The sequence below is a fragment of the Peromyscus leucopus genome, chromosome 15 (assembly GCF_004664715.2).
Source record: "Peromyscus leucopus breed LL Stock chromosome 15, UCI_PerLeu_2.1, whole genome shotgun sequence".
Taxonomy (NCBI): Eukaryota; Metazoa; Chordata; class Mammalia; order Rodentia; family Cricetidae; genus Peromyscus; species Peromyscus leucopus.
Genome location: NC_051076.1, coordinates 47,494,963 through 47,567,051, shown reverse-complemented (window position 1 = coordinate 47,567,051; position 72,089 = coordinate 47,494,963). Strand labels below are relative to the sequence as shown.

At 36.9% G+C, this 72,089-nt stretch overlaps 1 pseudogene; it reads right to left on the bottom strand.

The window, feature by feature from the left end:
• Positions 1 to 34,838: 34,838 nt before the first annotated feature.
• LOC114685847 lies at positions 34,839 to 53,821 on the bottom strand (annotated as a pseudogene).
• Between the last annotated feature and the right edge of the window lie 18,268 nt (positions 53,822 to 72,089).

Here is a 72,089-nt window from a genome sequence, read left to right as displayed (position 1 = left end):
CAGTCTCCTGAGTGCTGGTTCCAGAAGTAAGGCACCGTGCTCATCTGTCTTCATCTTTCTACGCTGAGAAAAGTATGTATTTTAGTGTGTGGGAATTTCAATTGCAAAATCTACTACAGACACCTCAAAATAATCACATAAAATAAAAAGAAAGCTGTAGAAAGTGATTTGGCGTTATTTGATAAAAGTATAATGTAGTCCTTTAGTGCACTCATTCTAATTCTCAGTGTTATCTCCTAGATAAGTACTTGCATGTGCACCAAAAAATATATATATTTAAGAGAGTTCATTAGTTTTTCCAGCAGAAAAACTTACAAATTCCTGAAGTGTCTAGCACCAGTACATGCATGCAGTAACATAGCGGTATAATACCCATTTGTGAGAAATACCCACTGCAGGTTAATATAATGGAAAATGGATGGTGAATATAAGCAGAAACAAAACAGTGAATCAAGGTAACGACTGGAATAAGAGAATTATGAGGATGTTAGGCAAGAACAAGGGGAAGGAAGGGCCATCTGCAGCCAGCTGTTTCTTAGCAACACTTTAGATGTATGGATATCAATTTAACAGCATCCTCTGAAGGAGAAAAATGGCATCATCAGTGGTCAGTAATACCCTGTTAGGCAGGGGATTAAATATTGTAAAGGGAATGTGTGTATCAAGCACGATAATGGAAAATGTCCAATCAACATGTAATTCATTTTCAAGGCCTAGCTTTCCACTGCTAGATTAAAAACAAACCAGTGTTCAGCTCTCTGTGGTGATAAAAACCCACAAGCTGCTTGTAACAAACTGCAAGGTTACAGCTGAACTGGTGGCAGTTTATTTAAACTGTCTCAAAGGTAACAAAGCTAAACGGTAGACTAACAAATAGTAAACACTATTATTTATTCCTTTGTGGACCAAACCTAAAGAAAATATTAGAGAGTAAATTGGAACAATGAATGCAGATGGTTGTTATTCATTGCTAGCTCAGAAACATGATTAGTTTTACAAGGCTAGTGAATAATTTTAAAGTTCAAAATTTCTTCTATGTTTGGTCAAAAAGCATGGGGTACTTTTTTGTGCCTGAAGCCATATTACCCTGACAGAAGTCCAATCTCTGTCTCTTCAATAAAATCTTCAAGGAACAAAAAGCCATGTCCACCAGATCTACTTTTCTTTTCTCTTCTCTTCTTTTCTTTTCTTTTCTTTCTTTTCTTTCCTTCCTTCCTTCTTCCTTCCTTCCTTCCTCTCTTTTTCTTCTGTCCTCCCTCCCCTCCCTCTTTCTTTCTTTTTCTTCCTTCCTTCCTCTCTCTTTTCCTCCTCCTCTCTCTCTCTCTCTCTCTCTCTCTCTCTCTCTCTCTCTCTCTCTCTCTCTCTCTCTCTCTCTCTCTCTCTCTGAGTGTATCATCTTGTTTGCTAAGATCTGTCCTTTTTCCTGTACCTCTTCATGTTGCTCACTGTGCTCCCTTTATCACCTATGAAGTGTGGAAATTTTTTTAAGTCTGGTTTTAAAATGTTTATCAAGAAAATTAAAAACCTGCAGAGGGTAACTGAAGGCCCTTGGATGACAAGAAAACACATAAGAAGGTATTGCTAAAGGACTGAAATAGAACACAGTTTCTCCATTTTCAGTGATGTCATGAGTCTTAGTGTAACTTCTTCGATGGTAACTGGGTTTGTGATTAGGGATAAGCCAGCAGTAGAATGGTTGTCAATTAATGAGACATCTCACACATAACAGAAATAGTTGGGCAATAATGTCAAGATGCATGTTATTATTCATAAGGTTGTTAAGCAATTATGAAGGTAAATTTGGTTGAGTGATTTTGTATTAGTATTAAATTATCCAAGGCATTTTTTTCTTTGATCCTGCTTCATTGCGTCTTGGCTTCTCATTGTCTTCACCTCGCACTGACCTTATTCCTGTAACACTAAGTCACTGAACACTTCACTATGTGCAGCCAGTTCTCATAAAGGCATGTAATATTCTATCAGCCATTAACCTAAAAAGTTGTAATCCTCTTGGAAGGCATCCTATCATTTCATTTCACTATGGAGAAAAAAAAAAGCTAGAAAATACATTTACAAGATCTCCTGGAATTCCAGAGTTCCAGATTAAAAATTGCCACTGTGGTTAACATACAGCACATTTAGAGAATGTGAAGGCGAGCACTCATTTTGATGTGCTACAGTGACCTCTTCTTTGCTACAAGGAGTCGTGTAAAATAACCCTTCATAGACAGCCGGTGTTTGGTTGTATACATTTTGTTTGAAGTACAGCTCATGAACAAGTGATTTTAGTATTATGTGTGATATTTAAATCCACTTCTCTTAGTTTTCCTGGTCCTGGGGTGGAATGTTGCAGCAAAAGAAACTTAAAGGCAACAGGGTTTATTTCCACTCAGAATTCAAGGGACAGTGTTTCAGAGTAGAGGTATCTGTGCAGCAGGAGCTTGAAATAGCCTGTCACATTACATACTCACTCAGAGGAAAAAGAATAATGAATATATGCATAATACTCAGTTCTTTTTCTCCACCTACACAGTACAGAATCATCTACAGACTGTGGTTTCACCCACCGTGGGCAGATCAATTCACAACACTAAGTAATCCAAGTAATCCCTCAGAGACCTGTCTTTCAAACAACACTGTCAGTAAATACTAATCATCATAACTTTGTCTTTTGTTTACCTGATACCCAAATAAATAAGTCATAAGCTTTTACCTTGTGGATAAAGGCTCATCACTATCTTATAGTATAAAATGTATTCAGTCTATTTTTAAAAGTTACCATAATCTTTTAAAGTCCAGTATCTCTGAACTGTGCACAACCTGAAGTAACAAGTCAAGTACTTCTAATGTGAGATGATACATAGTAAACATTCTTTTTCCAAATAGTGGGTGATGACACATAATAAACATTTTCCTTTCAAAAGGAAAAATTTGAACCTAGCAAGAACTGATCAGGACTAAAGAACAAACTCCACCAGGGAAAACACCAAATCCTGAACTTCATCTCCTATATTTTGAACTCATGATGAAATTGGCTAGACTCTAAAGGACTGAGCAGCGTCACCCTTCCAGCTCTGCCACCTGCAGCACACATAAACTTTCTCCCGGAGCCAGTTCAATTCTGTGCCTGCAGTTCTTGGCAAATATTTCACAGTCCCTGTTCCAATGTTCTGTGATCTCCACTGTGCCTCAGGTTTCACCTACACAGCTTCGTGCACTCTCCTTTCAGGTTCTCTTTGTAAAGACTCCAACCCTGCCCTCCATTGCTTACTCCCAGCTGCTCTCCATGACCCTTTTAATATATCTTTCATACCTGTGACAGATGCAGTTTAGGACTGTGGATCAAGGTAAACAAATGAAAGAATCCACTCAGCAGATATCAGCTGGTGGGCCTCACTGGCGTGGGCATCATGAAATAAATAGATTCAGTTTTTGCCAGAAAACTGGAATCCCATCTTTACTCAAGCTTCATCAGATGAATGAAAAAACTTTGCCAAAATACGAATGTAGAAAGGTGAATGCTGTGTTTATTTCATATAAGGGATCATGCTCCTCCTGGCCCAGGGTTCTATGGGCTTTTCAGATCAGCTTAAAAGCCCACCCTTACCACCAGGAGTGATTTTTCCTTTCTAAATAAACTGTCTTTATTTCTATTTATATCCATGTGTTCTTGGTACAATCCTTTGTCCTGGGATGTAAGAGTCTTAAATCAGGTGTCCTTGGGCCAAGGACTAGCTATGGTTTTCTCTTCATTTCTTTTTCATATGCCCCAAATTTTAAACATGCATTTCCTGATACTCTTGGCTTCCTAATTGTTTCTCAGACCTATGTGTCTAAATAAAAAATATGGCTCCCTCCCCATTTTCTTCCTTATAGCATCTGCCAGAACTTACAGATTTCTTACTCGGTTTTCCTCTTAAACTCTAATAAAATTATCCTTAGGCTACCTTTTGAGTCCATTTCTAAATTATTTTAGTAATAAGACTAAGAGGCAAAGGGTACTCCAAAATGTCTTGGTAACAAAACCAGTGCCACCTGAAGCATAATGCTAACTTCTGCCTGGAATATAATTGTAACAGTTTCTGTGTTCTGACCATGCAGAAACAATTTCCTAGACAGTTGCATTAGAAGGGAAGAGAACCTGCACTGTTTAGGATTTCTTTCTTCAAACAAATTTAGAAGTAAATAAGCTGCTCTCTCAGCCCAAGCTGAGAATATCCTCTTGTGCTAAAATTCCCTACACCAAATACATTAGTCCAAGACCTTTATATTTAGCTTTCCTTAAGTTTTAAAGATATGGGAAGGATTCTAGATTCTTGGCCAAATACATGAATAGCACCACCTCTCTTGGTTGTTGATAGAGTCCTTGTTTCTCTCTGCAACTCCTCCACATTATTCAGCCCTCTTGCCTCCCAGCCTCCCACAGGAATGACCCATTAAGTTCTGCTTTCTATGTTCAAGTGCTTTTATAACAAAACAAAAACAAAGATTTGAATTCTTCCACATGACAGCCACAAAGCTGCCACAAAGGAGTAAGAACTCCATGGTCAGGACTATCAGGGCAGTGATCAAGCTGTTTCCTGCATTGCTTCTCTTCTGTTGCTATGGGGAAAATGCTCTGACAAAACCAACTTGAGAAATAAACAGATTGTTTTGGATTACACTTGCAGATGGATATGGTCCATCCTGGCAGTAAGGAAATAACAGATTACTGGGAAGGTACAGTGACTGGAATAGAAAGGTGACTGATCACATGGTATGCATAATCTAAAAGCTGAAAGAAAACACAGGAAATGGAGCCAAGCTATTGAACCCCAAGATCCATTTTCAGTGAGAACTCCCGCCAGGAAGGCTTCATAACCTTCCTAAACAGTGTTGCTAGTTAGAGACAAAATATTCAAACCTGAGATTATGGGGAACATTTTACTTTCAACTCACAACCCTAAATTCCCTCTCACCTAACACCTTCCCTTTATGGTGAGAATACTCGTAATTTATTCTTAGCTATTTTGAAATGTACACCACACTATTTGATACATCAATTATACCTCATGTTGAATCTCAATCAAAACAGAGACAACTTCTTTCTCTTGTCATGGCCCCATAGGCATTGAATGCTAGGTTCTCCCTATTCTGTCTGTCTTTCCATTTGTCTATCTCACGTTCGCCGCCTAAGAGCAAACACGTGGTGCTTGTTTCCTTATGCACACTTTCTTTTGAACACTGCATCTTTCCCTTCAAATAGAGTTTTCTCATTTTATCCGGGCAGCATCAAGTGACAGGACTTTTTGTTGTTTCCTAGGGCTGATTATTATTGTCTTACATATATAGACATTTTATTTATGGATTCATTTGTTTGTGATTACCAAGATTTATACTCTTGTTTAGATATCATGAATATCATAATAGGGTAGTGAACACGAAAGAAAAGACTATCTTTGTAATGTTGATTTTATATCTTTTAAGAAAATATTCAGAAATAACGTTGCTGGGTCTCACAGGAATTTTATTTTATTTTTTTACAAGAACCTTCATACTGTTCTCCATAATCTATATGCTAATCTATACTACCATTTAATTTGCTTTTTGGTTGTTTTATGTCATGTCCTCACCAACACTCATATTTTTATGGGCTCACATTTTTAATAATAGATATTATTTCAGATTTGGGGATCTTATAACATTGTGATGCAATTTACATTTTACTGATGAAAGACTGGACATTTTTATATATCTTTTGAATACTTATACATTATTTTAAAGTAATTTCTACTCAAAATTTTGATCTCTAGAAAATTATTTTATTGCTATACAATTGTTTGTGCTCATTATATTTTAGATATCAAGCCTTTATCAAGCTTTATTAGATTTAAGATTTTAAATTTTTTCTACAATTTATTGGTTATTTCTTCTATGCATTGTTTCCTATTTTCAGGAACTTTTTAGTTTGATCTTATTTCAATTGTATATATTTTTCCTTTTTTTTTTTTTTTTTACATTTTGGAGATCATATTCCTCAAATAATCATTTTTCCTGCCACTGGTTTATAATTTGTCTCATTTTTGTGTTATAGTTTTGGATTTTTCATTTGAATCTATTTATTTTGAGTTAATTGTCATGCTTAATCTTGATGATGACTTAATTTGGAACCAATAGGAAGCATCCCTCAAGTGTGTCAAAAAGGGTGACCACAAAGACTTTTAATTGAGGAGGAAATACCCATTGTGTGTGTGGACAGCACTGTTCTGGCTGAGGTCTTGAAATGAATATAAAGGAACAGGACAAAGCAAATTGAGCACCAGCATTCACTTTCTTTCTGACTGACAATACAATGCAAACATATTCCCCTTTTCCTGTCTTCTTTCCTTGATGGACTGTATCCCTCTTAAACAGAAGATCAAAATAATTGCTTCTCTTAAATTACTTTTGCCAGGAGGTTTGCTTCAGAAAGCAGAAAAATAACTAATATAGTGTTTATTTCATTTTCAATTGGTGTGTGTGTGTGTGTGTGTGTGTGTGTGTGTGTGTGTGTACCAGAAAGGATAATACATTTCATACTGCTGATAAATTTCTGGGAAAAATATCATTGGACATACACTTTGAGTTTTTCTTCTGGATTTTTTTTTTTTTGGACAGGGTTTCTCTGTGTAGCACTGTCTGTCTTGGAACTCTGTATTCCAGGCCGGCCTCAATTTCACAGAGATCTGTCTGCCTCTGCCTCCCAAGTGCTGGAGTTAAAGTCATGCACCACTACTGTCCAGCTTTTCTGGACTTTTTAATTTAACTTACTTAGTTCAATATAAAATTGTCACCATGAATTTATTCAGATATTTCACCATCTTTGTGAGTAAAGTTATTTCTGTTCATTGTTTTTCTACGCTTTCCCTTTCTCTCTTTTTCCCCCTTTGCCTTTGCAATTATTTTGGGAAGAAGTTTTTTTTCTTTTAGTGTACTACTAAGAAGTGATGTGAGGGTATATTTGTGGATTTCTGTGGGCCTCTCTAGCACTTTGTTTCTTCCTTTTCTCATGTGGTTTTCATTTACCATGGTCTCCCTCTCTGTTCTTGATCCAGCTGGGATCTCCCGCTCCCACAGGCTCTCTTTCCCTCAACCCTGGCCCTTCATTACTCCCACTCATGTCCAGGTTGTTCATGTAGATCTCAGCCATTCCTCCGTCACTGGGCGATCCTCATGTCTTTCTTGGGGTCCTGTTTTCCAGGTAGCCTCACTGGTGATGTGAGTAGCAGTCTAGTCATCCTTGTTCCACATCTAGTATCCTCCTATGAGTGAGTACATATCATATTTGTCTTTCTGAGTCTGGGTTACCTCACTCAGGATGATTTTTTCTAGATCCATCCATTTGCCTGCAAACCTCATGATGTCATTGTTTTACTCTGCTGAGTAGTATTCCATTGTGTATATGTGCCATAATTTATTTATTCATTCTTCAGTTGAAGGGCATCGAGGTTGTTTCCAGGTTTGGGCTATTACAAACAATGCTGATATGAACATAGCTGAGCAAGTGCTCTTGTGGTATGATTGAGCATTTCTTGGGTATATGCCCAAGAGTGGTATAGCTGGATCTTGGGGGAGATTGATTTCCAATTTTCTAAGAAAGTGCAATATTGATTTCCAAAGTGGTTGTACAAGCTTGCATTCCCACCAGCAGTGGAGGAGAGTTGCCCTAGTTCCACATCCTCTCCAGCATAAGCTGTCTTCAGTGTTTTTGTTCTTAGCCATTCTGACAGGTGTAAGGTGGTATCTCAGAGTTGTTTTGATTTGCATTTCCCTGATGATTAGGGATGTTGAGCAATTCCTTAAATGTCTTTCAGCCGTTTGAGTTTCCTCTGTTAAGAATTCTCTGATTAGTTCTATAGCCCATTTCTTAATTGGACTGTTGGTCATTTTGATGGCTGGCAATGGTCGAGAGACAGCCAGAACTGACCTACTCTGGTGATGGAATGGCCCTAATAGTCATGCCAGAAACCCCATCCAAGGACTGAGGAATCTGGATGCAGAGATCAATGGCTAGGCCCTGGGTGGAGCTCCAGGAGTCCAATTAGCGAGAAAGGGAAGGGTTTATATGAGCAAGAATTGTTGAGACCAAGGTTGGAAAAAGCACAGGGACAAATAGCCAAACGAATGGAAACACATGAACTATGAACCAAAGGCTGAGGGGTCCCCAACTGGATCAGGCTCTCTGAATAGATCTCTGAAGTATTGGAAGGCCACCTGGCCAAACATCCTAATTGTCGTGCTAGAAACCCCATCCAATGACTGAGGGAACCGGATGCAGAGATCCAAGGTGAGGCCCCAGGTGGAGCTCAGGAGTCCAGTTGGTGAGAAAGAGGAGGGTTTGTATGAACGAGAATTGTTGAGACCAAGGTTGGAAAAAGCACAGGGACAAATATACAAATGAAAGAAAACACATGAACTAGAACCAATAGCTGAGGAGCCCCCAACTGGATCAGGCCCTCTGGATAAATAAGACAGTTGATTAGCTTGATCTGCTTGGGAGGCATCCAGACAGTGGGACCAGGTCCTGTCCTCAGTGCATGAACTAGCAGTTTGGAACCTGAATCTACCAGGTTGAACTCAATTCTCGGGGGAGTCTTTGCCCTGGAGGAGATGGGAATAGGGGATGGGCTGGGTGGAAGGCAGGGGGTGGGGGAGCGGGGAGAACAAGGGAATTCGTGGCTGATATATAAAATTAAATTTAATAAATAAATTTATAAAAAAAGAAGTGATGTGAACATCATTTTCTCTTTGTGGATCTCAAAGAAAATGCATTCATATTCACCACTGATCATAATATTGACCTTGATTGTTTACATTGCTGTGGTATTATTTTTAATGTTTCCTTTATCATTTCTGATAGTATATTCTATTTGAATCCTTTGCTTAGCTAAAGTTTTTTATTGAGTTTATACATTTAAAATCCCAAACTTAGTTTTATCTTATATATGATTTTATAGTATCCCATTGCTAGTATATTTAATGATCAATAATTCTTTCCTTTTGTTCAGTTTGGATCGAATTTGCCATCTTTGGATTCCTTATTTGATAATTTTCTCTTTTTTTTGAAAAAAAAAATGAAGCTTACAACTATTTGCCTTTCTGTTAGAACTGCTTTTGCTGCCTTTGTTTTTCTATTCACAGTGGCCAAGATACAATATCAACAAAACTGAACAAACAAAATCAAATGCCACATGTTCTCATTCATGTGGAAAATTACTTACAAAAGACTTGTTTTCTAAATTAAGTTTCACAGACTACATTTTCATATTTTGTATCCTATTCAAACTATAATCAATCAGTAACTTCTGTTGTCATAAATCTTAAGACATTGGATAGCTTTTTTATGCTACTAATTCTTGTTGAGTTCATTATCCTACATCATTTACATAAATTTACATGGTCTTACCCATTTTGTTTATTTGATGCAACTGTTTATTCTTAGTAAAGAGCTCTTTTTTTTTTTTGAATGTCACACAGAGGTTATCAACTTTTTCCCTAGGAAATACAAAGTGTCAAATGAAATACATCATAAAAGCACATGGAAGAAACATTGCTCTACCAGGAGATTGGTAAAAATAAGTGACAATTAATAGCATGCTGCCCATTGATTATATTGTTATTCTTGGCTATAGTAGTTCCTATAGAAGCTGAATCATTTCTTTTTCTCAAAAGCAAATTTAATCTCATTTTGAAGGAAATGTCATTCATTGAAGATTATAATTCTCTTTGGATCTTAGTTGATATTTCTAGAATACAAAATGCAAGTTCACAAAAGATATTTTTGTTCAATAATGTTTAATTATTGTCCATGTTTTTGTAAAAGGAGTAAGTATTACTTTGAGAAAGATGATGATAGTTAGGTAAAAAAGGGTCATTTATGTTCCCAATGATACTTTGTTCTAAAATCTATTCTATTAGTAAGAGTTATGTGCAGTGTTCATTATCTTACAAATTAGAAGTTTTTTTTTTTTTAACATGTCCTGTTTTCCTTGGCTTACTCAGAAAACATTATCATATTAAAGATTTTCCTACACTTTAGGTTACCAGAGAAATGAAAAGTTTTAAGAAGATATCAAATTTTTATTTTTCATAATGTTAAATATCTTATTATTGAATAGACACTAGCCATTATCAGATTGATGGTCCTGCAAATTATTGTCATTTATGCACTACAAAATGCTTTCTATAAAAATTTTATATATATATATATATATATATATATATATATATATATATATATATTCTATAGAGAAAGATAATTTCCCTTCCTTGGTCAGAGAAGTCCAACAGGAACCCAAAAACACTATGGGATATTAATGTTGACTTTGCTTGCCTCCCAGTACTTTAAGGCAATATCCAATTGCTGAATACACCATATAATTTGGACTAAGGACTCAGAGGAATCCAGCTGGAATACACCTAGAAACATTCTCCAAAGGTTGTATAGATGCTGCCATTGGAGAAAATCAGTCAATAGTCCAAGCCAGCTGTAAAGCCTATGAACTACAACATAATCAGCATGAGAAGATGCACTCAAGTGCAATAATGACACCTTTACCTTGGAGGGAGTCAACGACTGTATAATTGGACCTAAGGCCCCTTTGATAGAAGATAATTCACATGTGGTCCTGTTACCCTGGTTAACTACACCTGTGTTCTAAAAAAGAAGTTTCTTTCATAATTTTTGAAGACTAAACTTCTTTGTGGTTCTAAGGTTAGAATGAAGTTTGTAAATAGATTTGTTTAGGAAATTGGTAGTAGTCCAAGACATTACCAGACAGGAGGAGTTGGCAGATAGCACCAAAGAAACACAGAACTAATGAATATGCATAAAACAATTAACCATGAGATAATCACTCAGTATTAACACATTTACAACACAATAACCCCTACACATAAGGCTCAGGAAGCAACATGGAAGATGATACAAAAAGATTGTGAGAGCCATAGGATCAGGTTTTCTTCCGTGAGTTAGTGTCTTCTGTATAGTATAAGGAGCTGCACCCATGGAACCCTAACAATAGGTTTGCCTAAAAATAGAAATTTAAACATCGGGAACCCCACCACACACACACACACACACACACACACACACACACACACACACACACACACAAATTGGCATCTATCATGGGTGTTGGAAATCTCATTAGCCCCTACCACTAAATAATGAGCTACAGATAAGTAATGGCTGCTGTGAGAGGGAGAATCAGTCTTCTCCAAAAGATGGACTCCCTAGCAGGTTATCCAATCTCAAGTGGCCAGCCATAAACACATTCACATATGAACAACACTTACCCAGCAAGTTGTAAACCTATATAGTACAGTATACAGAATATGTGTGTGTGAGAGAGAGAGAAAGCGAGAGACAGAGACAGAGACAGAGAGAGAAGATACAGTTCCAATAATAATTAAAGAAGTTGAAGTTCCTGCATTTCATGGAAGAACTTGGAGTAGAGGAGTGTTAGATGAAGGTGATGTAAGTACAGTATTCAGATATAAAACTCTAACAAATAAAAATAAATGTTTAAAAAGATTTACTTTTATTTTTAATTATGTCTGTGTGGGTGGGCAGATGAGTGCATGCATGTGAGTGCAGGTACTTGTAGAGGCCAAAGGCATCAGATACCACTGTATCTGGAGGTACAGTAGAGAATTGTGAGCTGCCCCATGTGGATGCTGGAAACTGAAATTGGGTCCTCTGCAAGAGTAGTTCGCGTTCTTAATCATGGAGCGATTTTTCCACCCCATTACTTATTATTTCAATGCTGTTGTGAATTGTTACTTTACATGTCTTTGAGACATGTAATGTAGAACCCACCAAACTGGCAATACTACATGGCCATCATGTGTCTAGTCTACCTTCCCCATGCTAGGATTATGTCACTATACTCAGCTTTTTATGTGGATATGAGGCAGGGGGAATGGCTTGGACATGTAAATTGAATTTTGGAGGGACTGATAAAAAAATGAAGAAGATGAATCCTTAATTGGCTACTAGTGGACATCAACTTGTTAGTAAAAAGAATTAGAATGGGGCTGCTTAATTTGCAACCAGAAATGGCATCATTCCTGAAAACTCATGTGAGATATTACTCACTTTTATATTTTCTTTGAATGTTGATGGATTCTTTTAGGAATTATTTCAAATGATTCAGAACCAGTATAGTCCCTAGTGTGTGTTTTGTATTGGAGAAACTATGTGGGATTATCAATTAGCCTTGACTTTATTAAGTACTCTATACTATACTATATGTTTTCTCATTTTCCTTTAGTAATTTACATGATATCTATCAGAATAGCAGTGATATTTTACACACATCCATACTATCATAATATTTATTTGTTGTCCATGTATTCCATCCCATCTGAAAGCTTATTGAGCACTTACAATGTATCACTTGTTATTTGAGCCCCCTAGGGGATGTCAGACACAAATGTCCACTCTGTGTTGAGCTTACTTTCTAGTTGAGAAGACAGATATTAATACCACAGTTAAATAAAATGTTATGATACCTAAATATAAAAAGAAATGAGGTTTCAATAAGTAGAGGGAAAATGCATGCTTGTCTGATTATAAGAAGGAAGTTAGAATAGCCTTCAAAGAGAAGATAACTTGTCATTTGAGTAAATAAAGTGAAGATCTGTGCATATAGATTTCAAGGAAAATTAATTCTTCTGTAAGCAGAGACATCAGCAAAAGGCAAAAGGATTTTGTGAAAATGTCCACATTCCCAGAGAAAGAGTAACACTGACTTGTTGAATAGTGTCCATTGCTAGAAGGTAAGGCCAAATAATTATGATGATATGAGATGTTTTGCCTCATAAAAACTCTGTTCTATGTGTAAGTTTTCAAAATAAATACAAAGAAATAAAGAAGGCCCATAAAAGATTTTATAGCTATTTGGGAAGACATAAAAGTACCTCAAAGCTCTAATTTTGAGTGTCTTTAAAAGCTCTTAATACTTGATTGTTTATTTATTTATTTGTGTGTGTGTGTGTGTGTGTGTGTGTGTGTGTGTGTGTGTGTGTGTGTATGTATGTTTGTGTGGAGGCCAGAAGTAGATATTTGATATCTTCTTTATCACTTTTGTATTCTACTCTTTGAGACATGTAATGTAGAACCCACCAAACTGGCAATACTACATGGCCATCATGTGTCTAGTCTACCTTCCCCATGCAAGGATTATGTCACTATACTCAGCTTTTTATGTGGATATGAGGCATGCACACTCAGGTCCTTGTAGCAAACACTTTATCAAATGAGTTATCTTCAAGTTCCTACCTACTTATATTTTTAAGGAGGACTATTTTGTATGACTCTGAAAGAGTTTTTGGTAGTTTTGTTTGCTTGCTTCTTAGATAGGGTTTCTTTATGTAATAGCCCTGGGTGACCTGGAATTCACCTTGTAGAACAGGCTGGCCTCTAGCTCACAGAGAGCCATCTTTCTCTGCCTCCAGAGTGCTGGGATTAAAGGTGTGAGCCACCACCACCAGGCTAAGAAAGTGGTCTTTTGCTACACTGATAGTTGGAATCTAAGAAACATTTTTTTGTAGGAAAGGGAAGTTTATTTTGGATGATGTTTCAGAAGTTTCAGTCCATGATTGCTTGTCCCCACTTCTGTTGAGACAGAACATCATGACAGGGAGAGAACCTGCTTAGCCCATGGTGGAGAGAGTAGAGGACAAACAAGGAAAGGGCCAGGAAGTAAATCTACCCTTTAAAACCTCACCTTCAGTGACTTGCTTCATCCAGTTAGGCCCCACTGTTTGAAGTTCCACCACCTTCCAACAGCCCATTAAAATACAGACCCATCACTGGATAATCCCTAGTGCATAGAAGACCAAACTTTCAATCTGACTCTTTGGGAGACACTTCAGATTCACACCTAAATCACATGTCTATGAGGGTGTTTCTTGATAATCTTATCATTTCAACTACTAGACTCTGCCCTTTGTGTGTTGGTAGGGTGGGGTTGCCATCCAGTCCTTTGAGGACCCAAAGAGCTCAAAAAGGCTAAGAGAGAATTCCTTCTGCCCAATTGCTTGATCTGAAACATCTGCCTATAATTGTTTTCAGACTACAGCATGCACCATCAGCTCTCCAGATTCTCACTCCTGACTTGGACTGGAATGCACCATTGGCAATGTTGGATTGTAGATCATGGGACTTCTCAGCCTTTGTAATTGAATGAAGTGATCCATTTTTAAAAAGCCTGTGTGAGTTGGAGGAATGGAACTGGAACTGACCTGGATATCTCCTCTCTGAAGCATAGCTTTCATTGTTTCTCAAGACGCTATGCAAGCTGCCAAGGGAGAGAAGCAATAAACAGTCCTAACAAGCTGTAAAGCTTGGGAACCACAACAATAGTATGGCAAGATAGTCCCAAGGATGCAACAGTGGCACTTATATTGTAAGGGTAACCAACAGCTGTCTATTACTTAGACTACACAAAGATAGAGAACGCGTGCCTGGTACTATAAACCTACCCAACTACTCATAGTTTGTGAGTTCATGGACCCTAGAGGAAACCTACTACTGTCACTTTCCTAAAGTATTATTTTAATTAAAAATGTTTTTTTATTCATTTTACACACCAAAGTTCCCCCTCTTCACTCCTCCCACCCCAAGCCTCCCCCTCCCAACCCACTACCCACTCCCACCCACAAGAAGGCAAGGCCTCCCATGGTGAAGCATATTCAATAAAGGCAAGTCCAAGCCATTCCCCCTGCCTCAAGGCTTTACGAGGTATCCCATCATAGGTAGTGGGCTCCACAAAGTCCACTCATGCACCAGAGATGGATTCTGATCCTACCGCCAGGCCAGGGGACCTCCCAAGCAGATCAAGCTACACAACTGTCTCACCATGCAGAGGGCCTAGTCCAGTCCCATGTAGGCTCCACAGCCATTGATCCAACTTTCATAAATTACCTCTAGTTTGGTTTGGTCATCCCTGCATGTTTTTCCATCATGATCCTGATGCACTAGCTCATAGAATCCCTCTTCTCTCTCTTTAACCGGACTCCTGGAGATCTGTCTAGTGATTGGCTGTGGATCTCTGCATCTGCTTCCATCAGTTATTGGAGAAAAGTTCTGTGATGACAGTTAGGGTATTCACCAGTCTGATCTCTGGGTCAAGCCAGTTCAGTTCAGGAACCCTCTCCACTATTGCTAGTAGTCCAGGCTGGGGTCATCCTTGGGGATTCCTGGCAACTTCCCTAGCACCAGGTTTCTCTCTATCTCCATGATGTCTCTCTCTACCATGGAATCTCTTTCATTGCTTTCCCCTCCTTCCCTGTTCCAGCTCAACTATCCTATTCCTTTATGTTCTTCTCATCGGCAATGGAGGGTAGAGAAACATTCTTTCTTAGTGTTATGAAGAGCAGATGCCCTTTAAGAAGACCATGATTGAGGCAGGTCCAAGCCCCTCCCCTGCACCAAGGATAAGCAAGGTGTCACACCTTAGGCACTGGGCTCCAAAAAGCATGCTCATGTACAAGGGATGGATCCTGATCCCCCTGCCTGCAGGTCCCCCAAACAGTTCAAGCTACACAGCTGTCTGGTGTATCCAGATGAGAGACCTTGACTTGGAGAAGGTGAGAATGGGGGGGGTTTGCAGGGGAAGGTAGGGGATAGGAACAGGGAGGAGGCAGGGATGTGTGGTTGGTATGTAAAATGAATAGAACATTTCTAAATAATATTTTTTTTTTAAAGGAAGACCCTGGTTAAGACTTACTTGTTCAGAAGATTCCTCTGACCTTTGGCTCTGGCAATCTTCAGAGTAAGTTCAGAAGCCTAAATGTGGGCTGCTGAAGAAGCAGATAAGGATGGATGGAGTAAAATAGCAAAAAAAAAAAAATCACATTAAATATTTTAAAATTTACTTATTTATTTTATATGTATGAATTTTTGTCTGAAAACTCATGCCTGGTGTTTACAGAGGTGAGAAGTGAGTGCAGGACCCCAGCACTGGAGTTCTAAATAGTGGTGAGGAGCCATGTGGGCACTGGAACCTACCTCAGTCCTCTGCAAGAGTAGCAAGTGCTCTTAACTCTTAACATCTGAGTCATCTCTCCAGGCCTGAATAATATCAGTTTTTAGAAGAATACCAGTTGAAACACAATTGTTAATTTTCTTGCTTAAGCTTCCAAGTTTAGGTCATCTAATATGCTCAGAGGCCATAGCACTCAATGATCCTTGTCAAATGTTTCCACTTGAAGAGTAAGAATTCATAGCTAAGAGCCATATTCAAATATTCTTCCCCATGTCTGGATATTTCTGTGACATTTATTTCTCAATACTTGATTATGAATCAACATCGCTTGAGAGTTCATTACAGACCAGTTGCTGTGTTTCAAAGTCCTGATTTTGGATTCCTGCTGCCTGTAGAGGGGCCTGGTATTCTGTTTGTGGCCAGCTCCTGGTGATGGGATTGCAGCTGGTGGTTCTTATAGAGAGCCATCTGGACAGTAACTGCTCTACTGTGCAGAATGTTTCTATAAAATGTTATGAACTTCCCAAGTAGTTCTCTAAAGTGGTCATTTAATCTTTTAAAGGGACCATGGTTTAAATATCCATGACAGGACTCAGACATTCAAAAGAAACCACAAGTCTTTGGATTTATTATCAAAGTGATTTCTGGCATGGCTTCTTTTAAAATGGAGCATGGTTCCTTACAGAGACATGTGGGATGGCAATGGTGATTTTATAGGAATCAGATGGTACAGGCTGCAGGCAGCTTCTGCCACAAATGAAGGGGTTTCACATTCAAGTATCATGTTGGAACTATGGAGAAAAGAGTCAGAGGAATCTGTGTATTGGACACTCAGTTACATTATTCTTAAAGTCCAAATGGTGTATAAATGGGAACCCACATTAACATGCCTGTAAGGAAGGAGAATTCAAACAATGCAAACAACTGAAATCTAGAGGCAAATGTGAGGAGAGCCAGTCCTGCTACACAAATAAAACTCAGAACAATTCACTCTCACATGGCGTCATTACTGATGCTTTATCATAGTGCTTTCTGTAAATTGCACCAATTATTCACCTTTTATAGTTTTTCCTTCACACTGACTAATTTTTAAAGTCACAACAGCAGCACTGAGAATTAGCACAGACATCTTTCTCACTCATTCTCAGGCTTCCCTCACTTGACATTTTGCTAAATTTCTCACTTACTAATTTTAGTGTTACTCTTAATAATCTTTAGAGAAAATGATCTCTAAAAATACGCTCTGAAATAAATATCGTTAGACGCTGGGGATGTTAAGTGTGCCTCCTGATTTTCTTGAGAAATTGAGGTCTGTTCCCAGCACCTACATCAGAATACTTAGAACAATCTGTCATCCAACTTCAGAGAATCTAAAGCCCTCTCCTTGTCTTTCAGAGCACCCACCTGAACTCACATGCAGACACACATTAAAATGAAAAAGGTTGTATTAAGCAAATATCTACATATAGCCTTCAAAAGCTATTTCCTGTCTTGTTTTGGCTTCTTTGAAAAAAATTAGGGTATCTTGAAGATATTTTAATTCTCTATATCATTCTGATGTCAAGTCTGAAGTTAAAATACATTAATGACAAACCTGAAGTTGAAGTCACTCGAATATTTTTAAAATTCTTACATTAAAAGGCTACTGATGAAAATGTCACATTGGTAAATACCCCTCTTATATATGATGATACCACTAATGACCAAGCTGACAGGCATGTTTAAAATGGATTCTTATTCTTATCCCTTATTTCTCCCATTTGTTTTCTTTTGGAAGTCTTTTCTAAATAAAGAATTAATAAGTACACATTAATTTTTAGACTTTAATTAGGAACAAAGATATTTTTCTCTCACCAGCAAAAACTCTGAGTACGCAATATTCCTTTCATCCTTAAATATTAAAAATCTTATTAATGTTGACAATTATGATTTTCATATGACAGCTGGACTACAAGGATCATGTACTTATTCATATTCTAATTGTCAGATGAATATATATATATATATATATATATTCATTCTTATGGAAGATTTGTCAAAAATTATGAATTTTTTTAATTTAACAGTTGAATATCATATAAATTTGTTAGAGTACATTAAATGACACAAACCCTATGTTCAGTTTAAAATATTTAATTTTATCTCTTTTTAGGTTATGGTTGTTGAATTTTTCTAATGCAATATATCCCGATTATAGTTTCCTCTCTCTCTACTCTCATTTCCTCCCCAGATCCTCTCCCCTCCAAATCCACTCCTTTTCTGTCTGTCTTAGAAAAGAACAGGATGAGGCTGCTAAGAGACAACAACCAAACATGACAAAGTGAAATAAGATGGAGGAAAATCTATCATATCAGAGTCGGACATGGCAATCCAAGAGGAGGAAAAGAGTTCTGGGAGTAGGCAGGAAAAGTAAAAATACTTTTCTTGAAATTTGTCCCTACATCCATCCTTCCCAAAAGACACTTACAGATACTACTTGCAATTTCATTGAACACCAATTCTGGTGCTGCATTGTGTTTATTTGTACTTATTTTTTCTGAAGTCAACTGTGTGTAGTTTTTTGGCAATCCTCAAATGGTTGGACAGTGGCTTATAGGGCAGATGTGGCTCCTGTAAATCATTATATTATTTCCTGTTATTTTCATAGGAATGCGTTGCCTAAAATTGCACATATATTTCACTATTTATATTACCAATGATGTCTGTAGGAAACAGTGAGATTTTTAATTTCAATATTAAAGCAGGGGGTATTTTCATATACAAATGCTATACATTTGGATTCAATAAATGGGTTAATGGATACATCTCTTGCCATGAAAGCATGAGGACCAGAATTAACATCCCCAGAAACCTTCAAAAGCTGAGCTAGTGTAGGAACCTCCTGTAAATTCATCAATAAGGAGGCACAGACAGGCCTTTTCTCTGGTTAAGCTAGATAACTGGACTAGTCAGGATATGAATATCTAGTTTTGGCAAGAACAATGCATAATGGTGAGAGACATCTGACATCAACTTTAGACATCCATACACAAATACACACACACACAACCATCATCACATAATTTTTCAAAAGAGATATAAATTCATTTGGTAGATACTCTTTCCAGTATTTAATTTTTACTAATTCAATTTTACCAGCATGAAAAATAACGCTGAAAAAAGAATGAGTCATTAAAAGTTGTCAATTAGATGAGGCAAGCCTGACCAAGAATCAAATTGAAAAATTTTGGTAATCAAGACAAAATTTTATCTGATTCTCTTAGAAGGCTTGCTAATCCAATCAATTTAGTTTTCTTATTGCACTGTTGAAATGTATCATAGCAATTTTCAGGATTAAACTACATATGTATGCTTTGAAATATGTTCCAATTAATATAATGGAATTATTTATTTTGCTTATAAATAAAATAAGCTCAACATGGATAATCTATTTTTTTGAAAATTGACAGTATGTCTTGTAATTAATTAAATCTTTACAAAGTTTATTTTGATTTTGATCTTAATATTAATTACGTGCATTTGTGAATGTTTACCTATGTATGGATATATTTACTTTTATCCTTAAAAATAAATAAATATTCTAAAATCAGAATAGAACATCAAAGCTGTAAATATATGTAGATACATGTACACACATGTATCTATATATCTCTTTATATAGCTACACACAAACACACAACCAGTAGTGTGAATATATATATATATATATATATATATATATATAGAGAGAGAGAGAGAGAGAGAGAGATTGCATTTTGGACAAAACATTAATATATATCTCAGGCTGATTTGAATACTTAATGACCCCTTTTCAGACTCTTTTGTGATGCTGTGGCATGCCCTTTCCAGTTTGCACCTACACTTACAATAGTTTTCCTGACACCTGTGCATTGCTACTTTGTTGTGATTCAGAGCCCTCAAGTCCCCTTGAGATTTTAAAAGCATGTTGTGCTCTTTGTGATACACTTTCACAAATCTGAAGGGAATCATTGAAATGTATTATCAAAGATACAGAAAGGGAAACATTATTAAAATAATAACATTTTAACCTTTTTAATAGATTTATTTTTCATATAATATACTGAATAAATAATATTCCATTCTACATATTTTTCTATAGCATCATTATCATTGAATAAGATACTTTAATATTTCAGATATTATGCACTGCATAAAAAATACATACACTCCTACAAATGATTTATTAAGATGCCTCTTACTTCAAGTACACTATGGCATAATATTTGAGTACTCTTTCCTATATTTTGATGTATTTGTCAAAGGGGAAAACAGTACAAATCCATTTTTTGTCTGTAACTTGCAAGTGTAACTGAAGACCTGATAGTATAGAAACATATTCTTCTCAACAGACTTTCACTATTTAAGTGCATTTTCCTATAAACTAGACTTCTAGCTCATGCAAAATGTAAGAATAAATGATATGATACAGGAAACATTCACAAAGAAATGACTAATCTATGACGTACATGATTGGAACATATGATTTTACCTGTCAATGTAAAATGAATTAATAAATAAATTAATATGGAATCAGAAAGAAAAACATTCCACGTTGATAAATTTGATTCTTTTCTTGGTTAAAATCTTGTTTATGTTATTCTTAAATAAAATACCCCATTTAAAATAAGTTATCAACAGGAGATAAATTCAGGGTACTTAACAATAATAGATCATGTCATATAATAAATTATCTGAGCCAAGAAGACAGACTAGGAAAATACAGAGGCAAAATGAAACATCAGGAATACAAAAGCAGACAGTTGTGTCAGTCGTTAAAGAGTAAGATCAGCAGATATGAAGAATGCAGTTTTAGAAAAGATACCAATAAAGAGAAATCAATCTGTCAATAGTGGAATAAAATTAGTTTCCAACTAATGTAGGAGTTCAGGGATTGATTCTCAAGGGTATTTTTCCAGAGTCCATTGACTTGGTGAGCTTGGTAACAACAATATTGTCTTCTGTAGTCTCTGCAGACATCTTTTTCAATGATATTTACAGGGAAGAGACAAAAAGGAGAAATGTGGAACCTTTTTCAGTGCCTCGGTCCCAAAATGTTACACACGACGGTTGTTCACATCATTATAGCTCTACCACTTACATCCTTTCACAAAGGCACAGGAATAAAGGGGAACTGGATGCTGTTGAGATTAAAAGGTAAAAATATGAAAAATCAGTTACTGAGACATAACACTAGGACAAAAACCTTGTTTAAAGTTTTTAAATATTTGCAAAAATCTAATACATTTAAGATCTAGAAAATGTCATTCATGTTTCCCTGTAAATATTTTGTTGCATTCCAAATATTCCTTCTTTTATTTTAGAAATTTATATTATGGCACATATTAATAAAAATATGGATAAAAGGTGATTTGTACAAACTAAGTTTTTAAGCATATTTGGTGCTTTTAATCCTAGCACTCGTGAGGCAGAGGCAGGCAGATCTCTCTGAGTTTGAGACCAGTCTGGTCTACAGAGTGAGTTCCAGAACAGGTTCCAAAGCTACACAGAAAAATCCTGTCTGGAAAATAAAAATTAAAAAACAAAAGAATATTTGCAATGGAAGTAAATAAAGAGGAAGTGGTAGCTAAAGAGGAGCAGAAACTATTAGGAAGGAGTGTTTCTAAATAATATCTTTTACTTATACCTCTAAAATAGAAAGGAGCTGAGAAAACCATATGCTGAATAGAACACATTAGCAAAGACAGAAAATATAAAAAATAGAGAATGCAAAGGCAGGAAATATTTAGTTAAGTAAATTGCTCAGAATTTAGTTTGAATTAGTACCAGACTATAATAGATGAAAGCATTTGTCTCAAAAGGAGAGGAAGGTCTTGCTTTACAGTAGGGCTACAGGGAGGGACAATGTATAGAGTATTTCCTTCTTAGTAAGAACACATATGTCAAGGTAGCTACTGTTTATAACTCTTTCCACTGTGAAGGAAGAAATTCTGTTTCTCATGGAGAAGATAATCGAGAAGAGAGAGACCAAATGGTACTGGGAGAGAGCATTGGGAGTGTGCTTGTATGTGAGGGAGGGAGAGAGGGGGGAGAGGAGAGAGAGAGAGAGAGAGAGAGAGAGAGAGAGAGAGAGAGAGAGAGAAGAGAGAGAGAGAGAGAAGAAGAGAAGAAGAAGAAGAAGAAGAAGAAGAAGAAGAAGAAGAAGAAGAAGAAGAAGAAGAAATAAAACAGAGAGAGAAACAAAGAAACAGAATAAAGTTTAAAATTGGTTATAGTGATTTCAATGAAAAACCATCAAATATTTTGACCACTGAAATATTAAAGAGTGATCAAGGAATATTGATTAACAAACTGAGAATGAAAATTTACAAGGTTGACCCATACTGAGGATCTGTGGTATTTAAGAAAACAATAATAATGACAATCTGCAAAATGACTATCAAAGTACAAATGGCAGAGTTGAAATGTGAAGTAGTAATGTGCTTGATATTTCAGAATCTGTCAGTGGTCAGTGAATAAAGTAGTTGTAAATTAAGTGAAACTGTACTTGAAATGAAAAAGAAAATAAAATTTTGGGGTAAAATAGAGGCTGTAGACTAAACATAAAATACATCCTATGAAGGACAGTGTGGGTTCTCAGTGATTTAGAATTCCAAATATCACCGGGCGGTGGTGGCACACACTTTTAATCCCAGCACTCGGGAGGCAGAGCCCGGCGGATCTCTGTGATTTCGAGGCCAGCCTGGGCTACCAAGTGAGTTCCAGGAAAGGTGCACAGCTACACAGAGAAACCTTGTCTCGAAAAACCAAAAAAAAAAAAAAAAAAAAAAAAAGCCAAATATCAACAGAAATAAAGGCCTGGAAGAACTAGAAATGTGGCAATTATTTGAATGTTAATTAAGTTCCTTAAAATTATCTTTAGTATTCCACAGTATAATATGATCATAACTAAGACTGGAAAAAAAGCAGTTCTGGAAAGGGGTGAAGCAGGTCACAGAGGCTCAGATTTTAATTAACTAGCTTATTCATATCTGCCTGAACATAAAGCCTTCTAGGATGATAAGAAAGCCCGCTGTCATGCTGAGTCCAAATTCTCACATCATATGGCCTATTTTTTATGGGTTTAGGAAAATATATAGTCAGTTAGATGGAAGATGGTGCTAAAATGTCAGCCTCAAAAGGAGAGCAAAGTTCAGCAACAGATCAGCTGGAGTATTGACGATAGGACAAGATCAGCTCAGGTACTGAGCAGGACCAGATCAGCTAGGAAAATGAATGTAGGACCAGATGAGCTGGGGTATTGAAAGTCTAGGATAAAGCAAGATTAGCACTTTTAGAAGATGAAGAAGCAAAGGGTCTCAGCAGGTCCACATAATTTAGTTCATAGAAGGAACAGGGACATTTTTTATAGAAGTGATACATATAATGGAAACTGGGGGGGGGTTGTTTGTTTGTTCTACAATTTGACTAAATTAGGGCAGACCTATGGAAATTATTGATTGTAAGATTCCTGTGAAAAGAAGTCTGGGATCCTTTAGTAACTGGCATTCATGAAAGTTACAGATCAGAGCTGAGAATTACATCTGGAAACAGGAACAGAACTATGAGTCCAGGAAGATGCATTCTTAGAAGATAATGCAAACCTCTCAAAATCCATAGCTTAATGTTTTAGATGTTGATATTTATTGATTAGGAATTTTCATAACTTTCAACTGGAAAGTTACACTAAGTAGAACTATTGTCTGAGACATCTCTTAAGATGTGAGTACAGAGTTTTCTATAGTCTGCTGCAGCTAAAGTGAGCCATGTGCAACCAGGCATCTGAGCCACTGATCCTCACAGTCCACATGCCTACTCACATGGGATTTCTGAACAACTGAACTGGGATGCAATGGGGACCACAGCTCCAGGGAATAATAATACCTGTTCTGCTTTTCTATTATTCAATAGCCATTTCTAAAACTTAGTTTGTAATTGTCTTTATTTTTCAGTCTTTGATAATTTCTGAAAACTTTGCTAATTTGTGTTTAATGGTAGTTTGAAGAGACCTAAGGCAATAAGTCTATAAAGCCATCCTTGACAGCTTACCCTGTAATCATTTCTTCCCGGAAACTGCTGTTATCAATGATTTATTCTTAGGTTTGGGGAAAAGGCACGCTGTAAGATTCCAAATGATGTGTTGAGTCAATACACAACTGGTTTCTTTAAGCTTGCACCTCAGCGTGGCTTTTACAATACCCTCATCTTGTCCTACAGACAGTAAAATCTTGTGCCACCTGTATAAATTTAGGCAACAATGATCTCATAAAAAATTCAATAAGCCCAATGCTTATTATGCAATTTTCTTTAGTCCTCTCAAAGATTTCATGAGTTCTATGACTTCTAACCAATTTTACACACACACACACACACACACACACACACACACACACACACACACACACAAACATAGACTCACATGCATGTGTATGCTTGTTTCTTGAGACAGTTTTTCTGTGTATCTCAGGCTGGCCTTGAATTCAATGCAACCTTCTTGTCTCAGCTTCTTTTGTGTCAGCTACTTTAATGCTAACACTACAGGTTGTTTCCACCAAACATGACCTGATTTCTTTATTAACATTTTAAACAACCACATCTATGAATCCATAAATGAAGCAGCATATTTCTAATTATATATGTGAAAATTCTTTAATGTAAAAAGGGAAATTTTATTTTTCAAATATTCTGTAGGTGGCCTTTCATCCATATTCCTATAAATAACCCCAATAAAACTCATGGGTTCACCAGTTTGGACTTTAGTGGTATCCATACTTGGATCTTTCTTGGTTCTTTATATGGAGTAAGTACACATTTGTTCATGTCTGCCCAGAAAGAGTGACACACAATTCCTTTGCACCTGACAATACCAATGATTGACTGGTGGATCCTCATGATAAAGAAGACATATATCCTAATACAAAAAAAAAAAAAAAATTAGACTAAGTTTAAATAAGGGATTTTTCCTTTACAGTTGAAACAAATGCAAAGTGAGGATGGCTATGTTGTGTTGTGAAATGCTTTTCAATTTGTTATTTTATTATTGGGGAGCCACGAAAACTCTGACTCATGGCAAATGCTGTGTTTCATGCTATCAAAGCACTGTGGATGATCTTGACGGTCAATATAACTTCATCAGATTTAGAGTTGGTAAGAGCCATAAAATATTGTGGGTATTTTGTTTTTCTGTGTGGTGGAGCTGGGAATTCATTCTGGGTCCCTGTGCATGCAAGGCATTCTTGTTACCAGTGATTTACATTCTCAGCCCACACTATTGTTTCTTAACAAGTTTGCACCAACCTGAGCAATCCCCAGCTGTTCTGCAAACTATGAAAATTATAGGTTTAATTACCCGTAGCAGATCAGACAGAGCAGCAGATGTATCATTCTTTGAGTATGCTTTAGAATAAAATTATGTATAAGAAATCATTAAAAGACTCATTGGCATAGTTCAAAACATTTGTGAAAAAATAAGTTACCTCAATCTGTCTCTCACACCCACATATGCATGCAAACACACACACACACACACACACACACACACACACACACAACACACAATCTACATTTTAATTTCTTTTTTTTTTTTTTTTTTTTTTTTGGTTTTTCGAGACAGGGTTTCTCTGTGTAGCTTTGCGCCTTTCCTGGAGCTCACTTGGTAGCCCAGGCTGGCCTCGAACTCACAGAGATCCGCCTGGCTCTGCCTCCCAAGTGCTGGGATTAAAGGCGTGCGCCACCACCGCCCGGCCTCATTTTAATTTCTGTTGAAAGCCTTTGTAGTATGAGGTGTTTTGTCTCTCAAGACAAACATATTTCTAGGTGTATATTCTATTTTGCTTAATTTATTGTTTTGTTTTATTGTATTATAATTCCACAATTATATATGTAATTCTATAAATACTAGTGATTCAGATCTTTGTTTTAATATGTTTTAGTTGTGTTACTTTAAAAAAGAATGCTGTTTCTTAGTATACTAATGCATTTTCAACAGAAAATGAACACAACAGCTTATAGTTAAACCTATTATGGTGATTCCAAAGAGAACCACAAATAGGTTCAGATATGACTGTAATACAAATTGCTTTCATTTCAAAGCAGAAGTAAAGAGGGGGTAGGGGTGAATTATTAATTATTTTTAAGAGCAATAGTCAGCAGACTAGTAACTTTCCAAAAAGATCATCAAATACTCACAACACATGTGAAGATTATGAAGTGATAAAGAAAATTCCACTCATGAAGGAACACTACTATCTGTTGGATAATTTGCATATTGCTAAGTGTCTCATTAGGATTATGAGTTCATTTGAGAGCAATATTCTATAATTGTTTCATTGAAATTATTTTAAAGAAAATAAAAATAAGATTTCATTGGTATATCAGAAATATTAGAGTACAATGAATGAAAAACTCATTTCTCCTAACAATGTATTATATATTGGTGTCACCTCCTGTACAAGAGAAGGGTATTCTTCACTTTGTAGAATTTATTCAAATCTTATTTGAAATCTTCCTTTCAGTTTTAATGGCTCATAATAGACTCCACTGTTTTCCTATAATTCTTCCAATTCCCCATGGCTTGCTTAGTTATAAGATGTGAATATGCTATAAATTTTCTTGTTACAGTCTTAATAGAGGATATTGTAAGTAATATCATTTGTCTACTGCAGAATTTTTAACAATGTTTAAATTACTTTGGATTCATTGAATAGCATAAAATATATCATTGTAATTATTTTTATTTGTTTATGCTGAGCCTATGTGTTTGCAAGGGATATGTTATTTTGTGTGATGGGATCAAATTTCTGTGGTGATATTTTATTTGTACTGAAATGTGGTGATATGTTATTTGTACTTTGATACATAAAGCTTGCCTGGAGATCAGGGGGAAAGGCCAGCAATTTTAAGTAAATAAAGTCAGGCAGCACACACCCTCAATCTGATCACTTAGCAGGCAGAGTCTCTGTGTGTTCAAGGTCATACTAGTGAACAGAGCCAAGCGTGGTGGCACAAGTCTTTAATCCCAGTACCAACCATAGAGAAATGGAGGTCTGTACAGACAAGCAGTGACAAGAAAGTGAGGTAGCTGGGTTAAGAGCCAATGGAACACAGAACAGCAAGGCATATAAAGGCATGGGTAGGCAGGTAGTGGCTTGCATTTGGAAGCTGCAGAGTTGGTGAGGTAAGGTTGCCTGGTGGCTTTCTCTATTTCTCTGATCTAAGGCTTTCACCCCTATATTTGACTCTGTGTTTTTTATTTAATAAAACCATTCAGAAATTTGCCTTCTCTTTGGTAATGTTTGGTGAGAACATGCACATTCAAGTGCACACATGCACACAGGTGAACATAGATACATACAAACACACACACACATATACATGAACAAATATACACAAACACACATATATGCATAGATGTAAACAGAAACACATATATATATATATATACTAAAATACACATAGACATGTGCACACAAACACAAGCGTAAAGTAAAATTTTAAAAGCCAACATTTTCAGTCATGGAATTTGAAATAGTTGGGGAAAATAAGTGTTTTGAAATAGGTTTATATCATAAAATCACAGACCTGATGTTGCACAAAAGAGAATAAATTATATAGCAAAATTGTGAACATTGCCAAATGCCAACAAATAAAAAATGAATTTCATGTGCTAATGAGATGCCTCAGCTGTTAAAGACAGAAGCCAATAATCAGGATGACTTAAATTCACTTTTTAGAACCGATATAGTGGAACTACAGAATTAAATTGTTCTCTAACCTCAACACACATTCTGTCATACACATAAACACACACAGATACATAGACACAAATATACAGATACTAAAAGGTGAAATAAAAATTGTAAAATGAGACAACTAGACAGAGAGGAAAAAGAATATACTTTTAAATTTATTGTAGTCTATAAAAGATTATTAAAATGTAGTAGATGTTATGACACATAAGCCACATTATTTTGATCATTTTACTACTATATTTGCTCTTTTACATTTAGTACAACACATGTTTTCCAAACAATATCATTGACAAAACAATGAATTAAAAAGCAGCATCAAGTGAGTGTCAATTCTACCTCTGTGAAGTTATAAATCAAACAATGGCCACTGCTATCCTGAAATAACATGTCATTACAGACACCAAACTTAAATCTCAAAACTTCATCTTGTCAAAAAATGTCCCTCACTGCCAAAATAAAAATAATTAATCATAAAAATAAGTAAATAGCAAAATATCCATGCCTATATCTACAAAAAGAATGTTCTATCTGATTATTAGGTACTAGATTTGAATGGTATGCAAACTGTTAGGTATTATTTTAAAAGGATTAGACAACTTACTGAGTCTTCTTTGTGATGCTTATATTGTGGCTGTATGGACATGGGGGAATGCACCAATGTACCCTACACCAAAGAAAAGTAAACTTCTGCTAGCAGCCATGAACTACTAATGGCTCCTCAGCTAAAGGTGAAGCCTCTGGAACCCCAGACCATGAACTATGGAAAAATAACAGGCTAATTATGCAGATAATCACAAACACTTTAAGTTCCTGTGTAAGCAGCTGTTGTGTGATATTTTGATTGCATTCTGATATTTCCAAAACTGACAATAAAGTTTGATTTGAATCAGAGGGCAGAGCTAGCTACTACATGACCAAAATTAACCATAGAGGTTTTGGAGGACTGAGGACAGATAGACAGGAAGTAGTTGGATGGATCTTAAAGAGTGTCTCAGCCCCTTTGGGTGAAGGAACAAGAGAGATAGGAGGTCACTAAGCGCTTCTATGCCACTTCTCTGATCATTCAGGTTCTTACACTGATATGACTCCCACATTTTTATTGAGAAAAAAATAATTAGATAAACACTTCAAGCAACCATGTCATGTCCAGAACAGAACAATTCAAGCCATTCTTCCCTCAAGCCCTTATGCTTTCATTATCTTTAGCCTTTTTGCAAGATGTTCCCTGAGTCTTGGAGGAGAGAGGAAGGTTGATACATGCATCCTATGTAGGGCTGAGCACTAACATTGAATTATTCCCAGCACTTTGACCAATTATGAGCCTCTGTATCAACTACTGTCCACAGCAAAATGAAGCATCTCTAACCAAGGATCAGATAAGTACAAATATGTAGATAAACTGTTTGGAACAGCATAATCACTTAGTAAAACTATGGGATTCTCCTTAGCCACTTTTTTAAAAATAAAATTTACAGTATCATGCATGAATTTTTTTTCCTGTGAAGCATGCCACAAATGCAATTAGAACATGTTAGTTATCTCCCCAACCATTGTGAAACTTTTGCACTAGTGGGCACATCTTGCTGCTGTGGAATAATGCTTTTGTACACTGGTTTAATAAAACGTTCATTGGCCAGTAGCCAGGCAGGAAGTATATGCAGAATAAGCAGACAAGGAGAATTCTGGGAAGAGGAAGGCTGAAGGAGGAGATGCTAGCCTGCCATCCAGGGAGCAGCATGTAATGGCACACAGGTAATGCTACAGAACACGGCAGGAGGTGGTGGCGCACGCCTTTAATCCCAGCACTTGAGAGGTAGAGGCAGTCGGATCTCTGTGAGTTCAAGGCCAGCCTGGGCTACAGAGTGAGTTACAGGAAAGGTGCAAAGCTACACAGAGAAACCCTGTCTCAAAAAAAAAAAAAAAAAAAAAAAGCCACACAACACATGACGACATATAGATTAACAGAAATAGGCTGAGTTTAGGGTGTAAGAACTAGTCAGTGGTAGGCCTGAGCTAATGGCTGAGCAGTTTTAATTAATATAAGCCTTTGTGTGTTTACTTGGGTCTGAATGGCTTCAGACTAGTAGGGACACAGAAAAACTTCAGCTACATCTTGCTTAACAGGTTGTTATTGTAGCATGCAGGGTCAAAACAAATTAATTAATGGGAAAAAAAGGATGGACATGAAGAAAAGAGGGAAGATTTAGTGGAATTTTGAGAGGGTAATTAGGTGGTCAATATGATCAAAACATTGTATATGTTTGTGAATTCGTAAAATAATATATTATGTAATTTAAAAATGAACAAGAAAATTTTAAAATTTAAACTATATCTATATTATATGTGGTAAGGCAAACTGTTATAATTATTGTACTATTACAAGGATTTTGATGACTCATGGAAGATACTATTCTATATTATGGAAAATGATTTATTAGCATGAAAGTAATACAAAGAGGGCTTAGACATGATACATATTAAATGTAATGAATAACATGAATGCAAAAGTGGCTTTTGTTCTGTTTCATTTGGCTGATTTAATTTTGAGACAATATTTAAATTTGTGTTTGTAAGAGAGTCATTTATAATCAGAAAAAAATCTGTAGATTTAATGTGAGATTTATTGGCATGTAGCATGTTTTTTTTTTGATATTCCAATGTCTTAAGAGCAATAGTAACAATTGAACCCACTACCTGATGTCATTCACAAGATGAATACCTTAGTTAACATTGCTATTTGATCAAAGCAACCTGGGGAGGAAAAGGTTTATTTGGCTTATGCTTCAACATCACTGATTATCACTGAAAGGAGTTAGAACAGGACCTCAAATAGGGCTAGAATCTGGAAGCAGAAGCTGATGTAGAGGCCTTGGAGGAATGCTGCTTAAGGGCTTATTCTCCTGGGTTGTCCAACTTCCTCCTCCTCCTCCTTCTCCCCCCCTCCTCCCCCCTCCTCCTCCTCCTCCTTCTTCTTTGTAGTTTGTTTAGAGACAGGGTTTTGCTGTGTAGCTTTGGAGCCTGTCCTGGATCTAGCTCTGTAGACCAGGCTGGCCTCGAACTCACAGAGATCTGCCTGCCTCTGCCTCCTGAGTTCTGAGATTAAAGGCACGTGCCCCCACTGCCCAACACCCACCTGTGTCTTATACAACCCAGGACCAACAGCCCAGGGGTGACATGATTCACAATGGACTGGGTCTTCCTCCATCAACCACTAATTAGAAAATGACTGCCATTGTGGGGGCAATTTCTCAACTAAAACTCCTCTCTCTCAGATGACTCTAGTTTGTGTCAAGTTGACATAGAAATTAGTCATGACAGTGAGTTTATGGAAAGCAAAATTTAATATTTTGTGACCAATGTACCCAAACATTGTTACCACTTACTTGAAATTCATTGTAATTACTGTATGCTTTTAAGTGGTGGAGTCAAAGAAAAGAGGATTTTTGAAGTGCCAGCCCTCTGGTTTCAGGCAGATTAGGAGAGAATGGAATTTTTCCGTTCTTTATAACTTTCATTGGGTTTCCAGCCAGTGTTGCATCTATCTATTATAACGTCAAGTCTTTAGATGGGGTTCCTTCACTTTCTATCTTCTCTGCTTTATGAAGCTGAGGTTCTGAATGAAAAGGGCATGTGTTCTAATGGAATTCTCTCCTGAGGCACATCAAGTCATTTTATACAATGACACACTAAGAAAGGCAATCTATGATGTGTGACTGACTCTAATGCGACTTTTCCATCATTTCATTTGTTTTCCATTAGCCGGAAAAAAAAAAAAAAGACATAGGAACTACATAGAATTTTTTTTTCTTGCACTCCATAGGGGTTTTCTAGTATATTAGAATTCTGCTGGAATACAGTATTTCAAAAAGCTTATGGAGAAATGCACGGTTAAAAACACTTTTTAACCTTCAGTCTCTACTTGGAATCTTCAAACATTCTTGAAAGTAACTATGTATTTTTAATGCCAAATGCCTTTTAAACTATTTTAGAAGATGAATATTTTGCTCTGACATAAATTAATGCTTTCAAGCATTTTTTTGGTCACACAGACTTCACAAACCATTATAGTTCAATTTAAATAAACTTAAAGATAATGGCCCTGATTGTAAACATTAAATTGAAAACACTATTTTCAATTAAAGTTTTTCCTCTGGTTATCAAATAAACTATCTATTGCAGACATGCAAATATGTTGTTGTCATAAAAATGCCATCATATGATATGAGATAACTGTACAATGTATATAACCTCTTTAGAGTAGCTAGGGATTTGTCTTCTTAATGTATTGCCTTTGTTATATTCCTTTCTCAATCCTAAGCTCACACCAATTTCTTTACTATTATTTTAATTCAGTCGGGAAACCAGTTCTTCTGCCTTATTGTATCTCTGCTCTCCACTTGTCTCATTCAGATTTCTTCTCATTGGGAATATACTCAATGGTTCAGCACATACATTGAGTGCCATGATTCATTTTGATTCTTTAAATACAGAATTTTTTTTTCAGGAACAGATGAATAGCCTTAAATAAATGTGATGTAGAAGGATAAAAACACAATAATTGCTTGTTTAATAAGAAATTTTATGATTCATGTTGTATCTGGTAATAAAATTACATATCAATAGAAAAATCAATGTAAAAGGAAAAAATAAACAAATGATTTTCAGATAGTGGAAATTCATGTGTTCTTTAATGATATATATCAATATGTGCTGCATTTAAAATGTCAATCATGAATGCTGATATTGCTTATATTATCATAAAATAAGATAGAGTAAATGAGGTAGAGGGCAAAATGATTTGTATAGATTATTGAATTCGTTTTAGACAGAGTATGAAATGTAATGAAAAAAGCAAGAGAAAATATGGTCATATGTTAAATACTGTTACAGTATTTTGTATTATATTGCATTATACCATAAAATATCAGTGATAATGGGTATCTGAGGCAAAAATCAGAACTGTGAGTCAGACTGGATGTTTCAAAAACAAACAGAAGGAAAGAGTAGGAGATCTGTGATTTAAGAAAAAAAAAAAAACACAATCAGCCAGTCAGGCAGTGATGGCACACACCTTTAATCCCAGCACTGTACCTGGAAGCAGAGGCAGGCAGATCTCTGCAAGTAGGAGGGCAGTATGGTCTACAGAATAAGTTCCAGGAAAGCCAGAGCTACACAGAGAAATCCTGTGTCCGAAAATAAAATAACAAAACAAAGCAGAACAAAAAAAGCATAGTCACTTAAAAAGTCAAAAGTAGTGTTCTTTGTGACTTATTCTGGGGATATGTAGGTCTCTATTCATACCTGGTGACCATCCAAATAATAGTTCTATCAGTGTCTAACTTGGTGAGATGAGTTTATTGGGATTAATTAGAGTTGAGTGGGTGAGGGGTTACTTAACAGAAGCACTCAAAGGCAGCTACATCACCAAAATACTCATCCCAGCATAGGAAAGAACTCTTGCATTCTTGGAGCTCCCTGCACAATTTCAGGCCAACCATCTTGTCCATTTTATTCTCCCTATCAGTCCATATTGTTGATGTAAACTTGAGTAGGAGTTTTGTGAATTGTCTATTGAGAAAATGACTTCATCTAGATTGCCTGTAGGTAAGTCTTGGGGATATTTTCTTAATTAATGATTATTGTAATAGTCCCAGTCTACTGTTAATGTTGTCACCTCTGGTCAGGTGGTTCTCATCTGTGTAAAAAAGCAGACTGAGCAAGTCAGGGGAGCTAGCTAAGAAGCTGCACTCTTCTATGTCCTCTGCTTCTGTTCCTGCCTTGACTTTCCTCCGTGTTAGAATATTACCTAAGAGTTGTAAGGTGTAGTAAACCCTTTTCTACTCAAATTGCTTATGGGCATAAAGTTTTACCACAGCAATCAGAGCCCTAGTGAAGACCTCATCAGAACACCATTAGCATAGCAACTTGTACAAATTTCCTTGATATTCTGGTAATAAATTTATAGACTACCTTTGGAAAAGGAGTAGAAACATTCAGGCAGATGTCATTTAGTGTATGGTAGCAGGATAAAAGACTCTGAGACCAGAGGGCACGACATATAAGCTATCAATTGGTACATGGAGCAGGAACTGGACGATGAAGTGGACGACACTTAATCAAAGAGAAGGAACAGTACTGAAGCTTCTTTTCTGATACGCACTTCACTGTTTTGTCATAAGGTCCCAACGGTGTGCTGAGGTAGAAGACAGAATATATGGAAGCTCTGAGATTGGAGACTGTATCCATCAATCCATTGACACATCCATGAAGTAAGTGATCAGGAATGGACATGAGGACCAGGCAATTTACAACCAATATAGGCTCTGTCTTTTAATTTTTAAGAAAATCTATGTATAAGTTTGTAGCTAGAGTTTTCCTGGTCCTGCCTGGCCCACAGTCAGGACAAATCTCTCTCACCCTGTCCTGCAGCCACTTAGACCCAACCAAGTAAACACACAGAGACTTGTATTCTTATAAACTCTATGGCCGTGGCAGGCTTCTTGTCATTTAGTTCTTCATTCTTAAATTGACCTATTTCTATTAATCTATAAGTTGCCACTTGGTTCGTGGCTTACCGGTACCTTACATCTCGCTTTTCATGGTGGTGGTGGCAGTGTCTCTCTGACTCATCAAGGATAAATTCTGCAGTCTCAATATATAATACCACTCTTTCAGCATACTGAGAGTCAGTAACTATGTTGAGGTTCTGAAAAATCCATTATTACCAACAGAATAGTATAAACGTTTAAGCAGTAGACTCATTTCACATGAAAGAGGCTCTATGCATCACATGGCCTGTCCCAATAAAAAGCAGACATTAGAATGCCATTTTAGCAGTTACAGTATTGATATGATCAATATAGCTAATTTTTATACCTGTCATATATTTTCATATATCATCCATATGCAAAAAGCAAAGAACAAAGGGTGTTCTTTTTTTTTTAATTATGTGCCAACTTCAAAATGACATACTAACCAGACATCAGCATTCAAAAGCTAGGTTGAACAGGACTGACCTTGATGTACATGCAGTAGATTTGTTTTCAGAATATAAAAATTAAATGGCAATGTCATCAGTATTACTACTGTTTCTATATTTATGATTAATTACTAGCAGTACAACTCCCAGAAGGAAGGAGATGGATCCAATAGTGATGTAAGCAATTCCCAAAAATGGATTTTTTCCTCCCATCCATGAAATAGTGCTCAAGATCATCCATTTTCGTCCATCAAAAGAATGTACAGGGTAATTGTATGTGATGTTCAAATAGTAGGGTCCAGCTGGTAATGTTGGATGTCAATCATTTCTCCGTTCTATAAGACAATACAACTTACGAAAAGTAGGTAATGCTGTAGTACACATCCAAACAATGAAATCATCATTTATAAATCCATTATTATCTTCATCAGGATCTAGCATAAATACTGGTTTATGCCAGTTTACTGGCTTTGTTGTATGTTTAAATCTTTCTTCAAGGCTTTCTTTTCCAGGTGGATTTCTGAATTTCACATTTTTATCTGTCCACCAAGCAATACGTTTTCTTGTCAAAACAATTGACATAGGTGTGGGATCAGATTCATTGGCAACCAGAAACAATTCTAATGTATCATTAAACATGCTGTTGGCAATAGCTCCACATGGAGCAATTGCTTTGTCTTCATTTCTTTGATAAGGTCCACATTCCTTACTTGAATTAAGCAAAACACTAGGGTCTCCATTTAACTGGCTATCATCTCAAGATTTCACATAGCAACGATGATTTTGATAGAAATTAGACAGTCCATAATACCTAAACACATTGCCCTCAAATGACTGTTCCAGTGTGAAGTTAATAGTACAAACACAAGATGTCACATTCGGAGACAAACATTTATTGCAGGGGCTAGAAGGTTCTGTTCCAGTGTCACATTTCAGTACAAATGAAATATCACTAAATAAGTCAGTGTGCTATACTTCAGAAAGTATAGGATATTAGTTGGAATGTCATGGACTAACAAACAAGGACAATAACTTCAAAATGATCAACATTGTTGAAAGTTTATAAGACTAATGAAAGTACACAAAACAGTGAAAAGTATTCTATTTCCAATACTGTTTTCATTTGACAAAGAAAATTTGATGAAAAAAGCACATTTCAAAAGTAATGTTTTCAGTCTTGTTTTAAAATGAAAGTGTTTATTGTCCATGATTTTCTTAATAAGAATTCAATTAGTTAAATGCTATTTTTAATTTGAGATCTTTAGGGATTTCTAGCTATTTCACAACAACCCTCTCCCTCATATCATCACTGTACTCACTGTCCAAGGCTAATATGGTCTTAGAGCTTAAAAGCCTGTTGTCTTCGTTAGGGTTTCTATTGCTGTGAAGAGACACCATAACCACTACAACTCTTATAAGAAAAATATTGAATTCAGGTAGCTCAGTGTCAGAGGTTCAGTCAATTATCATCATGGAGCATGGCAGATACAGGCATACACGGTGCTAGAGAAGTAGCTTAGAATCTTACATCTTGCAGGCAATAGGTAATGGTCTGAGTCACCGGGTGGTATCCCAAGCATAGGAAACCTCAAAGCCCACCTCACAGGGACACATTCCTCCAACAAGGCTATACCCACTCCAACAAAGCCACACTTCCAAACTCCTTATGAGATTATCAGGGCCAATTATGTTCAGACTACCACACCTGTCATTGTATTACTATGATATTGGCCTTCCAAAATTGTTAATCTGGTTTAATTGGAATAGGCCTTTAATATGATTTACCATTTTATTTTGTGTTCAGCGGTAGCCCATTTTGAAATCTGTATCAATCATAGACTACAGCTTGTTAGCAAATTAAACATTTTCTAGGAGACAACCATGAACAGGAAGCAGAGTGGATACTCACTGATGCTGGAACTCCTGTAAAGTGAAACAAACCCAGCCCAACCCAGCAGCTCTGCTCCAGCTCTGTTCAGGTGAAGCAGAACCTGCCTGGCAACCACTGCAGATGGAAGAGAAGCTGTGGAAAGATGGACAGTGATTCACATGAGAACTCCAACTTGAGTCTGTCAGTTTACTCCAGGTGAGACAGGCACTTTGGGGGGTAAAAGCCTATATTAACGTATCTCCGAAGTATACTTTCCTTTTTAGTATCTAATACTTCATGATGAAAGTTCAGCATGTCCATATGCTTTTCTGCCCACTATTTTAACTTCTTAAGCCTATGTTCTATGACCTTGAATTAAGCATGCCAAATAATATATCTTCCATGTCTCTTATTTGAAGTATGGCACTTATTTGCACATGCCTAGAAATGCTCTCACTCTTTAAGTGCTTTCCTCTGTGAATAGGTAATCCTCCTTCAGGAGTCTCATGCTTCCTTGCTTAGAGAGTATTGGTTTGTAAACATCTTCTATGCTTTCCTTATTTGCTACTGGCATTAAATCTCCCCCCCCCTTTTTTTGTTTGTTTGTTTATTGGCTATGCTCAGGTTTTATACACACCAAACAGGAACTCATTGCTTAAGGGTAAAACACTATATTCAATGAGTCTTATTTAATCTAGTAATTTAGAAATCCATTATGATTAGGTTGAAGAAATATATTTTACCTTTTCTGAGGTCTTTTTCTTTGCTTGTTTGGTTGATTGGTTGGTCTGGAAATGCCGACACCATTGCTTCATTTATGCTACTGTCCCTGAAATACGTGCATGAATAATGATTTGGGGGAGTCAAACATTTCTTCTAAGATCTCTATTCTCCTTTAAGTGGAAATAATACAGTAATATTCCTACTTAATATGTTTCTAGATTCTTGGAAGTGACAAGATCTTAAGCATAACTAGTTTGTATAACTGAGAAATAAAATTTGGAATAAAAGATACACAAGGATATCCACAGTAAGAGAATGGTGCTGACTATTGAAATACCTTCATTTTGCTTCGTAGATTTCAGTGAGTCTATGATAACTGAAAAGATTGTTTTACATGTATGATGTTCTTAGCAAAACCCTTGACAGCATTGTCCATGCGAAGTATACAAACTAGAACAAAATGAATGCTACAGGAGACACATGGACAGACAGAAGGGGAAATTAGTCTGACAAAAGGAGGAATGGGAAGATTAACTATGACTTATGAAAACTATTTGCCTTTGCTATGTGGTCATTCACAATCGAGGCTCCTCTTACCTTCCCATTGTCTGTTCATTGCTTCATTTTCAGTAAGTTCTAGACGTTTTTAAACACCTGCCCTATTGTTTTATGTACCCATACTTGTTATAAGAAACTCAAATTCCTGAAATAAACCTTGACCCCTTCTGTAGCCTTTCTCCAGGTTAGCTTCTAATTATCCACCTAATGTCAGCTTTTTGTGCCTGTCACCTTGTTGACTTGATCCCATTGTAACCTATAATGAGTTTCTAACCCTCAGTTTTAAGAGTTTTTTTTTTCCTTATCTGTTCACCTTATGTAGCTACAAAAACAAAACAGGGTATTGTGTTAGTAATTATGTAACTCTATATAGTAGGACTCAAAAATGGGCAAATGTATAACTTAGGTAAAAAGGTTTTTTTTTTCCATTTGAGGACTTCTTAAAATTATAATTATTAACAAATCACTGAAAGATATATATGGAAGGCATTCTTATAATGAGATTTGATAGAGACAAAAATGTACAGTTCATTACTGTATAGTTCACATTCCCATTAAAGTGTTGCAATGTATAATTTTCTTATAATTTACAATATAGTAGCTTACTTTTATATGGAAATTAAGAAAATAATGTATAGGACTTTGAAATATTAAGCTGGGACATTTGCAAGGACAATGAAAGAGTTCATTTGCCAACACTTCTCAAATAAATATGTAGAGGAACTCCAGAGCAAAGGGACTGTTATTGGTGGCTGAATGCCTTGAGGGGTGCATGCATAATATGATTTCAATAGCCTGCACTGACTTTCACATGACCTACAGTTTCCCTTTGAGTGCTTTATGTAAATGTGCTTCCCATGCCTATGATGTTTTGTCCTGTATTAGAGGTAGACACAGGGATTTTTCAATTACATATTTACAGTGTGACAGACACAGACTTTAAACAAGTCCCAAGGACACATTTATTATAGGGTTTATTTTACACACTTTTGTATTTCTTTATTTGCTTCGAGGTTTTATTTTTCTCTCTCTTTCCATTTTAATAATTAGTGCAGTAAAAAGAATATGATGAAATGATAGTGATATTAAGTTCATGTGGGCTATTTTTAAGGCTTCCTTTATCCTTGCTGGAGAATAGAACAAGTAGGGGTTAACATTAGGGATCATTATCCATTGTGTTTACAAATGTAATTAGAAATTATTTGGTTTTATTTAAATAAGCACATCTCTAACTTTAAATAGAAGTTTCATTTCTCAAGCAAGAGTCTAATTTTGTTGGGAGACTATGTCTGTCTCCTACTGTGTGACTTGCAGCCCTTTGAGGCCCACATATGATACACAGACACTTGAAATCGGAATTGCCTAGAATATTTCTCGGGAGATAACTCAGTGGTTAAAGTGCTGGCCAGCAAACAAGGAGGCAAAAGTTCAGAGCTCAGAATTCTCGTAAACACTGGATGAGTTCTGGAGCAAGCTGGCCAGAGCAAGTAGCCATGTCTTAGGCTCTGCCTCTCATTGAGAGACTGTGACTGAAGGGATAGAGAGGGAAATAGTGATCAGAGAGGATTCATGGCATCAAGTCTCTGGCTCCTCATCCACTGCACACTGCCTACTTCTTGTGTGTCTGTCTTTATAAAAACTTTCTGTTCTGCCTTCTCATTTGTTGTTGCCTCTCTCCTCTCTCCCCTCTCCTCTCTCCTCTCTCCTCTCTCTTCCCCTCTCTCCTCTCTCCCCTTTCTCCTCTCTCTCCCCTCTCCCCTCTCTCCTCTCTCCCCTCTCTCCTCTCTCCCCTCTCTCCTCTCTCTCCCCTTTCTCCTCTCTCTCCCCTCTCCCTCTGTCCTCTCTCCCCTTTCTCCCCTCTCTCCTCTCTCCCCTCTCTCCTCTCTCCCCTCTCTGCTCTCTCTACTCTCTCTCCCCTCTCTCCCCTCTCCCCTCTCTCCCCTCTCTCTCCTCTCTCCTCTCTCCTTTCTCCTCTCCTCTCTCCTTGCCCCTCCCCTTGCCCCTCTCCTCTCCTCGCCCCTCCCCTCTCCCTGGATCCCTGGAGCCTGCTGGCCAGTGTGACTAGCCTACTTGGTGAGTTATAGGCCAGCAAGAGACCCTGACAGAAGAGAGAAAGGAAGGGAAGGAACAAGGGAGGCAGGGAGAGAGGGCTGAGAGGGGACGAAATATAAGGGAGGAAAGAAGGGAAGGGAAGGGTGGAGGAAGGCTGGATGATACTTCAAGACTGACATATGACATCTGAGGTATTCCTCTAGTCTCAGTGAGCACTTACACATCTGCACACTCACACACATGCACACTCACACACATGCACACACACATGCACACTCACACACATGCACACACACAAGCACACAAACACACACATCTGCACACTCACACATCTACACACTCACACATCTGCACACTCACACATAAGCACACTCACACATGCACACTCACACATATGCACACACTCACACATATGCACACTCACACATATGCACACACTCACACATATGCACACTCACACATATGCACATTCACACATATGCACACCTACACAGGCACAATCGTGAACACACGGACATAAAAAAGAGACTTGCTTTGACTCCAGTTAGAATATAGAGCTCCTTCCCATAGAAACCCATTAGTTCGTGGCTCCGTGGGGAAGGACCACCAGTGGACGGGATGCTGCCCCTGGGAAAGCAGCCTGGCCTCCTTGCTGTATGCGTTCTGCCCACAGGCTGGCTGGAACTGAGCGAGCAGAGCAGGTCTTTAGATCTTGACATTCAGACCATCAGGTGTTCCAGTGTCACAGAGCTGCCACCTAGCCACGGGAACATTCTGATTGTCACATCAACCCTGCATAGCCACCATCTTGACAGGTATGGGGGACAGGACTCAGAGGGGTGACTTGGAAGGTTATACTGCTAGTGAGTGACAGTTCTACAGCTTGGATCAAATGTGTGTGACTCAACAATGTCTCCCCTTTCTACTCTGCCAAGCCATGTTTGGGCAAGCTCAATGATTTGGGCCAAGTTAGGGTCCCTTCTTCCTGAATGCCCATCATCCTGATGCAAAGCGTAGACTGTAAACAGACCGGGCAGGTGCACCTTCTCAGCTCTGGGCGAGGTCTCTGGCAACAGCTGCATACTTACTGGATACAGAGGCAGTCCCAGGCCATGGCTGGAGCAGGGCCAGGGGACAATCAGAAGGTAATCCCTGCTGGGTGACTCAGATGGCACAATTCCATGTTGACTTTCCAAGTCAAGCTGTGCCAATCTGAGGCATGAGCACCAACACCCTTAGATCCTCCTTGCCTGTGTCTTACCTCAGGAAGGAGAGCTGGGAGGGGCTCGGGTTGTACCAGAGTTGGTAGACTGCGTGCCTGGCATTCTTAAAGCCCTGGGTTTGATTCTCAGCGCTTCATAAACCAGGTGCTGTGGTACACGCCTGTTATTCCGGGGTTTGAGAGAGTGAAACCGCAGGGTCAACGTTCAACATCATTCTCAGCACAGTGATTTTGAGGCCAGCCTGGGAGGCATGAGATCCTGTCTGGGGAAGGAAAAGGTGGAAGGAAGCTGAGGAAATAGCTCAGTAGGTAAGAGAGCTTCCTATGCAAGTCTAGGGGCCTGAGTTCAAATGCCAGCATTCACAAAAAAATGGTGGAGGAAGGCTGGATGACACTTCAAGACTGACATATGACATCTGAGGTATTCCTCTAGTCTCAGTGAGCACTCACACATCTGCACACTCACACACACGCGCACACACACACACACACACACACACACACACACACACACACACCTATACAAACACCTAAGGAGATAAATCTTTAAAGCAATGAAAGCTGCAACTTGAGTAAGAATTTAATTCACTTCTGGTAATGAGGAAAGCCTTCCAAGAGATGGTTGTTATGACAACAATCATGTCACCCTCTACCAGGGAGACATTTTGAAGTTAAACTGGGGCCATAAGAGATTACCCACGTGTTCTTGTGAGACACATTTTGGTGTTCACACACCTGCCGGCAGGCATGGGCCCAGTGCAAGCAGGCTGCCCTGCCTCTCTGTGGAAGCCCAGAGCACCAACCGCATCCAGGCAACAAAGCTGTCACTCAGTGTTACGATGACGCAACGTCACCCTACACAGCTCTGTCATGTTCTGTCTGTCTGTACAGACCTGCAGTCCTCTATAGTGGGTACTGAGATTAAAAGTATGTGTCACCACACTTGGCTCTGTTCCCTAGTGTGTCCTTGAACACACAGAGATCCTGCCTGATAAGTGATAAGATTAAGGCCTGTGCAACCACAGCCTGACTTCTTTGTTTACGTATAATGGCTTTCTTTTCCTCTGATTCTCCAAGCAAGTTTTATTTATCAAAGCACAAATAAAATATCACCATATCTCAGCATAAATAAAATATCATCACATTTAAGCATAAATAAAATATCACATACTGCTGTTTTAAAAAAGTAATAATAAATTGACTCTTAATGATCTTCTGCTATACTCATGGATCAGTGTCTATTCAGCCATCATCAAAGAAGCTACTTCCCATAGCATGTAGGAATAAATACAGAGATCCACAGCCTGAATTACACAGAGAAAGAATTCTTGGAACACAGAGCTCTAAATGAGATGTCTCCAAAAAATCCCTCCACTCAGAGTGTAGGGAACCTTGCAGACAAGGAATCAGAAGGGTTAGGGAAAACAGGGGGAATGGAGGAAACCAAAAGCACTAGGCCCTATATGAACTGAAGTGGTAGATACTGAGCCTACATGGATTTGCACCAGGTCCTCTCTGTCTCTCTCTCTGTCTCTCTCTGTCTCTCTCTCTCTGTCTCTCTCTCTCTCTCAGTCTCTCTCTCTCTCTCTCTCTCTCTCTCTCTCTCTCCCTCTCCATATATATATATACACCATATATACCATATATATGGTATATATATAATATATATTATATATGGTATATATGATATATGGTATATATGATATATAGTATACATATAATATATATTATATATGGTATATATATGATATATATATGGTATATATGGTGTATATGTATATATATCATAGCTTTCAGTTTAGTACTTTTATGGGCCTCCTGAATGTGTGAATGAGTAGGTACCTGATTCTTGTGCATTCTCTTGAGGCTTTTTTATTTTTCTGTTGGCTGGATCTGTGCAACTTCAGTATGATGACTTTTGTTTTTATCTTATTATGTTTTATTTTGTTATGTTTTGTTGTTATCTTTTAGAAGCCTGTTCTATAGTAAGAGACAGAAAGAGTGTGCATCTGCATAGCAGAAGAGGTAGGGCGCACTGGGAGAAATAGAGAGAGGGGAAACTGGAATTAGATTACATTGTATGAAAAAAGATTTAATGTTTATTAAAAAAGACAAAAAGTAATGTGTGTGTAAAGTTAAACCTGAATAACAGTCAAAAGTATATTCTTATGAAAAATAAAATAAAAAAATAAGGTTTGTTCATAAGCAATGCTAAATTAAATTTTAAAAAAAAAGTTCTTAAATATATCCCAGGCAGGCTTTGATATCCTGATATGCTACAGCCAACAGAGTGAATGTATTGCAGATATAAAGCACCATGAAGATTTTAACTTTTTGTAATATAACCATTTGAATTTATGATTATCATTGCTATGGTGAAATGTTCCAACAAAGCAACAAAGGCATCTTAAGGGAAAGAAGTTTTTTGTTTTTTTTTTTTTTTTCTAGCTTAACCGTCTATCACAGGTCTAGACAGGAAGATTGCACATTTAAGACCGGCCGGAGCCACATAGCAAATCTGAAGTATATCTGAGCTACCTGAAAAGTCTGAGGCCAGCTTGGGCTACAGAGCAGAGAAGAAGGCAACAAGACCTTGTAGTAGCTGGTCACATTACATCGTAATCAGGAATAGAGAAGGATGCATTTAATGTTAGTGCTCAGCTTACTTTCTCAATTTCATACAGTTCAAGATGCCCTGCCCAGGTAATAGTGCATCCCACATTAAAGATGTTTCTTTCTACAAACTTTACTGTAACCAAGATTACTCCTTGTCAACTTGCCCAAAGGCTGGAGTCCCAGGTGATTCTAAAATCTGTCAATTTAATAATTAGCAATAAGCACACACACTGGAAACATTTTCCTTTGACAATGAAACCTGCCAGTCTTTTTATTAGTAACGTGCTGTCATCATAAACTGACTCATCAGTGAGTTAAAATGTGGTATGGTTTAAGGCTATAGCAAAACTAGTATAGTAGAGTACTACAGATTCAGGGCATGGTCTTATAGACAAGTAGGTTTTTTATAGTGTTTCTAAAAATGACAATCAGCAACTCATAATTTATAACTACATTTTATGAAGAATATAGCATTTAATATATTTCTGAATAAAATATTATAGTTAATTGACTCTAAATCTCCATTATTTAGATGATGTGTTATAATTCATATAAATTGCAAAAAGATGACTGTCGTCACTTAAATTGCATTAGAATGCTTTGTTGTGGCTTATGTGAATATTTCTCTGACATATTTAAAGCAGTTTAGTTTGTGCAAAGATATACAAATATATATGAAATAAATTAATCCTGAAAAGCATGTATGACATTTATGTTTCTGAGTGAATTCCTTAATTTACACTAGGTTAATTTTTCACTGATTGTCTTTAGGGTTTCTATTGCTGTGAAGAAACACCATGGCCACAGCAACTCTTTTTTTAATTAACTTTTTAAATTTTATTTTCCACAGTTTCTCCTTCCTCCTTTCCTCTCCTTCCCTCCTCGCACCTCCTTTCCATCCCTCAATCCACTCCTCCAAAAAGATAAGGCTTCCCTTGGGAGCTAACAAAACATGCCAAGGGCTACCACAAGTTGAGGCAGGACCAAGCTCTGCCCCTCTGCATCAAGGCACAGAAAGGCATCCCACCATAGGGAATAGGTTCCAAAAAGCCAGCTCATGTGCCAGTGACAGAACCTTGTCCCATTGCTAGGAACCCCACAAAGAGACCAAGCCACACAACTGTCACCCACATGCAGAGGGCCTAAGTTGGTTCCATGCAGGATCCCTAGGTCAAGTGTCTGTGAGCTTCCACAAACTTGAGTTTACCCCATATGACCACCCACTTGCTTATATAATCCTTCCTCCCTCTCTTCAACTTGATTCCCAGAGCTCAGCCCAATGTTTGGCTGATCTTTGCATCTGTTTCCATCAGTTACTGGATCAAGGTTCTATGATAATAATTAGGGTAATCACCTATCTGATTACAGTAGAATGCTAGTACAGGCACCCTCTCCACTATTGCTAGGAGTCTTAGCTGGGATTATCCTTGTGGATTCCTGGGAGTTTCCCTGGTACCAAGTCTCTCCCTAACCCTATAATGAATACCCCACACACACTATCAAGACTTCTCTTTTATTGCTCTCCCTCTCTGCCCCGCCCTCAACTCTACCATCTCTATCCTTCATGTTACCTTCCCTTCCCTTCTTCTCCCCACCCCAATTTATGGAGGAGATTTCATCTATTTCCCCTTCCTAGGACAATTAATGCATCCCTCTTAGGGTCCTCTTGTTACCTAGTTTCTTTAGGGCTGTGAATTGTACCCTGGTCATCCTTTGCTTTACATCTACTATCCACTTATGAGTCTTATGAGTGAATACATACAATGTTTGTCTTTCTGTGTCTGGGTTACCTCACTTGGAATGATTTTTTTCTAGTTCCATCTATTTGCCTGCAAATTTCAAGATGTCATTTTTTTAACCGGTAAGTAATGACTATTATATAAATAATGGTACTATGAATATAGTTGAGCAAGTGTCCTTGGACCACAGCAACTCTTATAAAGAAAAACATTCATATGGGGCTAGTTTAGAGTTCAGAAGTTTAGTCCATTATGACCATGGTTGGAATCATGAAGACATGTAGGCATATATGGTACTAGAGAGGTAGCTGAGAGTTTTCCATCTGTATTGGCAGGGATAAACTTCCTTCAACAAGGCCACACTTCCCAATTTTGCCACTTCTTATGGGCCTATGGGGGCCATTTTCTTTTTTATTATTATTAAGAATTTTTTTTTATTCATTTTACATACCAACCACAGATCCCCTTCCCTCCCTCCTCCCACCCTCAGCCTACCCCCCTTTCAAACCCCCCATTCCCACCTCCTCCAAGGCCTCCTGTGGGGAGTCAACAGAGTCTGATACACTTAGTTGAGGCAGGTCCAAGACCCTCCCCCTGCACCAAGGCTGTATAAGGTGTCTCACCATAGGCAGTGGGCTCCTAAAAGCACTCTCATACCCTAGATGGGGTCCTGATCCCACTTCTAGGGGGCTCCTTAATCAGATAAGCTACATAACTGTCTCGCCTATGCAGAGGGCTTAATCCAGTCCCATGGAGGCTCCACAGCAATTGGTCAACAGTTAATAAGTTCCCACATTCAAACCACCACACTGTTGTATAAAATATAAATAGTGTAAACATTCAGGATAGAATCTGTGACATTTTCGTAAATATATATAATGGGTAATTTTAATTTTTTGTTTGGTTCTATTTTGCATTCTGTATTTTCATCAAATCCAGAGCTTCGCACATACTAGGCTTACATTCCACTATCGTACAATATTCCAAAACTTTGCAATATTTAAATCATGATGAACTGTTACTTTCTCTAACATTATTTGTTATAATGAAAATGTCAAAAACCTCTTCTATACTTTTGAAATATGTGGTACATTATTGCTATCTATAGAAATATAACTGTTCAGTTTAATCTCTTTTTCTGCCTTTGTCCATCTTATGTTCACTGATGAAGTGCTTAGCCATCTCCATTCCATCTGTCTCTCTCCAGTAGCTTTATTTTCCCAAATTCTGGAAACCACTACCTTTCTCTAAATTTTTAGAAATTCACCATTTTGTACAGGATGGCATGTGAGGCCAGGTAGTTATTGTGTTTCTGTGCCAGGTTAATATCAGTTATCGTATTGATTTTTAGTTACATCTAAGTTTCCAAATGACTGGATTCTGTTCTTTAAGTATACATAGGGCATTTTGTTTTACCATCAATTGATGTACACTTAAATTATCTCTATTACTTTACTATCTTGAAAATTGTTGCAAGAAACATGAGAATACAGATATCTCTTTTTTGCACTGACTCGATTTTCTCTGGATGATCTGTAGTAGATTTGCTGAAATATATAGTAGTTCTGTTTTTAATTATTTTGAGAAAAGTCCAAACTGTTCTCTACAACAGTTGAACAGATTTACATTTTCCTCAATCTATTAAAGGCGTGCGCACACTGGCTTTTTTTTTTTTGTCCTGTTCTTTTTTTACATTTTCCTCAACAATGTACAAGGCTTCCTTTCTTTTCACATCCTCAGCCAGCACTCATCACCATTCATCTATTTGGTGAGACTGTCTTCCAGGACGAAGATAACATCTCACTGCTGTTTATAGCTGTATGTTCATGAGGTTTAGTGATGCAAAGCACTCGCTGTTCATCTACATATTGATCATTTGAGAACGTCTATTTGTACTGACTTTAAAAAATATAGATTATTTCTTTTGAATATTAAGTTGTTAGTGTTCTTTATATCATAGAGATATCAAATCCTTTTAAAATGTGGAGTTTGCAAATACTATCATTTTTGTCACCACTTCTTTTATGTTTTTCTTTGCTGGACAAAAGATATTAAGTAATAATGTTACAATCTGAAAAATTAAAAAAAATAAAAATATCACTCCATTTCTCTAGTTTGGTTTTGGTCTATGGTCAAAATATTTTGACACATTTCAAATTCTTGGAGTGTCTTTCCTGTATTTTTTAATAGTAACTTTGTATTTTTGAATCAGTATATTTAAACCTTACTGTCAATATACCTATACTATTCAAATACATCTACATACTCGATTTTATCCCTGCCAATATATCCATGACAATTCATTACAGTTATAGAAATTCAAACCTTAAACGTATATGGAACAACAACAACAAACCCTTAATGTTCTAGGTCACCTTGACCAGAAAGCAAAGTAGGAAGTATTATTATGGTGATATTTTATTTGTATTAAAATGTTATTTGTATGTTAATAAATAAAGTTGCCCAGGGGTCAGAGCTATTAGCAAGCCATAGGAAAGCCGGGTGGTGGTGGCGTACGCTTGTAATCCTAGCACTTGGTAGGCAGAGCTAGGTAAGTCTCAGTGTGTTCAGGGATACAGCCAGCATTGGATACATACGCCTTTAATCTCAATACCAACCATAGAAGACCTGGAGGTCTATACAGACAGGCAGTGACAAGGCGGTCATGTGGTTGGGTTTACAAAAATGAGAAGGCAGAATAGAAAGTATATATAAAGACATTAACACAGGAAGTAGCTCTCTTTCAGAGAGGTAGGACCACCGCAGGAGGAAGGGTAAGGTTTTAGCTCTTAGCTCTGACCTCTTGGCTTTCTTCTTTGCATTGGTTCTGTGTTTCTTATTTAATAAGATGGCTGGTTACATCTGCATATTATAGATAATATCTTCAAACTGTACCACTGAACATCAGAAAACAATCAACAGAAGAAATAAAGCAAATCAAAGGAATAAAATCCACAGCAGAGAGTACAACATATCTATGCTCCACCCATCCAGAGTCATATGGCTTTTGCCAAAGACTCTGAACACATGTAGTTAGGAAAGATTGCCTCTTTAATAAGTGAGGCTGGGAAATGAGTACATCTGCTTGAAGGAGAGTGAAATTGAAATACAAACTCTCCATAGTTACAAAAGCCCTTTTAATAGATATAATCACCTATTAAAGTTTCTGTATCCCACCTGGCCTGTGGTCTGGACAAATCTCTCACCCAGAGTCCCACAGCCTTTTATAAAATAATCACACAGAAGCTTAATATTATTTATAATGGCTCAACCATTGGCTCAGGATTATAAATGACTAGCTCTTGCACTTAAATTAACCCTTAATTCTTATTTATGTTTAGCCATGTGGCTTGGTACCTTTTCTCAATTCTGCCTTCACATCTTGCTTCCTCTGTGTCTGGCTGGTGGCTTCTCACTCAACCCTTTCTTTTCTCAGAATTCTCCTTGTCTGCTTATCCTGCCTATACTTCCTGCCTGGCTACTGGCCAATCAGCATTTGATTTATTAACCAATCACAGCAACATGTATTTACATGATACAGAAAGATATCCCACAGCACTGCCCCTTTTCTGTCTAGTCAAAAGGAAGGTTTAAACTTTAATATAGTAAAATTACATATAATAGAACAGTTATCAGGGAAGAATTACAGTTACAATATCTAGTCTAATTGTATTTAGCAATATTAAAGAAAATATTCCATTTATTCTATATTTGTGAGTCTAAAGTTTCATATCTATTTTATCTTTTTATCATAATCAAGGAAGATTATAACTATCTAGACTTCAACTACATCAAAGGCCTCAGAAGGATATACTATTACCTAAGTAAAAAGGAATGCATTGTAAGTAACTTCAAAAATTCTGGAAAGTGATGGGGGAATGTCTTTCTGTATGCTGTGAAAATATGTTACTCTTATTGGCTGATAAATAAACCTGTTTGGCTTATGGCAAGGCAGCTTAGGGGCAGGTAGGAAATTCAAAGAGAGAGACAGGAAGAAGATGAAGGGTAACATCATCAAGCCTCCCAAGGAGCACTAAGTAATGGGACTCAGGTAAAGCCACACAACATGTGGCAATATGTAGATTAATAGTTATGGGCTAATTTAAGATATAAGAGCTAGGTGGCAAAAGGCTTGAGCCATGGTCATGCAGTTATAATTAATATAAGCCTCTATGTGTTTTCTTGAGGGGCATGAGTAGGAGAGATTTGTACTAACTGCTGGCAGGCCAGAACAGAGGAAATCTTCTGACTACAAGTAAGTTTTACTAATAGCTGATTCTGATATTTTTGGAGCAAACATCTCCTATAACATTAAGGAGACATTTTCAACCTTATTTCTGAATAGGATACTATTTCTTTGTTGTCTTCAGTATTTTCTTCAAGGCAAGAAGGGGTGAATACACATGATTATCAGTGTTTCAGGTTCATAGTTCTACCAAATTCATACTAGTTTTGACCAACAACAATTTTAAGAAATCAAAAAAAAAAAAGTCAAAAATGGCAACATGCAGAGCAGTGTAGCCTGGAGGCTTCATGTTCAAAAGCACAGCAGCCACTGTCAATGTCACCAAACAGGGAGTGCTTTGTGTTGACAGACAAACTGGTTGATTATAACAGTGCTGATGACAAGACGCAAAGATCCTCTGCTCCTCTGCTTAAGTATCTGCTTGCTCTTAAGATGTCCAGTCCTAAGCAGTCAGCCCTAAACACATGGACACATCAGCAAAAGTAAAAGGACTCAATAGTAGTGTGTGTGTGTGTGTGTGTGTGTGTGTGTGTGTGTGTGTGTGTAAAACAATAATGTAAAACAAGGTCATGAATTTGAAGGGAACGAGAAAAGACTAGGAGGAATTATGGGAAGGGGTATGAAAATGATGTAAATATAGTCAGTACTCATGAAAAAAAAAATCCCCTTAATAGCATTTCAATATAAGAAAAATATTTAAAATATCTACTTGTTAAATTTCACCTAAAGCATGTGTATCTCAGTTGACTTAGTGCTGCAGTAGCTTATAAATTCATGTTTTACTAAAATAATGCAATAATTTTTTTTGGAAGTTAGACACATTATCTAGTCAACTCTCCATATGTGGCAACTTTGGTAGGATTCTTATTTTTTTTTTTTTTTTTTTTTTTTTTTTTTTTTTTTTCTCGTACTTTGCTTTCTGAATCACTTGGTAGCAGGTGGTCGTCACAGAGATCGTGCTTGCTCGGTGCTGGATAAAGCATGCGCAACGGGCTAGGATTCTTATTTATCTCTGATTGGGTACATGTTTTCCATTGTATGTGTCTTCAAGAATTTTTCTTACAGATAAATATTACTCCACATATTCTTAACATTAAAGTGGTTTAGAGACTGTCAATCTTCTCTGGTATCTTTGCTACCGTTTGTCTTATATCTGCATTCTGAATAGAACTGAAATGTGTGTTTTTATGATACTGTATTTTCTAATAATTTTACTTTGGTGTTTCTTCATCTATATCCAACTTAAGTAATTTCTGGAGAGATGAAACTTATTTTATATTTGTCCATTCTTGCTCATAATCTCTATGATTTAATTTTCTGTTGTGATTAAATATCATGTTCAGAATTAACTTATGGAAGGAAGAGTTTATATATGTGTGTGTGTGTGTGTGTGTGTGTGTGTGTGTGTGTGTGTGTGTGCTTATATACTATATACCATAAAGCAGAAAAAAAAACCCAGAACATTGAGTTACCATAAAATACTTCTTTTTATTTTTATTTTTTTTTTTTTGCCAGTACTCCTTTAAATCATTAGAGAAAATACCTACAATCATCCAGGTCATCCATGAAGGGGTTCACTGCCCAACCTGTGGACAAAGAATCTATGTATCCCAGGATACTTATATGCCATAGTAGATTCTCTTTGGTCTTGAATTATGGTGCAGAATCTCAGAGGTGACAGATAATTAAATCCCAGTGTTCCCCCCTAGGAAGCTTATGATGTATAATTTCAAAATTAAAATTCCAATTTGCTATTATGTTTCAGGTATGCATTCTAAATATTAAAACAATGTTCACCAGTCTTTCCTCAAAACATGTTTTGCCAAAATCTGCAGACATGAAAGGCTTCTTTTAATTCAGCATTCAGTTAAGACACATGTCTAGCACAATCATGTATTACCCTTGCATTAATTTGATGAAATAAATGCTTTTATATTTACAAGTTACTAAATATTATTTCCCCCAATCACTTTAAAATTCTGCAACTAGTTGTTTCATTGGAAAACAAATTGTAATGCAACTGGGCATACTATATTTAAGAAGTGTTTTAGTTTATTTTTCTTTCTTTCTACCCTTCTCCTTGTCTTCACAGTAAAATGCCACATGCCAATCTTCAATAATAAAATTAGCAGTTAGTGCTTTGTTTATTCATAGTTTTAAAATTCTCACCTCTTAAACTAGTGGGGATTTTGATTTAGTGCCTTCTAGGCTTCTCTCAGTAATGGATATCCATGTGAATGATATCTGTAATCCCTCAGAGAACAGTGGGAAAAAAGGCAATTTCAAGTTCTTTGAATCCCCATCTCCTTTGAAGCAATGATATCTAAACAAATAACTTCAAACTGTTTAGTACATGTAAGTTTAAGGTAGTCATGAAAACAAATGATCTACTTCATTTCTTCAGTACACTGAAAACTTTTGTTTTGCAGTGTGATTTGTTGAACAAAGTAATGATATAACAGTAACTGGCAATCCTGCTAGTTGCACAGTTGCTATGGGCTAACTACTTTTTTTTTTTCATTTGTATTCAGTTTACTAACAATTTTGTAGTGAATGATATAGAGTGAAAGTATATAACTTCACAGGTGAATATGCATGTGACTTTCTGATCTAAGACATGTTTAAGGTAACAAATATATTAATGTAAATATCACCATGCCTTTAAATGGGTAGATACTGTGATTAGTGTGAGGATAGAGCAGAAATAGATCCTACTATTTGGGGAATATTAGCCTAAAACAGTGACCATATTTACAGTACCGGTGTAAATTTTCTCCAAATTGAGCTGAGAGAACAACTGGTTCACCTCCATTAAAAATTCTTGCCACTGTTGCAGCAGGGGGTGCATATTTTCTAGCATATTGATGTTGTTGAACAGAGGGTTCAGTGCTGAGAAAAACCAGTGGTGTCTTTTCACCCCAGCAGGCACCTTAGTACATTCAAGAACTATGAAAGCTAAACAGCAGGGAGAGAGTTTCAACAATTTTAGTGAGCATGGAAATGCAGATTAAACTACTTTAAGATTCCATTTTACCCTGTCAGACCAGTCATTAACAGGAATACCAATACCAAAAGAAAAAAAAAAAAAAGTACTGAGAGTTCTACATCTGGATCCACAGGCAGTGGGAAGAGACAGAGACAGTGGCCTGACTTGAGCATCTGAAACCCCAGGGCCCACCCTTAGTGACACACTTCCTCCAATAAAACTACTCTGACTCCATAAAGGCCACACCTCCCAAAAGTGCCAGTTTCTATGGGCCTATGGGCCATTTTCATTCAAAGTCTTTTTGTTGTTAAATTGAGGTCACAAATATTTGAAGTTATTAATGAAAGGTATATAATTATTGTTGTGTTTTTATTGTTTTGTGGTATTTGTTTTCTCAGTCTTACTTTGAATATCAGCTAATTGTAGCATTTTCTCCCATTGCCTCTAGTATATGTTTATCCATTTCTTCACTACAAAATATTCCTTCCAGCTTTCTCTGTAGGGATAGTTGGGTAGAAATGAATTGTTTTAGCCTATTTTAATCATGGAAAGTTTTTATTTGTCCTTCAGGTATAGCAGATATCTTTGATAGCTATAGTATTCTGAGCTGGCGAATGTAGCCTTTTATCATTTAAAGTACACTGTTCTAAGCTCTTTTGGCTTTTACAGTTTCCATTCAAAAATTAGTTGTTGTTCTATAGGGCTTGTCTTTATACATAACTTGTGACTTCATTTCTGCAACTTTCAATACCCTTTCTTTGTTCTGTGTATTTAGTGTTTTAACTATAATATTGTGCAGGGAATTTCTTTTCTGTTACTGCTTCCTTGGTGTTCTCTGGGCCTCTTCTAACTGAATTGATATCTTCTCCAGATTTGAAGAAATTTCTCCGTGAATTTGCTTAAGATCTGTTCTGTGCCTTTGATTTGTAACACAGTTCCTGTGCATTCCATTTATGAATTTTATTAAATTTATATTCACCTTTGAGTGAATTATCAAATTCCTCTTCATTGTCTTTGAGCCCAAATATTCTGTATTCTACATCATCCATTGAGTTGGTGATACGTTCCACTAAGATTAATAATTGACTTATCTCATGCAATTAATGCTAGTACAAGCGGTATTTTAAAATAGGGATCTTATTTATTTCACTCACATTGTATGTGTATACATATGTATATGAACATGTGGTCCATCATTAATACAAGTTTAATTTTTGTGTCAAACTCATGTATTATTATAAAATAAGCAACTTCAAAAATACTAAGAAAATACCCCACATCTATGGGTATAATTTTTATAATGGTAAATTTAATGTCTGGTTTCTTTTTATAATTGGAATGTGGAGTGAGAAAGTATCTCCCGATTGGTGGTGGTGGGTAATTAGTCCATAATGATAGTTCTGAGGTAGCAGTTGAGAACAGCTGTGCTGGATGGCCTAGACCAGCATCATTTCTGCTCTGTAGAACAAGCTGCTATCATGGCTCACAGAAAACATTTCTATCTTTTCATAATGAGGACAATTCACCTGGAACAAGCAGTGAAAAAGAAATGAACTATATAAAAGCTCTTCTCTTTAGAGCTTCACAGCAGAAGCTGATTATAAATAATGCCATTAATAGTTCATTAGAAACTTGGTTTTATGTTTTCTGCCTAACAAACTGTATGCCTATTTGCAGTTTCTTATTTCCGGCTTTTTTCAGATAACTGGCATGTTACAAGTCACCAAGAGTTTATACTTTCATCAAGATAAACACACCTTAGTTGCTTAGCATACTAATGTCACATATAAATTAAGTAATAATCGACTATACCTAAATGTTAATTGACAACTTTTTAAACCCTCAAATTTTTAACTACAAAGCAAAATGTGAGAGCAGAGTGCTTATAAATATCAAAAATAAACCACAAAGTATTACCAACATGACTGCCTAAACATGCATGACCAGAGAAAAGCCTCACTCTACAAAAAGAACTACACTCAACTAAGGAATGCAGAAAGCCAGAGAAAATCTCCCTTAGGGAAGAGCACACCAATTGGCTACCTCAAAGGAAATGGTCATCCGTTAGTACTGGACAGGTTCAATTCATGTAATTAAGATTATATATATATACATACATACATATATATGTATGTATGTGTGTGTTTATGTAACAATAAGAATTTTTAATAGTGACCATGAATTTGAAAGATGTTCTACTGAACCCCATACAGTCATCAAGTACTCTGTCTTCCCTAACAACTCACATCAGCACAGCTTAATACACTACAATAGTCATCAATACATTTTAGAAATTACTAATAATTATAATTCTTGAGGGATTGTTTTTCATAGAGACTTATGCTGTGGGATGATGTTCCGTATGCTGTGAATATGTGGTGCTGTGGTTGGTTGATAAATAAAATGCTGATTGGCCAGTAGGCAGACAAAAAGTATAGGCAAGGCAAGCAGACAAGAATAATTCTGGGAAGAAGAAGGGTTGAGTCAGGAGTCACCAGCCAGAGCAAGCATGATGACAAGGCGGAACTGAGGAAAGGTACCAAGCCACAATGACTAAACATAAATAAAAATTATGGATTAAGTTAAGAGATAGTCAGTAATAAGCCTGAGCTAATGGCCAAGCAGTTATAATTAATATAAGCTTCTGAGAGATTATTTTATAAGTGAGTATGGGACTGTGGGGGCCTGGCAGGACTGGAGAAACCTTCCAACTACAAATGGCCCCTAACAATGGTACCAAGATGTGGTGGCAAAGAGTTTCCACCTAAACCTGAGAAAACTTATAAGAGATTCTAAAACAGAGCTAAAAACAGCTTCCTAATTTTGTCTTAGGCAAGTCATGTGCTACGCCATGGTGGATACCTACCAATGTACACAGAGGTTTCTCCAAGCTGTGCAGTGTACTGCATAGCAGATTTAGCTTTTGCTAGTACAGACAAAAAAAAAGAGGTTTCTGGGCTACATGCTGCTTTGATAGAAGCATAGACCCACTGCCTCCCAGAGTCAGTGGAGAGCATGATTCCCAGAGCAGGTGGTGAATTATCTCCACCATGTTAAAAAGCTAAGATGGGCAGTGTCAGCAGCTGCCTCTTCTGTCTGCACTCTGCAGTTTAAAACAATAGATTCACAATATAAAATTAAGCCACATAAAGATGGAAATCACATACAAAGTCTGGATTATATTTTCTTTGGGAGTTTTAACTGGAGAGGGACATTTGATTATAAAGGCTGCTGAATTAAACCAGTATGTATATTTTAAAGGCATCTTGACTTCATAATTTGTGTCTAAGGATATGTTGCTTTGGGAAAGAGGTTCTACTTTTGTTCCACAGAAAATGAGAACCAATGAATTGTTTCCAATCTAAGATGGCTTGATCAAGGAAGACCCCCTGAGAGGTCTCCAGATGTTTCAACATCTAAATCAGCTTCAAGGCAACTGGTTCAGACAAGGCAACCTCACAGACTATTCCATTCAGGACTTGACCATAATCTTAATTTTCTCAGGATCCCTATAAGATTGCCAGAGCCCTCAACAAACAGGAAGTAGTATGAGAAGCTATACCCAAATTCCCAAAATATTGTTTATAAATGTTTATTTTTATTCAAAGAAGGTTGATTATAAATGAAATCTCTTTCTAAAAAAAGAAAAGGGGATAGTATAAATGATAGGATAAAAAGGGAGATAATTGAATCTACTTTTGAAGGGTAACAACTTGTTTAAAATGTTTTACATTTGTACAGATTTTTGTTTATTGAAACAAATATAAAGTTAATTTTGTTATACTGTATGTATATTTCTACTCTTGTTTAAGGTATTATGTTTTACAGCTCATTTAAAATTGTAATATATAATTAAGAAATACAGATTAATAGTCATCTAGGATAATCAAACTTATAGTCATGTTAGTTAAGGTTTTTAGGCATATAAACATATATTTCAATTAGGTGGGTAAGCTTCAAACACTTCAAAGACTTACAGAATATGACATTTAAAATGTTTTAAAACCTTAGGCTTTCTGGACAATGAGACATGTCTGCTCCTGGCAGCACCTATTTACTTCACAGAGGAGGAAGGACATGGAAGACACTCCATACGGAGTTTATCTTCTTCTTGGCAAAAATAGCCATTTGAGCAAGAAACTGCTCTTGCCTGTACTGCTGATAATATGTTATATAAACTGGACATGCAAGACCCATAGGACAATGAGCACTGAATTGCCAAAATGGGATGAAATGGTTCTTCAGGTTCCTGCTGCCCAGAGGAGACTGCCAGATATTCTCTGGGACACAGAGAGAAGTGAATGACAGACTCTAGGCCTGTGGGCTGAAGATGGATGCCCCAACATTGTAGAGGAAATTTGGATGACTGCCCAGGCAGGTAGCTGTCTCTGTCATTTCCAGAATTTTAGAAGTGCATTTCCTGTTTACTTAGGTAATATTATATCCTTCTGGAGTCTTTGATATAGTTGAAGACTAGGTAGTTATAATTATAATTTTCCTTGGTTATGATATAAGATAAATTAGATATGAAACCTTAGACTCACAAATATAGGGTAGAATATTTTCTTTAAATTTGCCAAATATGAATAGGCTAGATAATGTAACTAATTCTTGCTTGGTAACTGCTTTGTGATATCTAATTTTACTATGTTAAAGTTAAAAACCTTCCTTTTTGGTTAGACAGAAAAGGGGAGGTGCTGTGGGATGTTCTGTATGCTGTGAATATGTGTTGCTCTGATTGGTTAATAAATAAAACACTGATTGGCCAGTAATCAGGCAGGAAGTACAGGCAGGGTGAGCAGACAAGGAGAATTCTGGGAAGAGGAAGGGCTGAGTCAGGAGTCATCAGCCAGACACAGAGGAAACAAGATGACAAGGCAGCACTGAGAAAAGCTACCAAGCCACCTGGCTAAACATAGATGAGAATTATGGGGTAAGTGAAGTGTGAGAGCTAGTCAGTAATAATCCTGAGCTAATGGCCATACAGTTATAATTAATATAAGCTTCTGAGTGATTATTTTGTAAGTGGGCCACAGGACTGTGGGAGCCTGGCATGACCAGAGAAACCTTCCTACTACAGACCTATGCATCATTGCTTCATATACTCTATCCTAATCAACACCATAAAACAAAAGCTGAACCTATATGTCACAAAAAAAGGACTTAAAAAATCAAAACTGGGTCTGAGTGTTCCAAAAGCTCCCAATCTCAACTGTCCTCAAACATTCATTGTTTAGGGAGTTAAGACTTCAGGGACTCTCTTAGAAATGATAACAGAATGTGTAAAGGCAGAGAGACTACCTGGAGGACAATTTCTTTACTGATTTATTGGGAGATACATGTGCATGTGCATTTAAAGATGAATTTCAAAGAGCACTGTTCTAAGAGGTAGACTGCCCAGACAGTACAACAAAATCAGTGCATGTAACACAAACACTTTTTTTAAATATCTGGAATGATGCTAAGCATATAATTAATATCTTTAGCAATCTTTTTAAACTTTGTTTTTATGTTGTTATAAAGCTTGAAACAGGGTGTTAACAAAATAGTCCTTTATATGTTTCTAGATATTCAATGCATAGCTTTAGGAATACTTACATTCTAGAAACATAAGAATCTTCCATGAATAATTACAAGGAAATTTTAAACATAACATTATAGGTTCTGGATGAGTAATTAATTGGCATATTATTTTTAATCCATTGGCCATGAGACGGTGTCTTGTTATGTAATGTAGGGTCCATTCATCCCTCATCCTCCCAATGATAGATTTCTGTCATCTACAACCATGTCCAACTATCATTAATAACTTTTAAAAAATCCATGTTATGTTTTTAAATAGATTGAGGATAATTCGAAGGATATAAAAGTTTAAATTTTCGATGATTTTTTTCTATTGAAAATTTTCTCTTTTGTAGAAATGTATTTTAGCCAGCTTTTATACACAGCTTTCTTTAAAAAAAAAACAAAAAAACTTTCCTTATCATCTGTAAATTATATAAAAATCTAGTCATCCCCTAGGTTTATTGCTTCTTTATTAAAAAAAATATTCACTGATTCATTATGCAAGTGTATGTATATGTGTGTTGACATACATGTAATGACTCATGTGTGGAGGTGGTGTTGGTGGTGCTGATGTGCATGTGTGCCTCTTTGTGTGTGTGTGTGTGTGTGTGTGTGTGTGTGTGTGTTCATGTTTCTCTTCTTTTGTTTCTGCTGGTATGAAATTATTTATTTACCTGCATTTTCATTGATGTAGTTACCCTCTCCAGGTTGGAATTTTCCTTCTAGCATCTTCTGTAGAACTAGCTGGATTTGTAGATATTGTTTAAATTTGACTTTATCACAGAATATCTTAAATTCTCCATCTACAATGATTGAAAGTTTTGCTGGGTATAGTAGTCTAAGAGGCTGGCAGCTGTGGTTTCTTATTGTCCACAGTATATTTGCCCAGTATCTTCATGCTTTTAGATTCTTCATTGATAAATCATGTGTTATTCTAATAGATCTGTCTTTATATGTTACTTGACATTTTCCCCTTGTAGCTTTTAATATTCTTTCTTTGTTCTGTATATTTAGTATTTTTGATTATCATGTGGAAAGAGGACTTTATTTTCTGGTCCCTTCTATTTTGTGTTCTGTATGCTTCTTGTACCTCTATAGACATCTCCTTTCTAAGGTTAGGAAATTTTCTTTAGGATATTTGAAAATATTTTGTGGGTCTTTGAGTTGGATTTCTTCTCCTTCCTCTATTCTCATTCTTGTTTTGGTTTTTCATAGTCTACTAGATTTTCTGGTTGTTTTTTTTTTTGTTGTTGTTGTTTTTAGAATATTGTATATTTAACATTTCCTTTGACCTTTGACCAATATATCATTTTTTTCTATCATGTATTAAATGCCTGAGATTCTCTCTCCCATCTCTTGTATTCTGTTGGTGACACTTGCCTTATAGCTCCTGTTCAAATTCTTGAATTTTTCATTTCCTGAATTCCTTCAATTTGATTTTCTTCGTTGCTTCTATTTCTATTTTCAGGTTTTGAACAATGGTACTTGTTTCCTTAAACAGTTTCTTTGTTTTTTTTTTTTCTTTCTTGATTTTCTTTAAGGGATTTATTAATTTCCTCCATTGCTTGATCATGTCTTCCTTGACAGCTTCATGGAATTTATTCATTTCTTCTTTAAGGACCTCTATTATCTTCATATAGTTGGTTTTAAGGTTCTTTTCTTATATTTCAGCTATGTTGGAGTGCTGTGGGATGGTCTGTATGTCAAATTGCTCTGATTGGTCAATAAATAAAACACTGATTGGCCAGTGGCCAGGCAGGAAGTAAGTGGGACAAGGAGAGAGGAGAGTTCTGGGAAGCAGAAGGCTGAGTCAGAGAAACTGCCAGCCGCCACCATGACAAGACGCATGTGAAGACACTGGTAAACCACAAGTCACGTGGCAAGGTATAGATTTATAGAAATGGATTAATTTAAGATATAAGAACAGTTAGCAAGAAGCCTGCCATGGCCATACAGTTTGTAAGCAATATAAGTCTCTGTGTTTACTTGGTTGGGTCTGAGCGGCTGTGGGACTGGTGGGTGACAAAGACTTGTCCTGACTTCGGGCAAAGCAGGAAAACTCTAGCTACATTGGAGTATTCAGGGCCTGGTATGGTAAGATAGCTGGGCCACAGTCGAGACATATTACCCTGGTTTACATGATGAAAAGGCTTTGATCTACTCCTTCTACTGAGTAAAGTAAACAGAGACAGAAAGGAAATAAATATTATATAATTATAGTTTCTCTATTCTACTTCAGTGTGTGAAGATGGTAAGATAAACTCCTGACTTGGCTATGGTAACTTTAGAATATCTTCCCCTCTAATAATTATTTCTATCAAAGGCTTAACAGACTGTAGAAATATATAGCTCAGTGATGGAATGCATGCTTGGCATGCTGGAAGCTGTCAGGTCCATCCCCAGAACTGAAATCTCAGGTATTTGCTAAGAAAAGGCATAAAGATTATGAACTCAAGAGCAGCTGGAGATAGATAGTAAATTCATGGAAAATTTTATGAGACTCTGTCTGAGAAAATTTTAAAAGTATGGAAAAGATTGGTAGGATGGAGATTTCCTTCAGAGATGGAATTGTGCAGTTCTTGCCTGGCATGTGTCAGACCTCTAATTTTAATCTTAATGTCTTTGTTGGGGTTTCTTTTGCTGTGAAAAGACACCATGACCACAACTCTTATAAAGCAAAATATTTATATGGGGCTGCCTTAAAGTTTCAGAAGTTTAGTCCATTATCTTCATGGCAGGACCTGGTGGTGAGCAGGCAGACATGGTGCTGGAGAAGTAGCTGAGACTCCTACATTGTGTGCAGGTAACAGGAAATGGTATGAGACACTGGGCATGACTTGAGCATGTATGAGACTTCTAAGCCCAAGCTCGAAGTGACGTATATCCTCCATGAAAGCCACACCTACTCCAACTAGGCCACACCTCCTAATATTGCCACTCTATTTTGGGAATATTTTCTTTCAATCCACCACACTTAATATTGCCTATATACATATAAACAGCTGTATAGCCTGGTATCACAGTTAGTAAGAAGTACATCTGTGATCTCTCAATACATTTGGTAATCTAGCCAATCCACAGTTTCAGATTAAAGTTCTTTACACTGTAGACTATTTCTAGCTCCATTTCATGAGACACAGAAGCATAATATTGGTACTTCTGTTGGATGTGGCTGCCTAGGCAACCATTAACCTCCCAGATTTATGAGTAGTGATTCCTGTGAGCAAGTTTAATGTTCAGTAATTATATTTAAATGCCAGCACATACAAGGTGTAAAGTGTAGTTTTATTTATCCCCAAATTCCTCTTACATATTAACAAAGTGTTTGTTCAAGCTAGTCTTGTGTAATAGGCTTAATCAATTCAGTTGGGGATAAATGAATTGCACAGCTAAAAATAAGACTTACCCACCGGTGCATTTAAAAGCCTGCTATCTCTTACTGCAGAACAGATAGAGGTGGGACTTCTGGAAAGAAGCCCCCGGGGACAGGTCAAAGCAATTTCTCTGGAGAGCAATGGGGCAGAATGTCTTTAGAGTGATTTAACATAAATGGTGAATTGGTGGATTAGGAGAGGGAAAGTATAACAGCCTCACCTGGAGACACAAAGAGAGACTTGTCCCCCAAGGAAGTCTAGGAAGTAGAGTAAAGGAATGTGGAGAAGATGGCATGGTAAACTGCCTGAGCTGGGATGCAGCATTAGCTAGACAGTGACAGGGATGTTGGAACCTGCAAAGTTCAAATAGGATCTGCTACTGTGGTTTCAAAGTTCCTAGGTTTTTCCAAATTTCTGCTCTCTCACCTGTACCCTAAGCTCTGGGTAAGCTGGGTAGACATGATGTCCTATTCCTACTAATGCACCTTTGTTTCATCTCTTGGGTACTCAACTCATTAGGTTCATGATAATTTAGAGTTGTTCTCTGGGCTACGACAAGCCCTTCCAATACATGATCTTTTGGGCATTGTGCTCTGGTTAAGGAAGGATATGAGTCTTTGAGGTAAGAGACTTGGGTCCTTTTTTTAAGCAGTTGTGCTTTCTTCAGAGAGTTGTTAACACATTTAAGGCGGACATTACAAAAATGTAAAATGAAGAAAAACTACCTTGCCTTACAATGTTACTAAGACTAATATATAAAAAAAAGAAAATTTGTACAGTATTTAGACTGAAATCTGCTGCTATAATCAGCACTTAAGCATTAGGAATTTTATATCCAACTTTATGCTTTTACTAATTGACTTTTGTCGTTTTTAAAACATTTCAAACATGGTTCAATACCCTCATTAATTAATTTATTACTATAGTTTGAGTAGCTGTGCCTGCTGCAATGACTACTCTTGATTGTCAACTTTAAACTCAAGCAGTTTAGCACACCTGTGAGGGATCTTTTCCTTCACTGAATCTTTTGAGGCAAGAAGATAAACCTTATCCTGGGCCTACATAAAGGATGGAAGAAGGAAGGTTCACTCTGTCTGAAAAGTCCATTCCTTTGTTGGCCTACCTCTTCAGAATTCTGGAATATACTGAAGAGTAGTTGAGACATCCAGCCTGCCAGAATGAATAACTACTGGATTCATGGACTTACTTTTGGTAGACAGCCAATGTTGAACTAGCTGGACCACAGTGTGTAAGCCAGTCTAATAGATCCCTATATTATATTAATCCTATCAGTTCTGTTCCACTAGAGAACCTTGACTAATATACCTGCTGAAGTCCTTCTAGGGGACTGACCTTTGTTCTTCTTTCCATTTATTTTCATCTATTTTCCTTTTTTTTTTCCATAGATTTTTGCTATTTGAGATAATATCCTTCCCAGAGGGTGGGGTGAGATTATGAGAGGACTCATGTTTTCTTCCTCGTCAGGAGTTGAAGTATCTCCATGATTCCTAAGTACAAGGTAGACATAATCATATCACCTGGGTGAGTGGTAGGGTTTTGGTGTAATGCTTAGGAACAGACAACTAAATAACATTTGACTTTATCTTCTGTAGCCTAGACTGAGGGATGAGTTATGATTCTGGTTGATGGAACACCACATAGGGACCAACTGGAGGACAAATTCACTGTTGTCCTGAAGAAAGTGGGCATTATGTGAGACCAGTGTTGCTCAGTACACAGGAATCCCAGAGGCCCAGCTTATTACTGCTGGGTGTGATCAGGGAATTACTCATTTTCATCTGGATATAGACCCTTAGTAGAGCTCAAACATTTTTCTCAAATTCAGAGTAGGGCAGGGTCCATGCAGAGGAAGTGAGAGAAGAAGCAGTGTCCTCAGATTTAGGCCAATTTTTAGATGTTGGCACTGCTAACACTAATTTATGTTAAAGGAGAGTAGGATATCAGAGTCTGTGGCACAGGATAGGTGAGTGTAGAAGTTTCCAAAGTGTAGGAAAATGAAGAGTCAGTAAATATACAGAGCTCACAGGGCTAGTGTGAAGGACCAAGAGAGTCATGTTTATGACCTATGCCTTTTAATTGCAGAATAGAAGTATGGGTGTAGCTGAAACACTGAGTGATTATGTTTGTCCACCATGGTGGTGGAATTGATATGTGCTAGAAGGTTCTATTTCAAGGAAGCTACTTTCCCATGGGTTGTTAAGCCAATACTTGGTTTCTTAAGCAGAGCTATGGGGAAAATGCCTTTAAGTCTTCATAATTAGCTCCCCCTTTGCACTCTTATTTAATGAAGAAGTTGCTGGTTTCTCAAGAAGAAGACAGTCCTGGATAATTTTTTTCTACATTCTTTGGCACCTGTTCCGTTCTGGTTGCTCTTCTAGTCACAAGAAATCTTCAGAGTTCTCAGGGCTGGCCATGCTGTTCTTTTGGGCTCCTCTGCAGGGATGCCCCTAGCCTGGCCTAAACTCTTTCTCTGTATATTCAGCTCCTACACCAAGGCTCTATGGCTTTGGTATGCTCTATCATCAGAGATGATATACTGTCTTAGTTAGGGTGTCTATTGCTATGAAATGACACCATGACCACCGTAACTTTTATAAAGAAAAACATTTAACTGAGGTGGCAGTTTGCAGTTTCAGAGGATAAGTCCATTATCATCATGGTGGGACATAGTGGCCTGCAAGCAGACATGGTGCTGGAGAGGAAGCTTAGAATATTACATGTTACAGGCAACAGGAAGTGGTCTGACTGTTACACTGAATGAAGCTGGGGCAAAGGAGACCTCAAATCCCACCCCTACAATGACATAGTTTCTCCAACAAGATTACAACTTCTCCAACAAGGCTGTACCTCCAAATAGTGCCACTTCCTATAAGATAATTGGGACCAATTACATTCAAACTACCAGTGTCCAAGGTAGAATTCTAGAAATGCAGCCACCTCAGCAGTGGAGGCTGGCAGGCAGTTGCATGTCAGAGAAGGATGGTGGTTTGAAGAAATGGTAAGAAAACCCAGAGTTTTCAAATAAAGCACGTGGCAGCCATTAATAACTAGACGTTCTGCAGCAAACACCTGGGAATGGTACTTAGCACGCTTACTGTGGTTTTATATCTAGAAAGCAAGGTCATACATTTCAAACAGAATTTCAGCATCTCCAACAGGCTAGGCTTGGTCATCATAGTAATAGACTAATTGAAGAGGCAAGGGTTGGTGGAATAGGAAAATGAGGGATTGAACCATAGAAAAATGTATAAATATTTACCATATATACACCAAGATCATCATCCTCTTATCCTTGTTTTAGGTTTAAATAAAGGGGAAATTGGGGAATGAGGTTAGGTACTATACATAATCCAGCAGATCAAGGGGTTCCAAGGGGTAGTCTTGCCCACCACGGCTTCTGCTTTTGTCAGCCAATAAGGAGAAGTTATCATTTATCCAACTCCAATACCCAGAGAAGATAAGTTTGGACCCCACAGATGGGCTGCTTCAGCGTGTAGCCTTGGCATCATATTTATTTTCATTTTGGGGCTGATTGTTTTGCCTGAGAACCCTCACTGTTACAGGAATCTGAACCTACTGAAGATTTGAGATAAAGACCTTGTGTCTTCTTCACATGTGCCTGTGCAGAGTCAAGCTGGAATCTGACCCAAGGAGACAGATGACGAGTCAGGTCTTTAATCTTTGATCTTGTATAACTTTTAATATGTTCACCAATTAGTAATTCCACAATTATTCTGCAAAAGCATATTTTTAGAAGAAAACGGTTTTACGTTTTAATTTGTTACTTTAAATTGTAATCCAGTAACTCTTGTTTAAGAACAATTAACATGAAATGCTTTGCCCATTTCACCATTCTGAAATGAGACACTCTTTCAATATTTGCAGTGTAGAATTATATATAATGTGAAAGAGTTATTATTAGTCTCAAATCAAATAGACAAAGAGTTCTCTGTTTATCTTATTTTGCTCATTATAAACACTCTTTAGTCTGAATGGCTTTGTTCCCCTTTACTAGGATGCTAAATATTCCATCTCCACAAGTGCTTTGCGGTAAGTCAGTCACCTTACATCTCCTGGGTTTCACTGCAGCACTGTCATAATTCCTTAAAAGCCTAATGAAGCTCAGACATATTCATAAGAGTTTGGAGGAAGTCCCATTGGCATTTCTGTTCCAAATTTTTAAAAAGAAGATGTGTCTTTAGGGCCCAATATCCTGATTCTAATATTACCATTATCTCTCTCTCTGGCCTTCCCCCAGTACCTTGTTCCCTGTGAATTAGGATGAGACACAGAGTCGATAGTGTTGAATGCAGATGGAGTTTATTACATAATAACATGAACCACTGTCAAAGGTCAGAGTGGACAATGACTAAAGGACTGTTATGGAAGACACACTCTCAAAGCATGAGAGTAAGTCAGAGATTATTGTGCAAACCTCCATGTTTAGACACTTACATGCTTCACTACAGTACTTTTTATGTGTATAGATTGCATAATATTATTGTTATCATTTTAAGGATTGATAAACTGAGAAAAATGGTTAGACACAAGTGAAAACAATTACAAAAACTTTCTGTAAAGTTTCTCTTTAAACATGATAGGTTTGCCTTCTGCTTTAGTTCTTCTTTCAAGACACTTATCACTGTTCAAAATCCAAAAAGGCCTGGAGCATGTCCTGGTTTAAGGCACCATCCTCTTTCTTGGTGTATAGCTTGACATATTTTCATTATAATTTTACCACTGCCATGTTTATGACATGCAAAATATTTGTTCCATTTAACTGAAACTCTTGTTTTGAAGGGTCATGAAAATTTTCCGACTCAGTAAGGGAAAAAGTCCTATTAAATACTACAAATACATGGTAACTATGCATGCATTGATTCAAAATCCACTATATATGTAAAGAATATTTCTCCTTAGGATTTAGAAGCCACTTACTCTTATACTCCTCATAGTGCTGGAGTTGCTAATTTTTATTTGATTAAAATTTTCCACATTAACCAAGATGAACATAATATGTTTTCTTTTATATTGTCAACATATTTATTTATTGCCTAGGTATTGATGAGTATACAGACTCAATTATATTAAAAGATTCAGAAAATCTTTACTTTAGAAGCATTTTCATTGTCTTCTAATAAAGACATGAAGATTGTACAAATTGAAGCCATATAAAATCAAATCTAAACCAAGTTGAAGTGCAAAATCTGGTTATCAACTCAAACCAACTTAAAAATGGTTTATGTATATGAATATAACATTAACTTGAGCATAACAGCATCTTAAATGTTAAGTGAATAATTTGCATAATGCATAAATAATTTACCTTACATAATATGTAAAATAATAATAATATATTTAGTTACTTTTAAATGGCTATTTTTTAAATTTTATTCTTTATCTGTATTGGTATTTTACCTGCATGTGTGACTCTGAACTCTGCACATTTCTGGTGCCTGTGAGGCCAGAACAAAAGGTAGGATTCCCAGAAACTGGAATTATAGACAGTTGTGAACTGCCATTTGGTAACTGGGACTTGAACTTGGGTCCTCTGGAAGTACATCCAGTGCTCTCAATCAGTGTGTCATTTCTTCAGCCCCTCAACTTACATTTAAATGAATGTACCAACTTGTTCTTTTTCTGATTTATGACATTGAAATATTCTTTCATTTTGTAATTATGTATTAACTAATTAATTATTAATTAATTAACTTACTTATTTGGAAGTATATAGTTCAATTTGGCCTTGGACTTGCTATCTCCTTGCCTCAGCCTTGCAGGTGCTGGGATTAAAGGCATGTGTCACCATGCAGGTTGATCATAAGATATTTGGCATTCACTTTATTTAATATTTTACTGAGTGTTTAAACTGTGAATTATGTTTTGATGTCTATAGTAAGGCAAAATATGAAACAATTGTCTCATGAGCTTTACATTTTTATGGTATAATCATACATAATATGCTATATTAGCAAAATTCTACATAAGTATGAAGACTCGTTTTAAGAGGCACAGTCCTCAGATTGTCCATTAGATCTCCAGGCTTATTTATTCTTTGCAATAATAAATGTATACACATAGCTAACATTTCCCTGTGTTCTACCCCTTCTATTCCATCCCCGAAACCCATCAATGTACATTCTGTATGTATTTAGCTTATTTTAAAGTATTTGGAAGCTTATATAGCATCTTTCATTCTGTGCCTCACTCATTTCAATAAGTATGATGTCCTCTAGGTTAACCTGTGCTTTTACAGAGGATAAACAGTATTTCATTATAAACTGAACAAAATTATATAATGAGGTATTTTACTGAGTACATAATCTACTACATTTTTATCTGATTGGGTGTTGTTTATATAATTTGGCTATTGTGAATAATTCTTACTATGAGCATGTGAGGTCACTAATCTATTTAAGGAATTACTGGATCCTATAACAGGTTTAGGTTCATTATTTTGAAGAATCCCAATACCATCTTTTGTAACACAATCCATAATATTTTTTATAGAGTATAGATTTTTTCATATGCTTCTTAACCATTTTATTTCCTGTACATGATTTTAGATTTGAGTCTTTAGCAGATAACTAGGAATCAAGTTTTTATTCTCCAGATGTACATGAATATATTGATCCTTTAATCTTTTTAAGATTTCTAGCATTTGGCACTTAAAATATTTAAGTTTTCTTCAGTGAACTATGACTATGCCAGTGACATTTGAAGTCTCCAAAAGGATGATGGGGCCAAACAACAACAATTTCACCAGGACTATGATAACACCATTAAGCTGACAAACACCACCCAAAGACCGTCTTTGGACTACAAATTGCTCAGGACAATTTCAAGGTGGTTAGCTGAGATGGTTCAGCCTCACAGACTACTCTAGCTGGTACTTGAGATAAGCCCTACATTTTCCCATTACATAGACTGGACAACTAATGATACTGCTAGCTGTCCCATGACTTGATAATTATCCCAATTTTATTCAGGTTCCTCTAAAGATGTTGTTGGCCCTAGAGAGCAAGATGTGATTTTTAAGAACTTGATACTCTCATTCCTAAGAGGAGGAGTGGATGTTTTTTGGTTGTTCAGTGGGTTATTGTTGTCATTGTTTAGGGTGATTGGTTACAAGCTGTTATTGGTAATGGTCAGGAAAAAAGTTGAACAAAGGAGATTAGATTCAGGGTTCTTGCTTTGAAAAGAAAAAAAGGGATATATAAATGAAAGCATGAAAGGATATATTGAATCAATTCTGAAAAGGAAAAAAATGGGAATACGAACATGATAAGATAAAAAGGTAGATTATTGAATCTACTTTTAAAGCAAAAAGCAGCTACTAGTTTTAAATAGTTTACATTGATATGCATTTTTGTATATTGATACAAATTTGAGGACATTTTTGTTAGAACATACTATACATATATTTCTACTCTTGTTCAAAGTATCATACCTATACAAATCATTTAAAAATATAGTATAAATTTTTAGTCCTTGAAAGTTATTATTACTAACTATTTAGGATAATAAGGAAATGAAAGTTACTAGTTAGTCACTTACTACAATCAAACATGTAGTCATACTAGGTGTGTTTTCTAGGTCAAACACACATATATTAGGTAGACAGGTGCTCTTCATACAAGTCAGAGATCAATAGAATATGGTATTTAAGATATTTTAATAATATAGGTTCTTTTTTATGACAATGAGACATGTCTGCTCCTGGCAGCACCAATCTAATTTGGAGAAGATGATGGGCACTGAAGAAACTCCATATGGAATTTGTGCTCTTTGTGGAAAATGTCAGCCACTGAGCAATAAAGTGCTCTTCCTCTGACTGCTGACAGTATGCTGTCCAAATTGGACAAGCAGGACACAAAAGAAAGTAACTGCCAAACTTTGTGAAGATAAGGTAGGACAGCCCATCAGAATATCCTGCTTCAAAGAAAAGTCTATCAGATAAACTAGGCCTGTAGGCTGAAGATGGATGCCTTAATGCTGCAGAGGAATCTTAGGTGACTGTCCAGGCAGCTAGCTGTTTCTGTCATTTCTCATATTTTTTGGAAGTCAATTGTTTGTACTTCCTGCTACTCAGGTAATACTATTTCCTTCTCAGATCTTTGATGGTGTTGAAGACTTTGTAGTTCTAGTTTTCATTGTTACCAGATTCAGAAAATAAATTCACTGAAGAGGTGTAAAGTATATATATATAGGGTTGAGAGACATTAAAGGATAGTTTTGGCAATGCAAGTTAGAATAGAAAGTAGATTAAGTACAATCCTTTGGACTCACCAAGATAAGATAGAGATAGAGAATTTTCTTTGAATTTGTTGATTCAGTAAATACATTATAATTGTATTATTTGCCTGTGTATATTGTATATAATTATTTTACTTACTGTATATAGTTTTTCTTATATTAGTTATAACAGTTTTTATTTTAGACAAAAAGGGGGAAATGTGGTGGTATTTTGTTTGTGCTCTAACAAATAAAGCTTGCCTGAAGATCAGAGGGTAAAGCTAGCCCTTAGTTAACCATAGAAGTCTGGAGATCCATATAGATAGGAGACAGGATGTAATATGATTAAGCAGAGAGAGGAATGTAAGGCAGGCAAATACAGGAGCCCTTTTCTGTCTGAAGAGGTATGGAGGTAAGAGGTGACAGTGACTGTTCCTTTACTTCTCTGATTTTTCAACATTTACCCTGATATCTGACTCTGGATTTTTATTATTAGTTAGAACTCATGCTACAATCTGTGGTGAGCATAAGAAAAAATCCTGTTGGTGGAGGATGTAAAGTTATGGAGCTTCTTTTATAGGGATGTGTTCTATTTATTGCAAGATTAGGGCCTAAACAATGATCAGCATATTGGTGAAATTCAGGTGGAAGCTGATTCCTAATAGATGAACAGAGTATCATCAGGTTGATTGATCACTTTTCACTCTGACATCCAAGGTGACTAGACATCATGCATTTCCTTCCATTGAAGAAAATGGACCAGTATAACTGACAATCTTGGTTTCTCCAATGTTATATTCCAAGCTGTGATTCCTACAGGATAAAACTGAAATTAAGGTCACATGATGCCTTTTGGGACACACTATCAATGATGTGTCACCTTCCCTTTCAAGTCTACTTAATGGATCCCTATGAACAGGTCCCAATACTCTCAAGAATACTCTGCTGAGAATCAAAATTTCACATGGACCTATGGTACACTCACCTGTACCATCATCTTTCTGATGTGTAAATCTACTTCACGTTACATACTCCCACTGACAGTAATTAACATTACCATGTCAGTGCTTTTTCCTGTGACTCATAGGTTCCTTTCATCAATAAAGAGAAAGAAACTATGAGCCTGAAAGCGCAGAATGGTTGAAAGGCATTTGCAATGAAAGAGTATCCTGACAATTGGAGGACCAAGGAATGCCACAAAATCATGCTATGCAAAAGACCTCATGTAAGAGATTTACTGGGGGAAATGGGGACAAAAAAGGATGTCTCTGGGGATGGAAAAACAAAGATAAACAAAGCCATGATTGCATGAGCTTTTCCAGGGGTATGGAACATGTGCATAGGAAAAATTTATAGCCCTGGCAGAAGTGAAAACCTGTTGCATTGGCTGTTAATGATGATGGTGCCACTGAATCACTGAAGCCAGGATGAGGGATGAGAGTATGTCTGATTCTGGGATATGGGTGGTTCTCACTTAACCAACATATCTCCTTTTAGTTTATTATTAAAGGTAAGGAAATGGAAAGGGGTGACTAGTGAGGTAGGAGTGAGGGCACTGTGCTTTTTAGATTGCTTCCTGTTGTCTGCAGGCAACAACATATTTGGGGCACTATTGATTTCCACTGTCAGTACATATTCGATAGTCATAAGTCTCAGGCTTTGTTGCTAGGGAAGGGTTAAAAGTCATGTAACATTAACTGATTGTCAGAATGGTGAATACCCTGTCATCATAGAGCCTTCATCCAGTAACTGATGGAAGCAGATGCAGAGATCCATAGCCAAGCACCAGGCCGAGCTCCAGGAGTCCATTCCAAGAGAGATAAGAGGTATTCAATGAGCAAGGGGCATCATGATCATAATGCAGAAACCTATATAGACAAACAAATCAAGCTAGTGGGAACCCATGAACTTTAGACCAACAGCTGTGGAGCCTCCATGGGACTGGACTAGGCCCTTTGCAGAGGTGAGACAGTTGTGTAGCTTGACCTGCTTAAGGGGTCCTCTGGCAGTGGGATCAGGATCTATCCCTGGTGTATGAGCTGACTTTGGTGTGACACCTTGCACAGCCTTAATGGGCTGAGTTAAGTTGTAAGAACTAGGTAGTAAGAAGCCTGAGCCATAG